Below are 72,089 nucleotides of genomic sequence, written 5' to 3' on the forward strand. Positions count from 1 at the left end.
CTTAGGAGGCCTCGTACGCTTGACATTCTGATGGTGGGAGGTTTAGCGAAGCCCTGAAGATAGCATCACACTGAGAAAAAAAGTTCGGTCTTATGAACTGAATGCACGGTGTTCAATATTGGCTGTATTCTTTGCTACATGTGACCTGATCTCTCGGTTCATGCAACTGAGCTTTTTCGTTAGATTTGTTCGGTTTGAATGCTCGGTTGCATGAACCGTGGATGCAGTTCTCAGAACCGAACATGAACCGAACAATACGACCGATATTGAACACCGTACATCGGTTCATATGACCGAAGTGTTTTTAGTGTATAAAAAGGGCAATTTTTGCCAATCTTACGTACAATTTAACAGTACCTATCATTATGGAATTGGGTCCTCACGAGGGATTCAAATAATTTTCTTTCGCAAAAAGTACGAAACATGAACAAAAAAATCCTAACATTTTGACAAACTTTAAGGTGGATGTGAACATACCTTAAAATTTACGAGGCTCGAAATATATTTTCCATTATATTCTGTACTTTTTGTGGTGGTAAATCATTGAAATCCTCAAAATGTCAATTTCCAAAGTCATACTGCTGAATTTAATTCGAGGTTGGCAAATTTAATGTCCTTTTTATAATACTAAATTTTGAGGGTCTCTTTAACCCTTCCCTCATCACGATGAATATACCCAGCCATTTGTATCGAAACTTTTTCTAATTTTTGCATGAGATCGGAGGAAAAATAAGTGAAATTTTCAGCTAGAAATTGCCCAAATTATCTCAGTAAAAATGCGATTTGCTGAGGGATTTGGCAGCATTGAAATGGAGTTACGTTCTTTTGTGATGGGAACGAGGTGAGAGTGGACTAATTAGGCCGATTCTCACGAGGAAAGTATGGCTCATTTTATAGCCCATGATTGAGCGTGAAAAAACCAAAAGAAAAAACAAACAATCTGCCGCTGTTCTGATTACTCATTCTGCTTCAACCTGAGCCTTGTGCACTGTCCTTGATCATTCATTTCACTGGTTCATCGCTCATTTTTCTACTCTCCTACTTAAATAGTAGAGCAGTGCCCCGCTTTTGCCGCGTAGTTCGTCGTTTCCTGAACAAAGGAACGTAACTCTATTCAAAGGTTGCCAAATTGATTCAAATAATTCAACGTTTCACATGGATGTACCTGCACAATTTTAGTCCAATATTTTTCTCATTTTGGCGTGGGATCAGAAGAAAAATCAGTGAAATTTTCAGTTAGAAATGCCCAAGCTTCTTCTCGTAAAAATCCAATTTGCAAGGGAATATTTGACAACATTTTTATGTGGTTACGTTCTTTCGTGGGAGGAATGACGAATTGAGTGCGAATTAGGTGAGTACAGAGTCGACTGTCACTTGGTGAAAAACTGGAAAATGAAAGTATAGGAGACCAATGGTGATTTTGTCACCAGGGTGGATTTTTGAATCAGATGCTTCAACGCTTATAGTAAAAAAACTTTCAATGATAAGGAATCTATTGCAGAAGGATACTTACCTTTTTTCATATTGTCCTCGTGGTATCGAAATGTAATCTTCGCCTGTAGTCTTCAAATGCACTGATATGTATAAAATTAATGCACTTTTTGTATTCGTTCGATAAATTTTATTTGAAAATAAAATAATTGGGTGTATGCTTTTGTAGAACCTAGATAAGTGAATGTTCATCGTTTATTTTCTCACTATTATTGTTTGATTAAAAATTATATGAAAACAGTTTAATTCTTTCGTTACTTTTCTAAAATTTATATTCAAAGAGAGAAATAAAATAATAAATAAATTGACGGTTATGCGTCTTCACAATGTTAGTTTTATGTTCTCTCTGACACCGCAATTTTCTGCATTCGAGTTCAAAAGCAGTCAAAATTGAGGGAGGAATGCACATAAATTCGTTTCATGATAAAACATGAGAAAATTATTTTCATCTGATAAGTCAAAAGTAGCGCAAGAAAGCGTCGTTACAGTTTTCAAGGCAATCAGTATTGTATTAGATAATCCTTTTGCCAAAATTTCAGTGCTTCCATAAAAGATTTCAATAAATATTGTGCCAATATTGATAATCTTTCAGCCCATTTGACAGAATAAAAAAGTGTATGTTTCGATTTTCGTAACCTACAAAAGTTCTCAGTTGAAGTATATCTTAACGAGAAGTTCCCCCTCCTGATAAAATGACTTTGATTTGGACTGAATGAGGATTAGGTTTGACGACTTCAAACTTTGCTTACGAGAACTAAAAATTTGTTGGGCCATTTGAATTGGTTAATTACGAGCAATACTAAAGTGACGGCAATTGATTTTTCTCGACTTTTTTGCAATATGACGTCACAATCCTAGTTTTCACCCAAGACAAACGTTTAAAATGCTCCAAAATGAGTTTGAAAACAAACATTTAATAATTTTTCGTGTGGCATTGGTGACATTCGGTCATGTGGTAAATTCTTACTCAAATGGAGGGGTAGAATCTTTCCAAGCGTTTAAGTTTGTGAATTGCATAGTCAAATATTTAAGACCAGATCGATCAGAAAAAAACCAGGTCAAATTTTGGAAAAATCAGATGGTTTTTTCTGACGAAAATTCTAAGTCGAGAAAAAATATATTGAATAACAAAATGGGTGTTGAATTTGAGTAACACTGACTCTTCTGCTGGAATATTATTTATAAAGCATATCTTTTCTTGATTTGGGTTGGTTTCTATCTATTGCACTATATCTATCACAAACAAGCGTGCATAAACTTCTGCAACAGAGTAGAAGTGAAATTGTTTTAGTGTATTTTCCAAAGGAAATACAATTTTTTTTTTTTTTTTTTTTGTCTAATTGCAATTTATAACTCAAATTCATTTTGTTGGAATACTTTCTGGTTTTGGATAAAGATTGAACAATAAGTAAGTTTATTAAACATTTTTGGAAGTATTTCTTAAATTAAGGCTCAATTTGTGAACCACAGTGGGCATTCTGGAATTTCAAAAAAATAAAAGAATGGATTCAATTTTATAATTTGTTTTTTATTTTGTGTCGTCTTTTCTTTTTCAATTAAAAATAATTTCTTAACATAAACTCTATGTCTGTACAATACAGTATGTAACAAATTTACAAAAATATACATTAAGTACACGAAATTTTACAGTCTAACGATTGACAAGTCATTACAAAAATACAAAAATATAAAAATTACAATCATATCACATTTATTCTTAGAAAGTCATTAAGTAAAACAAGGCATGGAAATCGATAAAATAAGTAGTTTCAAACAAGAAGATGCGGGTGATTTCAGAAGTCCAAAATATGCATTTTACTTACTTGCCAAAGGGCAAGAAAGTAGTCATTGAAGCTCGATCGAAACAGACAAGAGAAAAGGAAGAAAAAATCGGTGTCATTGAAAAATTAATGCAACAAGAAATTATGGAATCACAAATCTCGAAAATTCCAATGAGCAAGTAGTATATAAATCACCAAGAAATGTAGTATTTATCTTAGAAAATACTGTTAGTATCATTGTAACGGAGTTACTTTGGACTTCAGAAATCGTCGGCATCGATTTCCGGTTATAAATCGGAAAATTTAATAATGATTGAACACATCACTCGTATCTGAACAGATATGACCCAGGAAACTGAACACAATTTGACGAAAAGGTAGAGAATCAATTCTTGACATTACTGCTAGAATTACCACGTACATTATGTATGCATAAGTAAGAAAACAAATGCATCATTTTTAAATTAATATGAGAGGCACAGCAATATTAAATTTTATTATTTATGAAAACATCGCTTTAGTGTCACACGTGAAAAACGTGGATAATCTGGTGAGCTATACCGTTTGTTTTTTTAATTCTACGCGAAGGTAGACAAATAAATTGAGGTAATCTGATTCCACACAGCATTTTCTGAACTGAGGTAGATTCTACCCATAAGATTGGTAAATGCTATGAGGAGTGAAATGACCTGTCAGATTTTAAAAGGCATCTCCATTTGGAAAGTAAAAGCAAACTAATTATAAAGTTTTACCAGTATCGATAAAACGACTTTATGATAGCCATGCAGTTCAACAAAGACTCTGTCAAAGAGCGTTTATCAAACGCAGTCAACTAATTTTTGGGGATACGTACGACAAAAGGTTCCCTGTAAAGAATACTTTTTACTTTTATTAGGTAACGATTCGTATCTCAGTATCTCTTCGGGTTACTGAAAAATTGGATGGGGCGATCATGCAAATAGATCGTCTCCAATTACGGCGATGTCACGTGCTGATTAATTCCTTGCCTGCATATTACTTTTATCACCGTTTAATTATTGATGTACGCGGCACCAAGCTCACCATTTCACCACAAAGTTCGAGCGTCAAAACGATAATTCAGAATGATAAACGATTCAATAAATATGCGTTCCGTGCGTATATTTGAAAAATGACATGCTCCTATATTAAAGTGAACCGTTGCTCTCTGTTCTTCCTCGATCATCCTATCTCTCTCTCTCAAGAGCTTCCTCTAGATGGCCGAGAACACGTCGTATATCTTGCATTCGGGAAGTTGTAAGCTGTTGCCAATTAAACGTGTTTCTTTATAGCTAAATATTTTTATCAAAAATTGATAACCGGATATTTTTTCAAATGCCTTGGCAGATACCCAAATTTTAAGAACTTTTCAAAGTTTTTCACAGACAACTCTTGTAATCTACAAGCCTTACTTGTATTTTCTTTTCCAAATGATTCTCTTAAATTTTAATTGTTAAAATTTTAAAAACACAGTATTTTATGACATTCTGCAAATTTTGAGATGCATTTTTGTTAAAGTGCTAAAACTCACAGCACAGGGCTGAAGATACCATCGAGAGATTTAAATTTTTGACTACCTGCCTAGGCATTTGACAAAATCCTTGATTGGATAATTCACCTGCGGCACATGCTCTTTTAAGAAAAAAAGACAACTATAATTACTTGATGACTGAATTTTGGAAAATTTAACGAGGCATGAATCGCGTCAACTTTCAAACCCCACGGTTGCGGCTTAAAGAAAAAAAATGGTTGCAGGGACTGAACTTTGGCTGAAAATGCTTAAACACTAAATTTTTTTGGTTCAGGTAGCCGAAATTTTTGGCAATAGGCATCAAATTTCAGTGGGTTAAACCAGAGTTCGGTTTCTGTGAATGCGAACTCGGGGCTACCGGAACCGAAACTCGGGAGGTGAGTGTGAAGCGAACTTTTATCCGGGCGTGAATCGGCACCGCCGCCGGTAGAGGCGCAAGAGGCTTTGCTCGTTCGTGTAAAGGGAGAGGAATTTTAATTTACGTATGTAAATGACCCACCAAATTCGATTACGAGGCTGTCCGTTTTGAGCGCCGATCTTCGAGCTATCGATTTCAGGTGAGACCCGGCTCTCGGCGGCTACCTCGGACCACTTTCGAGCCGCCCCGGCCGGGCCCGGCACCCGGGAGACCCGGCTCCTCTCAAAACGCGGCCCCGCGACTGAGTGCCTGTCATTTTTTATGGCCGCGTGAAAAATTACCGAGACGCTCAATTTAGATAATCGAATCTGATCGCGCATCGTTTCGCCGCTGATTCCCGGTGACATTCCGTCCACGGGCTTGCAGATCCGTCGTCCTCAGGAAAAAGGCCGTATGAGCCATTCGACGTTGCCAAATTTCCATAGCTTAAACACAATTTTGAGTGAGATTTCTAAGTTTTTTGGTGTTCGCGAATTTTTCATGCTCTCACCTAGTGAGTGTGAAAATGTCCTCGATATGCGTTGATTTTAGGCTAGCACGTGCAACTGGTCTCGTTGTTCAAGATTTGACAGCCCGAAATGGGAGATTCTCATTTATTTCTAAAAAATTTCCTTTTTTTCTTCTTCTTTTCCTCTATTCTGTATGTATGATTTGTAAATACTTACTATCATATGGCTTTGAAGATGGATGAAACCCGAAACGCCTCTGAGAAAAGCGTCTGTGAATACATTTTAATAAATAAATACGATCGATCGAGGCGATGGAAAGAAAAAGAAGAAAAATTGGACTTGTTTTAAGTAAACATTTAGAGGAAAATCGATGGCTACCTAAATGCAAAAAACCCCAAATGCACCTAAATGCGCATTTCAATTGCAATGTTTAATATACTCCGACTGTATTTAATTTTTTTCGTGGAAACTATTTTCCTTGCAATTACTTGTGATTCTTTGGATGAGTAAAGATATTTAGTAAAAATTTTATAGAAGTTAAGCAGTTCCGACCATTTCTCTGAATTCCACACTGGTAGCAAAAAACTTAAAAATACGAAAACGGAAAGATAAGCAGTTGAAACCTCGTTCTTTGTGTCGATTTTTATTCTAGATAATTATAAAGGAAAGAAGAAAAAAGTCCTGACGTTTCTCACTTTTAATGGACATTCCCTGCTTTTCTAGGTTTTCAAGTCAATTTCCATCGCTGACAATCCCAGGTTTTTTAGCCCTGACAGAAGATGATTTGGCAACATTCGAATGATCACACGGTTTTTTCCTGAGCACTGCAGAAATACATTAAATCGTACAAAATTCGAACGAGTCACTAGATTAACGGCTTTTTCCTCCCTTAACCTCGGCGCCTCGCTGATGAAAGGATGTAACTCAACTTGGAGGTGAGCCCTGTCGGCCGAATAAATAGATGCTTTTCAGGGCTCATGTGAAATTAAGAGTTACGCCCTTTCACTTTACGAGTACCGGACTGACAATGATTGAATTGTAGCTTTGAGGCCGCGTTCATTCATACTGTCAAAGAGACGCATCCGGCCTCATTCAATGATGACGCGAACCTCTCAAATTTTGAAAGTTTTCCTGTTTTAACTGAACAAAAACAGGAGGTCATTACTTCAGCCATCAGATTGTATTAAGCGGACCATACTTCAGAGACCTGTGACCAGCCGTTAAATCTTCATGGTGCAGTGGTACTTTCAAAGTTCCGTATTTCAGGGGAAAAAATGGATTGCTGATTTAACACTGAAATTGTTAAAAAATATGTCCAACATGTTTCAAATGTACATTTTACAATAGTGAAGAGCTACTTTCACCACGGGGAAGGTTAAATTATCATTTTTTTTATTGTAAATTCTACATTGAAACATGCCGGACTTTTTTTATACTACAAAATTGTTAAATCAGCAATTCCATTTTTTTCTAAGTTGTTGAATTTTAAAGCGGATTTTTCATTAGTTTTCTTTACATGATACAAATTCCAAATAACGGAAATATCGTCGATGAGTCCACTCATCATGTTGTCACTGTACCGGATGACGATTTTTCTGCAAGTCACCGCATTATGACGCATGCTGTAGCAAAGCCGGTGTTCTTTTTCCTCGTACCTACATCCACTTTGTGCAGACGGAGGTCTTCGTGACTATGCAGGACATGCGAGTACATAATTTCTTCTCTCTTTTGTATTGGACATTCCAAAAAATAAACAAAAAGTGTCAAAACCGCAAAACTGGAGGAATAAAATACTTCAACTAGGGTCTCCGAAAGTGACGGGCAAGGATGAACAATACCAGCGAAAATGCATTGAAAGGGGGGGGGGGCTAGGAGGAGAGAAAAAAAAAGTATTTACACACGTCGGCGAGGAATGCCGTAACGATACGTTTGAGCTTGGGGCACCGAAATCCGAAATCCAGCATTTTCCAGAGTGGGGTCGGAGCGGGTGGTTTTAGTTACAGACGGGTCACGGGACGGGGACGGTTCCTTGAGACGAGGACAAATTCCTGCAGGATTCCTCCATGACAGAGGACGATTCACGGGTCGCTTCTTACGGGCGGTTATTTACAGCTCACACGTTTGGCCGGACACCCGCGACAGTTTTATAGAGGAATTTATCGGCCCGGCGACCGTGGAACTGTAATCAATTCCAGTTTATTCCCTCCGATATTGTCTCGGGGGAAAAGCCGTCGGGAAAGCAAGAAAACACAAGAGTGAGCATCCCCATAAAAAAACCCGCCGACTCCTCGGGGCCGAACTACACAATCGCCGGACGAAAACGGGCCGTTTCGCCGTAATAATATCGGTTTTATTAACTGATAATGAAATAAATATGTTAATCGATCCATTCGCCCGCTCGGGTAATGGTAAATATTTAATCTTTTAGTGCGCGACGCGTATGGTCTGCGAAAAAAAAAAACTGCGGCGGGGCTAATAACGCGGTGAAAAATGACGGCGATCAAACTCGTTTAAATATGCCGGCGTTTATACATATACATACGGGTTTAATTGTATAGGCGGATCATTGAAGGAAACATTAGACATTCCGCCCGGCCTCTGACTCACTTTCGAGGGACGCTAATCGCGCACTTACGTCGACTTTCTGAAAAATCATAACAATAAAAGCGATACACTTTAATTTAACGGCCGCCGTGTTCGATTCGAGGAAACGCGTACGCCGAGTTTCCTTTTTCCCCCGCGTGGGGCGGGTTGGCTACTTGTTGAGTGCTTTCGAGTCGCACCAATAGATCGCCGGATTTCGGCCGTGCGCAATAATAAATATTTTTTATTCGTCTTTGTGCTTTGTCTGAGCCTGGATTTGGGCGACACTCGGATCGGAGGGAAGTATAAACACTTCCACTTGTCCGTCCGTATCTTTACGAGGGCGCGCTATTTATGCAGGATCTTGACAGCGAGAAAAAAACCCGATCGCCCATCGCTTTCCAGCCATTTTCCCGCGGAAAAATGAGGTCGTAAAATCCAAGCACTCGTGTCAGGCTCTAAGCTCCGTCGTAAAATTATTTCAGGATTTCGAGTTCGTGGAAACGGGTCCGCTTTTGCGCGAAAACTCCCACCGAGCTGGAATGTCTCCGCCCAGAAATGATGAGTTTGACAGGCGAAACATCAAATCTTGAAAATTTATTTTCGGGCGCCGAGTCAGAACGAGGGCGAAAATCATCTTGCCGAACTCGCAATCAGCCTAAAAACGCTATTTTCGGGTCTTAAACTTAAAAATCCAAGACCATAATTTTGGCGCATTTTATTTATTGAGACTGGTAATACGCTACGCTTAAAATAATAAATTAACTCACTTTTTAAACTCATGAAAGTATCGTTTTAAATGGGAGGGAGACAATTTCGACAGATTTAAGCCGATGAGTTGTTAAAAGGTTGGTTAACTATGGAGCCGTCGGTAGAGTTTTTCACGTCATTACTACGTCTTGATGGAGGAAAAAAATGAAGCGAAGGCCTTTATCCGTGAACAAAAAGCAATGAAGTCTACCAAAATCAAATATCGATAAAAATATCGATAAACTTCTAAATTTCACTAGACTGAGCACCCAGAATGACAGGCTTCGTACCATCTGGTGTAGAGGGAAACAGAATGGGCAAGGGTTCTGAAATAATTTAACATATTCTATTCACCCTGGCTTACTTTAAAGAGGAACTGTTTTGTCATTGCAGATAGATGCAAGGTAAAATCGTTGTTTTTTCTTCTTCTTGTAGGGTTCGGTAAAACGAGGTGAAACATAGCTACACATGGTATCGATTTTAAAGTGATGAAAACTCAGAACTCAAGAATATGGCAACGCTAAGGAAGCGAGCTCTGTCTCTGCCAAATTTAATGATGTCAGCTATGAGAAATACTTTCAATAAAAAAGGCATAAACTGGGAGAAAAGTTGTGGAAACAACTTGTGCGGCGCGACTTTACGACTGAGACGGGAATACTATCCGCGGTTCCTACTTCAACTTTCTCCACCTTAAGCTCAGATTTTATTTTAAGTTGGAGAGAAGTTATTTCGGGCAGCGCGGCGACTGTACATTTACAACCATAGAGGGCGCTTGCAAGGAATTTAGCAGAACGAACAATCGCCACTGGGAAAAAGCAACTAAAAATGACGTAGGGCAGGTCATGCATTGGGTCGGGAACGTATTTTAGTGTTGAATTTTAGAGGGAATATTTTGAACCTTCTGCGATTATGAGAGGACTGGGTTTACTTTCATCCAACAGTGATGAATTTTTTCAATGATATAGAAACATATTATCAGTTACACCGAAAAAAAGTGAAGTTGGATTAACATTCTGGATGTAAAAAAAGTGTGCGAGAACTTATAAAATGCTGAATTACCCGCGACAGCAGTTAGTTTTACATCTTAGCGTTGCTAAAGTAACCGCTGCAGCGGTGAATCCAGCATTTTAAAAGTTCTCGCACACTTTTCTTACACCCAGAATGTTAAATCAACTTGACTTTTTTCGGTGTACGTAATTTGTGCTTCGTTTACGATGAAAAATCGAACGGCAGAATTAATTGCTGCTCCTTTCAATTACGTTGTTTCAAGAGACCAATTCAACATGTGTTTATGGTACAAACACGGTTAAAAAATAATAGGTATTAAAAAAAAATGGAAAATGAAGGTAATCATCTTGAAAAACCAAAATCTTGATCTATAAAATTATGAAAAATACTAATGGACAGAGTTCGCGATATTCCAGTTTCCAACCTTGGAACGAGGAAGAAAAAAAATTGAAAGATGTAATTCTTTATCAAGAATTGATTCTCTAAACTCGTCGACATGTTCATGAACGGTCATAAATATTCGTATGTATCGACAAAGTAAACAAAAAAATACATTAACAATAAACAACAATAAACTGGGAAACTTGACCAATGACGAACAAATAACAACAGCATTTGGTGAAGTTCCCAAAAAACCAGACAGCTAAAGAAATTGAAGAACGGAACGTACGCTAAGACGAAGACGAGGAGGTAGATCAGTTGTCATAATGGACAACTAAAAAGAAGAATGCATGCTAATGGAAGAAAATAAACAAGCAGATTTGAAAGTTGGAGTTCTGTAAAATCGCATGTTAAATGATTTTTTCTGAAAAAAAAAAAATATAATTATAAAAAAAAGAAGAGTTCAGTCATACAACCAAGAACCAAGATGCTTCAATCGTGAATTGCGACCGAACTATGAACCCCAGTTGTCGAGGCACACAGTGACTTTTGATAAGAGTTTAAAATGGACGTATTTATGCTAAAAGGAACTATGTTGCACGCAATCTCTACGAGAATAGTTCCTTAGCATAAATACATACAAGTTGCTTTGTTTGTGACGCAATCGGGCGACGGTTATCTTTGGGCTTCTCGACTGGCACTGAAGTGATTACGGTTATCAGCAACCACTAATTTTCGAAAAACCTATTTGACTTATCATTCTCAACGGCGCTTTGATAGGCACTGGCATTATTGAGTGCACCGTGAAAAAAAAAAAAAAAACTACAGCATGATGTGATGCTCAGAAATTCAAGTGAAATGTTCTAAAATCCGGAAATTATATCAATTGATCGGTCGAACATCGAATCGTTACCCAAAATGCTAAGGATAAAGGTGAATCTTCACCTTTTGCACATAATGCATTCCGGATGCGATCAATATAAATCAAAATTTACCCTTTACCTAGATGAATTATTTTCGGAAAATTGAAATTTCAGTCTGTTGATGAGTCATTCAGGAATACGTTAGTGCCGAAAATCATCTTCCGAAGACTTGAAACAAAGTTAAAAGTACTGTTCCCAATTAACCATCGACATTCATACATTGAAATCGGTTGCAGAATGGAAACAGTGCATTTGATTGAATTTATTTAAAGATGTTACAGCATGATTGACGGCAGGAAAACGCCTTGATGACTAATCTACAGACTGAAATTTCACTTTATATGAAATCATCCACCAAATGGTTCAAATTTGAAAAACAGCGATCGTGCCCAGAGTGCATAGCGAAAAAACTGAAGATCCACTTCAACATTAAGTCATGTGGCCAAGCGCTTCACTTAAAATGACAAGACTTGCGATCAATGTTTGCAGCAGAATTAGCCTAAACAGTCTGTAAATAACGAAACATGCTTACAGGCTGGAGGACGGCACGGCGCGAGGGGCTTCGGAGGTAACGAGAGGGTATCGAGCATATTTCCATATCCACATGAGCCCCAGAAGGTGTAAATTTACACGGAGCACAGAGCTCTCGTGTAAATTGAGCTACGCCCTTACGTCAGAGGAGCGAGAGAATTGGGGCCGGGGTCAAAGGCGAAGGGGTTCCCAAAATCATGGCTAGCGCGGTGCAGGGGACCGGTTCTGAGGCGGTGTCGGCGACTCCAGCGCGCCACGCGGGACCCGATCGCAACTCGACGCAATGCGGTCAGAGTATATAAGTCGTGGACGAGACCGGCCGTCGTTGCAATATCAGGAGAGAAACACTCGAGGATAAAACAGCGTATCGTCAACGGAAACCATGCGTAGGTCCGCGGTTTATTCGGCAGCTGGACAGCATCCTTGGTCTAGGAAAATATCCTATCCTCACCTCGGGAAGGGGAAAGTAATGCGGTACGATTGCACACAGATGAAGATTTCTGGAATGTAATTTCTTAAGATGAGCTCAGTGGAACATCTCTTGAACTTGTGACAGATTGGGGAATAGTTTTTAGTACAGTAATAATACGTCAACGAGAGAGTACACTGCCCTGCTAAGAATAGGCTTTGAGAGGACAGCGACTTAGACCTCAACTTAATAAAACGGCGTCATATGAACCGCGTATCCTCGTTTTCCACACGTTTAAAGTTCGATTTTTATTATAATTTTGACATGATATACCTCCTCTAAACGTGATTGAGGAAGAATTAAATATACTAAGTCAACATCTGTTAAAAGCCTACCCTCTCCCTGCATACTGTGCTTTCTCTTGACAGGGCGATAGAGAGTGCGCTCTTTAGAACCTGCTATTTGATTATTGCATGCGAGTCGATCGCTCAGCATGGAAATGATCCTTATTTTCCCTTTTTCGATAGAACCATTTAGGCCAAAAAAAATACAAAAACGCTGTTGTGTGGCTTGCACTTTTAAATTTAAAGAAAATTACTCATAACTGTCAAGCTTAAACCGAGTAAATACTCTATTTTTTAAGTAATATATCTACTTTTTTCTCGATAAATTTTGAAGGAGTAGTAACGACACAGCAGGCAGAAATAATTCCACTCCTCAATGATACATCGCAAATCTTTTCTAAGGAAAATGTTAAAATAAAAACACATAGAAGTAAAGTTATAAATTTTGGAAGCTCAGATATTGATTCCTTTCACAAAAGCGTCCAATAGTTAACAGTTTTCGACAAGGTTTGAATAAATTGCATAGAAATAAATAATTGCTCAAAATAAAAAATAATAAAAAAAAAACTATCCGGCAAAACAGTCAAAGAAGGGCCCGCTTCAGATAACTTTCCCAGTTTTGTTGTGTGATATTCCCTATCTCGCGTGTACAGCAAAAGAGGAAAAGTTATCTGAAACGGACCTCCAGTACATTGCGCTTACAGGCATCATCAGTTGCTGGGTGGTTTAACTCAAACTTCATGTTACACATGTAAAGGAGATGGGAATTTTTGCAAGGTGGCATAGGGAAAATGCAATTTTTTGACAGCTTGTTAGACAAAAAAAAAAAAAACCGTGAACGCCAGTGTGGAAAGAACCGTTAGTTTCTTGCGATCTCATTATGGTCACTAAATGGTCCTTCGATGTCTGCTTTGCCAAAGCATTAACTACTCTTAGATCATCAAGTCGCAGAATTGTATTTAGAAGATACAGAGAAATCAGCTGCGCTATCAGAGAAATTACTACAGGATTTTCATTTAAAAGTTGAATTTTTGTGTGAACACATGTCATCGGTCTAAAGCTAGATCCTCAGTCTCTCAATCTCGGAATTGGCTTAAAATCAAAATCCATCGATTGCACTCAGAATGCATTTTGCCAAATCTGAGAGTGCATCCACTTGAGCCAAAGGCCACTCAATCGAAGAAATTAATTCAAGATCTGATTTTCTTACTCGATGAATTTTCGTGCTAACACACGACTGGCAAGGTGTTTACCCAAAGCTCGCGATATTGACCTAAACTCACAAAGCAAGGATTGCACTGAGAATGCATCGCGCCGAAGCCGAGGATGCATCCATCTCGAGGAACTCGGCAACTGCGGGTTCGTGCTTGTGAACTTGGCGCCATAGTTGTCAGATGATAAAAAAATAATGGCTTTCTCTATTGGCCCGGTCGCGAGAGAGCGGCTCCGCATGACGAAAGCCGACAACGGCGCTCAGGGGCAATGGTAATCACGGTTAGCTCGTCGTGACCGTTTGATGACCGAACCGCGAACCGGGGATCCCGGGTGCCTCTCCGGGGAAACTTTCCAGAAATCTGCAAATGTTTCATGCTATCCGCGCCAATGCGGAGGAAACCGCCTTCTGCGCATCACGCCAACTCCGTTTTCAAACGGAATCCAGAGAGCCCTGGAAAAGCTCGACACATTTTCCGAGTAGACCAAATGGATTTAAATACACCACTGGAAAAAAAAAACACATTGGATCTAGAGTCCAGACTCTTGAAAACATTGACAAGAAAAAATACTCTTGATTCAATCAGATTTAAGCTTAACAAAAGGAAATCCGCCCAAATTAAGAGGCTTGGTTCTTGATTTAAGCAAAAATCCGATTGAATCAAGAGTATTTTTTCTTGTCGGTGTTTATTAGAGTCTGGACTCTAGATCCAATGTGTTTTTGTTCCAGTGTGCTAAATGGAAAATTTCGATGTGAATTTCACTCCAATGCGGAGCGGGAATCGCTCTTTTTGCAGAGTAAACTCCACTCTTGAGTGTCATATTAACTGCTGTTCCTTATGAAGCTCCTTTCCTTTGGAATCCCCATATGAGCTCCTTTCCTTTGGAGGCCCCTTATGTTTCACACTTGGATAGGGGGAGATTTAAAGAAATCCTTAAAATCGCGATTCCTACGAAATCCAAAATTTTCAAGAATAATTTATTTCTGTTTCGAATGTCGTGTGACAGAGTATGACATTTTTAAGGATAGCTCTCCTTACGAAAGTTTTACGAACAGCTACGCAAAGAAAGTAAACTTAAGTGTAGTGGTTGTAGCGTTAGCTCTATGAGTGGGAGGTCCCGGGTTCCGTTCCCGGCCAGGCGACCCGAGTTCGATGGTCTCAAACAATGGGCTATTTAGTAGTGATAAAAAAAAAAAAATAAATAAAAATAAAAAAAGTAGGTGTGTAATAGATGTTTGGGAGTGCTGAAGTCAGTCAGAGTGCACTTTTAAACATCTTTCACACAACTATCTAGGTAAACTTTCCTTGCGTAGCTGTTTGCAAAGCGTCCGTAACAAGAGCTATCCTTAAAAATGTTTTGAACTATCGAATATTTATTCTCGACAATTTTTGATTTTTTTTTTACAAAGTGCGATAGTTAAGATAGATATTTGAACGGATACTTAAAGAGTAATTTATGCACCTACGAAACAAACCAGCGATGTTTTTCGTACGTAGCGGCAAATTAGGCTTTGGATACGGAACTTTCGGGGACCGAAAGCTCAATGCTTGAGCGTGGCATCTCTTCGAAGATGCAATGTTGCTTCCGGTTATGAAATCGCAACTAATTTCACATTGATGGCAATAAATTGCAACTAATTTCACATTGATGGCTTCGGAATCATTGAGGCGCAGTTGGCAACGGCCGGTGAATGACCATAGCGCCGACGTTACGCAAGTCCGAACGTAAACTAACGAGTTTATCACGTGACCGAAAGATCACTTTCACAGATATCACGACTGTCCTTAAAATGATATTTAATGCGAGAATCATAAATCTGCAGTATAAACGTGCATTCCTCAAGTCTCGCGAACGGGAAGTGATGAAATCAAAAGCCACATGCGGAGAGGGACCAAAGTTTCGAGGATCAATAAAATACGCGAAAAGATTAGCTCCCCGGGGAGGATCAGGGTTGAAACTGGGCCTTTCCGAAAAAAGGACATCGAGGAACCGAGTTTTCAAAATTTTAGGTCACGAGGAAAACGAAGGTTTAATTACTACGCATCACCAGGGAACATAAGAACATGTTCCTCTAACGTTCTGTTATGATATCCCTTACGATGGGTTTATAGCTGGAATTTAGTCGTGAGAACATAATACGGGCATGTTCCTTCGGTTTCAAAGGGACATTTTTCTCGGTGGTATACAAATGTTTGAAGATGCATAGATATTAAGTTATTGATGAGTAATGATAACACTCATTGCATTTGACAATTTATTTTTTCAAAAAAGTGTAAAAATGAACCCAAAATTGCCTATCAAAGTGCCTGTTGTAAAGAAAAATATATATTGTGATATCATTGAGAAACTGATCATGTCTTCTTGTAAAATGTTGATAAAAGTCTGATACTGAGCCAGGTTTACACCGCCTTAAGAGTCATAGGACAAAGACGAAAAATTGAGCATTTGAGCATCGCTTCAGTTAAAGCAAATTTGGTTGTAGGCGCATGTTATTTGACTGAACTCCGTTTGTTTTGCCGTAAAGTTTCGTTTCGTAACCGTAATGTTCGGTTTATTTTCTTCCAAAAGCATGCAGGAAACAAGTTATCAAGAATGTCATATACAGGTTTACAGTCAGCTTTCATGCACAGGCACACGTAAAATTCGATGAGAGTTTCAATATACAAAAATGTGTATGAGAGAAATCCGAGCAGGGCGTAGGAATTTTCTACCTAGCGAGAGAGAAAATTGGACCAAGCACGTGAGATCCGTAAAATTAACTTACTGTCTGTAGAAACTTACTTACGAAGCAGCATACTGTAATCGTACACATAGCATTCACCGATTTTTTCCGGAAAAAATAATCATTTTGCATCGATGCACGTTGGACAATTCCGTACCACTTTTTTGGGCGTCAAAAGTTGAAAGCGACCCCTCCAAGAGGGAAGAATGTGGATTAGAATGAAAGCAATCTCGTAAGTAAGGAGAATTCTAATTCCGCAGTTAGAATTGACGGCGGTTATCCTACGGGCACCGTTGCAAAATCTATGGAAGTTTGAGTAATTTTTGATTAGTTCAAACTTAATGTTTGAACTCTTTGGTTTGAAACTGCGACTCCGGCATGGAGTGAAAAATAAAGAAAAAAAATGGCGGATGGATTAAGATTCCTCATCCTCGGTTGGTGAGGATCTCGAGGCGTGAGTCTTGAAAGCACTCGTTTTTTCCCCGAAAAATTTGACAGCATGTAGAGAGCTCTCGCGCCTGGTCCAGCTGCCTCTCTCGAATCGGTTATTTTTATAGGTACGTCAGAAACGAGGTTTGAAAATCACACAGATCCTCGCTTGATAACTCCTACTCGGATTAATACAATCAAAAGGAGGAAGGAAACCTGTTTCGGATGAATTTCGTGCTAGACTTTCTGCTCTATTTTTTACGATGGAATACCTCGAATTCTTCTCCGTGGGGACGGAGAAAAATTGAGGCTATTCCATGCGACCAACTCTAAAAGCTAAATCGATGAAATACATTCGGATTAAGCGCTGTTCAAATACTGCCGTGCTGAGGAAGAGCGACGCATGAGCTCTTGAACGCTGAGAGTTTCCTACAGGTAATAAAATGCGAATTTTACGGTAAATTGTATTCGCAATTTACTCTAAAGTATCTAGTAATTTCAAGGAAAAACATTCAAAACTGTTCACAAAATTACATTTTTTTAGCGGGGCCAACTTGGAATGTTCATACGACATTTTTCTTCAGCACAGCAGGAGAGGTAACGGATCAATGACCTCACGAGATGTTTTTAAACATCATTTTTTTACACGTACGATATGCACTTATCAAAAAGAACGGTAGTCTTGCTAGATTCCTGATTATATATAATCTCTTCGACCATACCGCATGTTTGTCTTTATCACAGGAAAAAAATAGCAACACATTTTCTTAGCGAGGGTGTGTTGATTAGTCCCAATTATTTCTACATTCAGTGGGTGAAATAGAAATGGAATTTTCCTACTTAGTTTTGCATAATCGTTTTATAAATGTTGCAAGTTTGGAGACTTAAACGCAAGTATAGAAAGATAGGCGGCTGTGTCGGCTAGAATTTAGTAACAAGTACTGGATTTCTCTAAGTGTGAGGGAACATGCGTCCAGCTACGTTTATCAGGCATGTTATGAGCACATTCAGAAATCAAGCACTGGCTACTAAATTTCCAGATGATTATGTACAATCGGGAATCAAGAAACCACTAAAAGTCCATCTTTCCATCAACCACTAAAATTTGATAGCATTTAAGACTAATGCTATGTTTGGAATCGTATAAAAGAGTGACTGGAGAAAAAAATGGAGCTTTTGCATGCGAACAGAATTATACACTCAAACTGACCGTAATCACGGCAGAAGACAATGAAAATATGATGTAACTTCCTTTACTCGCAAAGAGAGCAAGAAAGAAATAAATGCTTTTACCTGGGATGTTCTTGGACAACAATAGGACGGCATACATTCGGACGGTGGCTCACTAAGTAATTTAATACACTGTACACGATTATTTACACTCTCATTTTCGAATTTGATTTGAAACGATAGATAACACAGGGACGCGAAGAATATTTTACTTTTCTTTTTTTTACAAATATCACATTTTTTTAAAACTAGGGTATATTTACACGACTCGGATTTTTTAGAACACTTTGTCGAACTGTAGATCACCTGGTCGTTGATGAATGAGAGACAAAAATATGATATAAGAAGCCTCAAGGACAGAATTTTCATCAATTTTCTCGAAATTGCGAATGAAAATCTAGTTGATTAGTGAAACGCGGTGATGAAAACGACGTTAAGAACTTGACACGTGATGCAGCGTAGACAGTTGATGTGATGAACGGAACGACTCGATTTGATGAGATGGAACATGTTGGCTTTACAAATTTCGGCTTAATTTTACGACTGAAAAAGTTTGTCTAATTAGGTAATTACAAGGTATACAAGTCAGAAAAGTAGTGCAAAATTATGCAATTTTAAGGCATAGGTATCTATGCATGAAAATATGTGGGAAACCCTATTGATTGTCGTACCTAGATCGACGACTTTCAGAAATTACGATACAAAAATATGTGTAAAATTGAACTGAAAAACAAAACAAAAATATACTGCCGTTAATATCATCACAAGTGAGCAAAAAGTTCGGCAGAAGTATTCTTTTTCACATAAGTTATTTTTCAGCACTCAAAGCAATGTTACATGTTACAAACAAAATTTCAAATCGGAATAACGTTCTTTCAAATAAATGTATAATGTTACGTACTTTTTTGAATGGTTAAAGCGAATGTGTCAATTAATGAGGTAAAAATATATCAAAACATCAGGGATAAAAAGCTGAGATAGTTTGATAAAATGTTCCAAGAGTCGAATCATTAATTTCCTAAAATAAAAATTGACTAGTTCGCAATTTATAAAAATTAATTTGAATTCGTGCCTACTCTCAACACAAAAAACAGATCTACTGATATGTTTGAAATAACGCTAGTGCAAGGAGCGAGGAGACAAATTGTCAGACATTATAGAGAATTTACCTTCTTTTCGGTACGTTCATTGTGAGAGAAAATTAGAAAAAAACAACTAAAACACAATAACAACAAAACATTCGATGAGTCTGTTAGGTCGATTTTGATCGTAAATATTGTCAGAAAAATTGAAAATATTTTTTTTTCCTTTCTTAGGAGGGCTCTGCTAGAAACTAAGAAATCAGGATGCGATTCACTTGGGTGACTTGACTTTTAGAGACTAGATAATACTTATTTACAAACGCAAGGTTTGAATTTCTTCTCTCTGAAGAAATCAATGTTTTGATGTGTGGGCAGAGAGTTTTACTTGGAATCGCACAGGGATGTTCGTGCATATTTTAAAGACACTTGAATCGCAATGAAATCGTAATTTTTGTTAACTTTGTTTTAATCAGGGATGTTCGTTGTATAAAATTACAACATCGAAAACGACTCAGTGCTTTTCGTGCCAAAAATGTATACGAACAACCCAACTGAGATCATGTTTGCAGTCAGCTGGAATTGACCTCTACATCTTTCTTTGTGCTTACAAAATAAGTATTGCTTGAAAGCATATCGGAAATTGCATTAAAAACAATAATTGCTTAAGAAGTCTGAACAAATATATGATCAGAACAGAAAAAGTTGACCATGAGTGACTCACGGAAAAAAAGTATTTAGCTGTTACAAGAAGTCTAAGTCATGGCTGAGCACAATTTTTTTTTTGTCAATGCAACTAGAAAAATTCACCAGTGATAGATGCACTGTCATTAGAACTTCTATAATGGCTGTAGAAAAATAGTTTAGATTCGGGCTCAACTGAGCATTCCTGTTACAGCTAGAAACTTTATACCTCCGCGTGTTATCACAACTGAAAATAATATTATTTTTACCTAGTGTACAATTTTGATGAATAGTCGTGGTAATAAGATGCATGGTCTTTACTCTGACATCATTTCCAGCAAACCAGGAATGAAAAATCAAAAGACTCAACAAAAAGGAACTAGAAGCAAACACTAAAAAAAAACAGTCGAAATAATTAAACTAGACTCATCAAATATGGATCGCGACCGACCTAACAGTATTATTTTGATGCATGTGATGGTTATGATTCCTATTATGGTGCCTATGAACATGGTGAACATTATGGCGATTCGTGTAATGGTTCCGCCGCCTATTGTTGGGCACATCCGGGAGCGCAAACTTCAATTTCTCCCAAAACAACTTATCGCCCCACTGGAGATAAGAATTCGTTTTCAGATAGAGCTTAATCTCAGGGTCTAAATCTTTTTGCGGCAGATCGCCGAGTAAAATTACTATCAGTCTTTTTCTCTTGTCCCGCAGGACTTGGTGGTGCGCGGACTTGAACTCGAACCTGCACCACTCCGACTTGAGAAAATTCTCGGACAGCACCATGATGGTTCTCCGACTGGACTCGACGGCTTGGACGATCGTGTCCGCTACGTAACCTCCGAGCGGGAACTCCCGGTAGTGGAGGCAGAGTTTGTACGCAGGGTCCCCGTTCTCCAGGATCGGCGCGAGCTCCTCCGCCACGAAAGTCTCGTCTTTGGCACTGTACGAGACGAAAGCGTCGAAGAGCTTGTCCCGGTCGTCCATCTCGATTTCGCTCGTCTTGTAGAAGAGCCTCACGCCGAACCGAGAGTGGAACCACACCCTCAACTCCTGTTTGTACATGAGAACGACGAGCGTCGAGATAATGATAACGAAGAACACGGATACCGTAACGACCAGCAGTGGCACGTAGTCCTGCATGATTTGCTTCTGAATCACAGTTTTGTTCTGCAGATTGTTGCTCAGCGCGCTCTCGATGTAGTTCGACATGTTGTTGTTCTCGTCCGAGTCGCTCGACTTTGAGGTTATCGAGTTGAGGACCGAGTTCTGGATGTTTACGCAGGATGAGACGTTTTCTTCGATCACCAAAAAACCGCTATCGAACATGCCGGATCTGTTGACGCACCTGATATCAGACATGTCGACGATACTGGCCTTGTTGAAGACTACGAAATCGTGGAGTTTCTTGACGAAATCGCACTCGCAAGACCACGCGTTCGACCCGAGGGTCAGGGCGTTCAATTTGGAGGTCACCGAGGTCCACACTGCAAAAGTTTTGATGTAGTTGTGGTCCAGCCTCAGGATTTTCAGGTCGTACAAAGAGCTGAAAGTGTAATTATGAATGGAGGTGATCCGATTGTTGTTCAGGTACAACTCTCTAAGGCTGCGTAAACCCTCGAACTCGTATCCCCTCAAGGCGTTCAACTTGTTATCATCGAGGTGCAGAACTTCGAGCTCCTTGAGACCGTTGAAAGTTCGGTTGTGAATGATTTCGATGCTCGAGCTGTTCAGGAACAAAATCTGCAGTTTTCTACGGCCAATGAAGCTGTGACTTCCGATCGTTCGGATGTGGTTCCCGTCAAGGTACAGCTGAGTTGCTTCCATCGGGATTCTCAGGGGGAGGTTGTCGGCGTAGCCCGCGCGGGAACAGTCAACGACATTCGCCGACCACGAGACATCGTGATAGCAAGTGCAGTTGGTGGGGCAGGTCATTTCGCAATCACACGCATCAAAGTCACAACAATGGCAGAACGGATAACAAAAAGAATCGTACTGGCACAAAAATTGATCTTGAGTCGCTTGGTGCAACAACACGTAGCTTTTCACTCGATTGTAGAGTAATTTACAATTGACGGTATTTAAGTCGACTAAATTGGGTTTGTTACGCTCCTGATCGATGCTGTAAGTTTGGAGCCACTGCATGTTGCAGTCACACTGGAAGGGGTTGTTACCTATGAAAAACTCGGGGATCATTTTGTCTTTCGGGATAGTTGAGATTCTCAGAGAGTTCTGAGTCAAACTCTCGATCTGATTATTACTCAAGTCAACTTTCGTGAGATTCGGCTTTTTGAAAAAAGTGTAAGACTGAACTTTAGCGATCTGATTATGGGCTAAATAAAGATTTTCCACACTGTCGGGGATGGAGTTACCTGTGATTTCAGTTAATCTGTTGTAGCTCGCGTCGAAAACTGTCAAATGGAGCTGGCTCTCGATTTCAAAGTAGTTGCCAAGCTCCGTGATACGGTTGCTATGAATATCGAGCCACTGGAGCCCGGTCGGAATCAAAGCATAATCGAACCACTCCAAAAGATTCTCAGAGATGTTGAGCCAAACCAGGTTGGGCAACTTCGAGAACAAACCACCGATATCAGTCAGATAGTTTCCGTCCAAGCGAATCGCCAACAGATTAGCATTGAAATCAAAGGTACCCGCCTCCACTTTCCTAATCTTATTGCTAGACAAGTTAAGGATCCTAAGCGACACCATCTTATCGAAAACACCCTTCGTGACATTACTGATGTTATTCTCGGTGAGCCGCAAGCCAACCAACTGTTCCATCATCACAAACGAGTCGTTGTAGATGTCCGTTATCAAGTTGTCGCCCAGGTCGAGCGTTTTGAGGTTAGGGACCTGGTTCAGCACAGCAGGGATGTCGTAGAGCTTGTTGCCGTTCAGATGGAAGTCCCGGAGACTCGACGAGTTTTTCAGCGCCTCCGGGTCGATGTACTCGATGACGTTGTTGTCAATGGAGAGGACGTTGAGGGCGATGAGGCCATCGAAAGTATCCGACTCGACGCGTTTGATCTTGTTTCGCGACAGATATCAGCGTGTGGAGATTGTGGAGGTGGCGGAAGGTGGTCTCGCCGATGGCCTCGATGGCGTTGTCCTCCAGGTTGATGATCTGGAGGCTGTAGAGGTCTTTGAACATGGACGGGTCGATCTTGACGATGTTGTTGCTGGACAGGTTCAAAAGAACGAGCCGGATCATCCCCGTGAACGTGGCACTGTTGACCCACTCGTCGGTCAATTCGTTGCTCGAGAGGTCTAAAACGAAGAGCTGGTCCAAACCGTTGAAGATACCCGGCGCGAGAACGTTGATCGAGTTGTTCTGCAAGTACACTTCTTTGATACCGCGGATGTCGGTGAACAACTCGGGCGGCAAGTTGACTAGTTTGTTATCGGCGAGGTTGAGGTACCCCAAATTCGACAGACCGTCGAGCGCGTGGTCCGCCATGAAGGAGATGACGTTCCCTTGCAAGTGCAAATGTTGGAGCCGCGATAAATGACTAAAGGCGTAGGATGGTAAGGCATCTAAACTATTATTGGAAATGTCTAAGGTTTGGAGGTGGGGCCCGCATTTTTGAGCGGCCGCCGACGACGGGTTGCCGCCGAACTTGAAGGCATCTAAATTTGTTATCCTATTTCTGGTAAGGTTGAGGTGTTGGAGGTTCTTCAGGGGACAGACGATCCCGTCGGGGAGGGACCAGATGTTGTTGACACTCAAATCGAGCCGGTGCAACTGACCCAACTGCGAGAACACGTCCGGCGCGAGGTTAAGGGTCATCGCCGACCAGTCGGTGTTGTGCGTGCGGAGGGTCAAGTTCCGAAGCTCGCGGAGACCGCGAAACGCACCCGCGGACAAGTTGGCGATCTTGCAGTACTCGATCGAGAGGTCTTTCAGGTCGATGAGCGTTTGAAAGCTCCCCGGGGAGATGGAGCTTTCGATGAACAAGAGGTCGCCGCATTCTATCCGAAGTCGCACCGTGTGCTGCGGCTGAATTATACTAAAATTCGTGTTTTCTATCTCCGAGTTGATTGTTTTCAAACGACACGTCAACCCGACTTCCTGATCCGGATCGGCCGACGAAGACACTTCCGATTCACTCCCGTCGAGCGCGACACTCATCCACTTACACTCGTAGGGGGCCTGATAGCGGAGGGCTCTGCTCGTGGCCGCCGAGATGGCCCCGAGGAAGGCGCCCAGCAGAGCCAACAAAACTGGGTCTACGCGCATGCTGAACAGCTAAGTTATCCAGCTCTTAGAGCCAGCATCGCTCACAAAACACACGTAATCCTTGGAGAAAACATCGCACTATCACTGGCCGTATCCTGGGGTAGCCAAAAACACAACACTGGAAAATAGAGCACTATACATCCTGCGAGCGAGAAACGTGGTCTGACCGTGGCTGATTCTGCGACTGAACTGAAGTCACGACGGGAACTGGTCTGCGGCCGGGGCTAGCCTTGTGGCGGCCGGCTCCCCTCCACGGAGATTAGTTCGTGAACCCGCCGAGCGCGGCGCTAGTTCCTTGACACCTACTCCGCTCTCCGCCGGGTCATCGGAGCCCCTTTCTTCTTGCTCGCTGTCATTTCGTTTGTCGCTTCCTTCTGGTTCTCGTTAGAGGGCCGGAGCTTGTACGCTCATTCATTCGAAAGATGCGACGTGCGCCGAGGTGCACCCTGCACCGCCCGCAGTGGTTCTCCGTGGAGAAAAAAAAATCCTCCTACTTCTGCGTTTCTCATAACATGTTTGAAATATAAATGAAGATGTACCAATAAATGCATCAAGAGGTATCAATGACTGGCCCTTAAAATCAAGCAACTAATTTGCAGCATTTCGAGATTGTCGCCGCTACCTTTTTTTACGAGAAAAATGAACCGTCTGAATCAATTAAACGGGATTTTTTTATGTAGGAATCAGAGATCCGTTCAAAATTTATCGTTCAAAATGAACGGGAGTTTTGCGGGAAAATTATGTTACTTACTATACGGAGGGATAATACAGAGGGAAATTTTACGAATTGAAATACGCGTTTTCAAAAAGTCTTAGACGTTATTGTTGTAAAGTCTTCAATACTAATTTTCAAAATTTATTTTTGCGTTTTCATTAAGTTGAGTCGTTTTTTCCTTGGTACCTAAGATAAGTCAAGGCCATACATAACGGTTAATATCCGTTATTTATCTTTTTAATGAAAGGTTCATTTTTGACAAACTTTTATTTCATATTTTTTCTTTTTCAAAAGTAAAGTATGAACTAATAAGCTATTAAAGAAACTACAAGCAGAAAACGGCAATAGGCAGTATAAACAAGATATGGATTTTGCTAAAATGCTACACTGTCGAGTTGAAGCCTCTCAAATTACCAGAAAAATTTATTGAATGAAACCTAATCAGAACACCATTTTTCCATTTTACTTGTTACATACAGTTTCGTGTCATTTTTTAGTGTTTTTCTTGCCTGATCAGAAAAAGGGTCGTATTCACTCTCGCTCCTTTAACAAATACATTTCTCAGAAGGAGTCCAATAAAGTTTATAATAAGATTAAGGACGATTTGAAGAGATTTAACAAAAAGTCGTAAAAAGACCATTTTTTACGAATTTTGAGTGAAATTCTGCGATAAAACTTATGACATTCACCATTGCAAGTGACTAATTACTCTAAGATGATTTGCTGAAACAAAAAATACAAAATACAGATTTACAGGTCAATATTCTATTAGTTTTAAAAAATTGAAGTAGAATTTGTATAACCGGAAAAAAATTTCGTCTGTATTTTGTAATGGTCGTAGCAGCAAATCACATACGTACCTTGCATGGGGATATTTCCCAAAGTTGTACCGTAGAAATTGACTTAAGGGTCGTAAAAATTGACCTTTCCATTATGCTATGATGAAAACCTCTTTAGATGGCTGTTAATCACAATATTGATCAAGTGCGGCCTTCTTGAGGAAAGGAGGCGTTTTAAGGAAGACAATGTTACACAATCAGCGGGGGCATTGAAGTCAAAGTTGGTAGAATGAGCGTCAACCATTGTAAGGAAAATCCTAGTTTATAAGAAATAAACAGGGGCAGGGCCGTAATTATACTGTTGCATGAAGCTAATACTGCTCCCACGCCACTCTGTTTGCCTAATCGGGACATTGAAGGCGAACTCCATAGTTGCATGGCTCCTTTTGATTCAATTCGTTTATAGCTTGTAAACAATTATTTTTTGCAAATATATGTCGATTTTTAAGAGAATATATGACCTCTTTATGATATTGCCGTTTAAAAATAGCATCAGCTGGCTGATTATTGAAATCGATAGCCATAGCAATAGACAAATAGGACAGAGGAGAAAATGGACTGACTGCGTTGGTTGAAACGGGTGGTTGTTTTGGATTATGGGGGAAACTGATGGACTAACTGTAGGGTTTTCCGTGTGTTGCTGTTGGTCCGTCTTTCACTTTCTCCCTCTAATCATTACATCCATCTGCTCCCACCAGTAGACTGATTTTCTTTGTCTATAGCTTTGTCTATCAATTTCAATACTCAGCCCTCTGTAAAGTAGATTACAATCAATACCCAATGAAACATGGCCCCTGATTTGAATCGAAACTTACCAAAAATCCCCTTTAATATTATCATAATGGAAGGTTCTAACTATCAGACGACAGAGCTTGAGAATTTTGATCCGCAGAACGGACTTGTAATTAGCGGATGTCTCATTGCCTTTCTGGCTTTTTCCTCTCATCCTCCATCACGTCCTCTTCGTTTCCTCCTCCTGTCCCATCGATCTCCGGCGGGAGAGGGCTCCAACGCAAGAGGCGAGGGAAGGTTAAAACTAACGACGTTCACATTTCAAAAGACGTAACATAAAACTTTGCTCTTTGCGAAAGCGGCCGGACGAGGGGGGAGTGGGGAAAACTGGCTATTAAGATGAGTTAAAGTTACAAAACACGCGGCCGCGGTACGGTTTCAACACGCTAGGTGTCGCATCGGTCGCTCGGCGCGGAATGGCACAGTAATCAGATTATAACAATGCAGTGCCATCCTTATTTTGTTTCCATTAGTCTTCTTCTGTCGGCTTTGCGACACTACCAGCCATGTCGGGAACGGGTTCGCGCAAAAGGGGGGCCAGGGGGGGAGGAGGCGAAAAGCGGGGGAACAATCCGGATTGGATATCGTCCTTTGTCCCGTCCCGTCTCTTGCCATTGCCGCCTCACTAATTAATTAGAATGCATTCGTTTTCAGTATTTGTTTAGAAATTTATCGATCGGTATTTCTCCTTGAGAACGGCCCGAGGTAGGGGACAGGAGGGGGCATTGATGCATTCGATAGATAAAACTTACAAAAATATACTGAGCCCCCAATACATCGACGACAAACGAGGTGCGAGGAAATAAAGAGCGAAATTTTTGTAGCAAGGGGAGGGGGGGGAGACAATCGTGAAATTTTTGCATTTAAGTGTGGATTACGTGTCCTAACCCTCGGTGCTCCAGTGTCAGGGCATGTCTGAAATTGCGCAAATGCCGATTTTATCCTCTGTCGGGTGTGACACAACATGAACACTGAGCCCCTTTCTTAAACATTTTTCGAGGAGGGTGGGCGGGGGGGGGGATGCAATAAAAATTTTATTTCAAAAAGTCTGTAGATTATTTACAGGCATGAAAACAATGTTTGACCTCAAATAGTGAATACAGTCAACTTCTTAACCTTCAGAACTTCCATTGACTTTGGACCGCAAAGTGCCCGAAAATAACGATAATATAGAGGATATACTATGATTTAATTCCTATTGATAGTAGTTTAACTCAACTGAAATAGTGTCCTATTAATCTTAATTCAAACTTAGATTCCCTTGCGCCCTGATTCAACCAATCACAACGTTTTTTACGCTCATCTCATTTTTTCGTTCCCTCGTTGAAATGCACCAATGAAATTGTCGTTAATGACGCGTTAAAATTGCAAAATCATTGAGCTCAAATTAGTTGTGGTTCAACAAACTAAATATCGTTCACTAATTTAGGCAATAGTTCACGGCATAGTGAATGATAAGACATAGTTCTCAGATAATCATAGTGCGAATAATTCAAGTCACTGCCTCGAACAGTTATTCAAATTTGGTAAGCCTTAGTTTAATTAGAACGCCAGTGCCTGACTAGAGAAAAACAACCAGTAACTCCAAAATGTAACAACGCCAAGCATGAACGCTATGTTAACGTTGAAACGTTGTCAAGTTCCTAACGATGAAGTAATAAGAAATAAAGTTTGTCTGGAAAACTTATTGGTTTTTTTTCTTATTTTTTTTAGGGAATTTTATTTACAATGCAATTTTGGGTTAGGGGATGGTAGAATAGTCCTGGGTTCACTCTGCAGGGAAATCAAGTTTAATAATTCCAAAAATGAACATTTGAGTAAAAAATGAAATGATGCAAGACTAACCACCTGCACCATTCTGTTTTGACCAAAGGCGTGTTGTGTTATGCGACATATCGATTGATCTACCATTTAAACCTATGGAAAAGATCGATAAGCAGGGTGCTCCCAACAAACGCCTTTAATAATCGATTTATTACCATAGCTTCAAATGGGAAAATATCGATAATTGATCATTCATGCCTCGCCGCTCGGACCACATTACAGTGTTTTTTTTCTAAAATAAAATTAAAAATTTTAAATTTGCTTTAAAAATAAGTATTTATTCTGAAGAAATTTTGCAACATTCAAAAGTTGATACGAGGTTTTTCCTCGGCATGACAGTACGAAAGCTCGCGTCGGGGCACTATGTGGCGCTCCTGGCAATTCACTTTTATTCCAAGATGCAATGAAAGGCTGCGCGCGGCATTTATATGGTAATCGGACGAGACACTTCCAACTGTGCTTCGAGTAATATTTTACACTAAAACTGCTGTCCGGACGATCGGGCGAACGGGGCCCCTCAGGTGAGACAAAGACGTGAACGCAGCCAGAACCACACATCCAACCAGGGTCCTCATTGCAGATACGCTTTTCTTGCCTAACACAGCCAAGAGTCTCGTACCCTGTCCCTCGATTTTAATGATCGCCCGTCTTCGGATCCGAATCCGAGGGGGTTTATTAAAAAAAGATAAAACAGCAGAGATAATCACGCGGGTTAGTCCTCTTCAACTCCGAATCCACCCCTTCGCGCAGCTTATTGGGACAAAACGACAGTCCTAACAACGACAAACCCAACGAATTACTGTGATTTACATGGGGTCGTAATAAACAGTTTCGGGGTTTTGTTTATTCCTAACCCCCGTCCCCTCCCACTCCGCGCAGGGTTGTATCAAAAAACAATTCGGATGAGTTACTGGAGCTCGGCTGAGACAACGGCGAGGACGACTTTCCTCTCGAGTTCGATTGATCGAATTTCGACCTTTTACCCTTGTTGAGTGGATCCAGGATCGATACATAGATCGAGGTTTTTTTTTCTTGGATGAGAAAGATTTATTCTTGATCCGTTTGGGACTGATCTTAATCTGAGAATGATCGAATCAGATCTTTCGCGCTGGGATTCTGGGACCGTGGCTGTTGGTTCGATCCCAAGAGCTTGACTATCAACGCAGGTTTTTGATACTCGGGATGGGGCATCTGAGCGGAGGACCAATGAATGGTCTTATCTATTTGACGCATGGTAATATGTTTTTGGGAAACAAGGACCTTCGACATCCGAAAAACGGAAAGATGTGCATTCATAATGACGCGGGGAAGCATTTTTCATTGAGTGTTGGAACGTTCATTTGGTGTATTGGTTCATGAATTGAAAATTAAACTAAAGAATTTGTTTTATTCCATTTTCGTCATTTGAGTCGTTAATTTTTGTATGATTGCAAGAAAAAGCTTTTACAATTAAATAATTACGATCTGTCTTTACGTATAGAAAGTCTGTGCTGATGTCATGGGGTGTATTTTCCAAGGTCAGCTTCATTGCAAAGTTGACTTTGAAAACAGTTTTGTTCAAAACCACCACTGTCTCAATTGTTCATGAATTTTGCAGCACAAGTGGCTTTTAAAACTCGATTATCACCGAAAGTGAACTTGGTTTCATTTTTTCAACATAAAATGAATTCGAAAAGATAGGCATGATTTTAATGTCTTTTTCAACCTTACGAAAAGTGCAAGGAGAAAAAAGAGGTAGGCGTTGTTGGATGATAAGGGCATTTGCAGTTAATTGTGGTAGTACCCAATAAATTAGGTTAATAACCCAAATGATGCGGCTCTATCCCAATTAATTGGAAGTGCCCATAGCATCTAGTCCATCGATGTAGTGCCAAAATTTTAAGGGATTGCCTCTGATACTTTTTTCGGTGTTCACACATTGCTTCATGATTGAAACAACATCCTTGACGGCATGCTGATGTGAAAATTTTGGTATTGGAAATAAAAAAAAAAAAAAAAAAAAAAAACACTAACGTCTTAGTGGAGGAAAAAAATTGAATTCTTTATATTTCCTCTGGTCTAAAAAGTATGCCATTAAGGCCGGACAAAAGTCGAAAAATGAAACCGATAGACAACAAATAAACCGATTCGAGTTAATATTTTGCAAATGGCATTTCTGATGGAAAAAAGGACATAAGAATGATCCAGTCTTTTGAAACTGATTCCTACTATCACAAATCAGTCTATAAGTAGGTGCGGTTAAAATGCTGTCAAGAGGAATGGACGCCATTCAAAATAATCGCTTTTGCGATTTTACAATTAGTGGAGGACCAAACCATGCTAATAATCACACAGATATAGATGTGAGGGCAGAGGGTTCTTGAAAATTGAAAGCCAAAACTACTCGTGATAATAATCACCGCTATAAAAGCTTTAACCACAAGCTATTACTTTTTATTGACTCGGCTTCTTTGGGCTACCTCGGACTCGGATACGTCTCCAGAGTCTGGTCCGGCTGACCCTTGTGTCGATATTATCCTTTGAGTAGCTTGTTATTCCAGATAGTCTGCAGTGAGCTCATTTTCAGCAGTATCTCTTCTAACTTAGCATATGTCCTGTGTCATGAGACTTAACGACAGAATTTTAGTAATTTCCCATTTGACGAGCTATCCTTAATGGGAACCGATGAGTATTGCCGTCCAACTACTCTTTGATGTGAACGATTGGGAGTATATTTTATTGATCAATTTTCTCTCATTTGAGCCTGTTCGCTTGGATAGAATTTATCCTCTGATATTTTTCGCTGTCTGTTCTCTCGAGTTAAGTTTAGTTTGGTAAGGTTTATGCTGAGGGAAGAAAATAATTGTCTTCCTCTGTCATTTTTTTGTCTTCAATTTCAGATAAGTCGCATTGGCAGAATATTAAATGGACAACAGCAAGTAGTATTTTTGCATCTGCTGAAGTAGTGAAAAGTACATTTTCTCACTTTTAATCGTATTTTTTCTTTCGTTTTGCACCAAAAACATTAAAAACTACTCTGTACTCTCTGTATACTATAGTTTACAATTAGCCTCAAATTCTCTTTCTATTGGCTCAAATATTTTGGCAAAAAAATGTAGAATGCGGGGGATTTCAGATGCTTGTAAAAAAAGAGTTGCACAATATGCTAGTGGCGTTGACATGATGAGTATACGCTGTTTTGTCGAAAAAGTCCTTATTCGAACTGTTTTGGTCAATTTACACTAAAAGAGACTATTTCATTTGATTGGCAGCAGTGTTGGGCAGTGATGCAAAACGAGTCAAACCCCTAAAAGTAAATTACGGAAACAAGGGGGGCGGTTTTGTGACCCACCTACCTCGTACGCCGAACTGAACCGTGCGCCGATCGGTCCCGTTGAAAACGGCATTCGTCAAGGCCTTACACAAACAGAGAACGCCTCTATAAGGCCGTCCGAGTCCACGACCATTTCGAAAGTGAATCGGCATTAGGCCTGAAAATTAGGCCACGGCATTATTAGGCCAGTGGTAATATCAGATTCGATACACTTTTTCGGCGAAGAAATAAGTTGTCAAAATTCAAAGGCGGAGCGCTGCGCTCGGCGCGGGCGGGGGCCCGAACAAAAGGCCGCCTGTAAAAGTGAAAACAGGGCCTTTTCTCGGACCCTCTCCCCCCAAACCTTCTGCTCAGTAGGTCTCGATACCTACCCGAGGTGATCGAGGCTCAGTAGGACAATACATCCAGCATTTTGGATAATTCAACTCGCTTCGACATTCGAAAATGATTCCACTGAGCTTCTCATACAGCGATTGAATTGTTCTCCGTAGAGACGAAGTGTAAGCTTATAAAAAAACTATTCAGAATATGTATGTCTCACTGATATTTTCCTCCTAAAATATTTTCATATTGTACTCCTGATTCTGTAAAAATGGTTGAATGAATATTTTGATTGCAAGTCTAGGGTTTGCGAAAAATTAGGACGTTACACAATTTTATGAGCACTGCAAAGCTCATGCGTCGCTCCTGCAAATAATGCAGAAATTTTACGGTGAAACTCCTTAACCGCGTTTTTCGGTTTGCAACGTTGCAAACTTAGAAAGCTATTCAACGTCAATTCTTGAGAACTCTGTCATGATTGCTGGTCTCGCACGGATAAAATTCCGCGAAATCTTCAAAGAATGATGTTGATTGCTTTCTCCTTTAAAGTAATAAAATCGAAGTGGAGATTTTAAAATGTCGTGGACGAGATTGGTGATTTGAGAGTCTCGCCGTCAATTTGTAATTTCCAATAGAATAAATTAAGTGAAATAATGCCTATTTTTAAGAATTTTAAAAGAGAGTCGAGAGCCACAGAGACTGTTGCGATCCGTGAACAATTTTAACGGATGTGCCTGGCTAAAAATTGAGGTTCGGGGTATTTTTTCATGACAAAGCTTAAAGTTGATCAAAATTTGTGTAAGATAGTTGTCAATCGGATGTCCGTGTTCTTTGATCCGAAATCCAATGAGACGAACCCACTGCACTGGGTTGAGTCAATCAGGTCGCGCAGAACCCATTTATCTAGGGCTAGTTTAAATAGGGCAGTATTGTATTGAGCTGACGTCAGAGTCGCATTATCTACTCACCGTAAATCACACGGCTCGTCGGGCAAAAACACTTTGTGTTGCCCCTCAGAGAAAAGATGCGATTTGCTATACACGGCCCACCTTGTCCCCCTCAAGCTCCCACCTCGTTCCGCTTGTGATGAATCAGGCTCGCAAAAATCGAACTGGATGCATGCGGGGAGTCTCGCCTGAAGACGGTATTTGCAACGCTGTTTTTCCTCCATTAAAATCCATTGAAAATATCGATTTTAGATTAGCAAGCTGCTTCACCAAGTATCGATTGTTTCACACACATTCAAACGGAGGTTAAGCACTGTTGCTGACTTTCAAGAATCGCTACTGATAGAGGCCCTGCAGCCTGCACTATATGAGTCTGAGAAATTCAATCAAGTACGTCAAAAGTTTATTTTGGATGTCTACTCTAATTTTAGCATAATGATGTTTGATGCACAACTTTTTAACCAAGAATTGCATAGCGACAAGCAAATTTAACCATGGAGGTGGTTAAACTTGCATTTTTCTATTATAAAATCTACATTGAAACATGTCGGACACTGTTTTAACTATACGCAATTGTTAAATCAGCAATATCATTTTTATCCGCGTGGAAAGAAAAAGAGGGAGAGGAAACGAAGGAGAGAGACAGGGAGAGAAAAATGAAAAACAAGGAAAGCATGAATAATTTATTGCATATAACTCATTTAAAGCATAAATGCGTCTGAATATAGTCGCAAGCGTCGGAGACTTTAACGCCCGGTTAGGCAAAAAGTAAACCGACTCATTTAGGCATTTATTTAATAAGTGCGTTGGGAAGTGGGCAGATGGTCTGGGCAGGAACAAATTACCGCGTTTAAATTCCAATCAAAAATCTAAATTTACCGACAGGACGGCTTCCAATTTCCCGGCGTCGGAAAGCGCGGGTTGTTTTTCCCGATTTCCAATCGTTCCCAGACCGGAGATCCGAGCGAGGTGCATGCCAGTGAAGGTGTGATTTATGTCGGTCGTTCCCGGTCATCAATATCCGATCGGAGACTCCAGCGGAAAACTCAAAGGAAGATAAATAAAAATGGCGCGCAGGAACTAAAAGCTGCCCTATCTGAGAGGTTGTTAGAGCTGGTGCAGCCTTGTTGCCCCCTCTTCGTTTAAACTGAATTCACAATGTTGAAAAAGCGAATTCCGTTCAAGACGACAGGTATCACCTCAGCGGTCGGCTATAACTTCATAGGTTCAACACACCTAGTCGTTCTGTAGACGAGAGAACGTAACGTCTCAAAGTAGCTTAATTAATAATTTCTGATGTCATTTTATTAGGATACTGCTCGACGTTTCTGAGCTGAAAATTTCAATGATTTTTCTTCTGAAAAACTGACCAAAAATCTTTTTTTTTCCAACCATTTTTTTTCACCTAAAACTGAACAGAAAAAGCATATCGATATTTTGTGGTGTTGGAAAGCAGTTATGTTCCATTGTCTAGGAAACGACAATTTGAGTATAATTTTGTAGCAACTACGCACGAACTTCACAAAATTATTCAGATTGTGCAACATTTTCCTTGATTTGGAATTTAGAGATACGATGGTATAAACCCAGAAATTATCCGTATTTTTACTCATTATCCCGTATGCTTATGAAGGTGTTTTGTGTTATTTGTCTGGTGTGCTAAAAATTATCTGCAAAGTTGCATAATTGGAGTGGTACAAAATTTTAAAGTGGTTTCTGCAAAAAATATCATATTATGTTGTCCAGCCACACTTTGAATTGATCTAACACACTCGTTTGTTGTTGTACCAACCTATGTTGAGAACAATTGGTGAACACGACCGGCTATTGGATCGACCCAAAATTTCTATCAGATCACCACAAATTAAGTTGGACAATACTATTTAAAAATCAAACACAGTGTCCGTTTTCAATGTATTTTTTCATTTTTTCTTTTTTGCGAGTCATACACAGGATATAATTGAGGCATCACAAGACACGCTTCCTTATGATGATTTGGTGCAAAATCTTTTTGAATGCGTCGATAAAATCCAAAGTAAACTATTTAATTAAATATTTTCACTAACTTAAATGTAGCACGTTAAAAACCATCGACTCAACCTCCTCGCTCGCGAAAAAGTTGCGGAGGAGTTGGAGAGGCAGTGAATGAACTTTGGAATTATTACATTTTTACTTTTACAAACGTATGCATGGCAACTGGGATTACTTCGTATGTTAATGTAATTATGAGCCGTCCACTAGTTTCAATGCTCAGTCGGTGCAGTGGCTACATTTTCATGTTCCAAGCGTCAATGGTGACGATGGTGCAGCAAATACCGGATCAAACCATAACGTTGCCAAATCAGAGCACGGAGAAACTTGAGGATTGGCAAAAATTGTCCTTTTTATGACGCTATGTATACGGATCTCTTTAAAACTCCCATACTACAATGTAAATCCAATGAGGTCTCATAGGGAAGGGAGCAACTTAAGAAATGATCATGAATACGGCCCCAGATTGATCGGATTATAACAGAAACTATATTTCGGAAAGGACGTAAGTTTGCTCTCCTGTAGATTTACTTTTAAGGGAGCGTCAAGATAAGTCAGCTCATGGCTGTTAAAAAACCGGAACAAAGATTACACAGATTGAGCATTTTTCGTAATTTTTGATCAACTTATCTCTGAATTCCTTCTCTCCGGTCCCTATCTCAATTCGTTTGTTTCCTGACATACCCCTAATTCCTTGCAAGTCCATCCCAGTTTATAATCTTCAGAATGGGTCGGTTGCGCTGGTAACAGAATCGTATTTTGATGCTCGAATATTGTAGATTGACTAGAAATAATAAGATCTGTCCAAACAGCAGATCTCTACGTTCAATATTAAACAAGATATCGCACTTTAAAAAATTTGGTTTGTGATGTCATCCACCACGGCAGTGACGAATTTGGTTATATCTTGCTTCCATCAGAGTTTCACATCGCGTAACCAGTGGAAATTCGTGTCTCCTCGACGAATGAGCGGAAGGTGGAAGAAACCAAGGGTGTTACTACCGCGGTGGATGCCGTCACAACCCGAATTTTTCAAAGCGCGATATCTCGGTTAATATTGAACGTAAAAAGTTGCTGTTTGGGTGGATCATATTATTTGTAGCTAATTTACAAGAATTAATAATCTAAACGCGATTTTATGGCCAGCACAACTGAGCCATCCGTGAAAATGTAACCTTTCTTCCGGTTGCAATACTGTGACGGTCTAAACTGAAAAAAAAACAAGCAAACAACAAAAACAAACTCCGGCCGTGAAAGCCGCACTTACGAGCAATATAGACATACCGTCCGCGTTCAGGGCTCGGACTTCGAAAGTTCCGGGCGTGGCACCCGGAGCAATCGAAGCTACGGCTCCAGCACCCGCAACTTTCGTCCTCTGAGCCCGGAACGGACGGTATGCCGTACAGTCCTTAACTTCTTTTTTTCAGTGTACGGGAGCCAATCAGATCCTCGTGTCTTCACTCTCAGTCCAAGAGGAACTCTACAGTCTCGGTGTCCCGAGCAAAGAAGACGATAATGGCGGCAACGCCGGAGTGCAACGTGACAGAGGTTGTTGGTTTACGGCCTGCCCGCGCCTGCCCTGTCCTGTCCTGCTCGCCTAAATGGATCCCAGCGGGATTCCGCTTCATCCCAGCGGCGCGGCAAGGCGTCGCGTCGCGGCTCGCGCCACCTCTCACAGCCCCCCCCCCCCCCCCGCGACTTTTGACTTTCCAATTTTCAAAAATCGATCTGAAACCTCATCCGACCGTTAGCCGACCGGCCGGTTAGCGGTTAGCTGATTGCCTCGCGAGTCGGCATCGGCGTGACAAAGACACCAGTGGCGGGGTGTGAATGATCGATTATCGATAATTCCCCGTTTGAAGCTACGGTAAAGAATCGAGTATTAAGGTGTTCGTTGCGGACACCCTGTTCATCGATATTTTTCTATAGGTTTGAATGGCAGATTAATCGATTTATCGCAAAAGCACGCCACGACACTGAAAGACGCGGTGATGTGAAATCGGAATTCACCGAGAACCAGGGGTGAGCCTCCCGAAGAATGTGTACCGCCATGAGCTATTGGACGGATTTTGCAAATCATTTTTGGTTTCAAGTAGAAACTGGAGCGATCTTACCGAGAGGCACATACTTTACCGATCTATCCTTCGGGCTAGTTCTTGTAACTGATAGGCAAGTGATTGGCAAAAAAGGGGGAAATAGCAGAGGGAAAGGGAAGATATAGCGATCCTGAATGTGGGGAAAATCACTAAATTTAATTGTAACCTCAAAAAATAAATAATAAAAAATGAATAAGATATTTCAATTGAGAGGAGTAAAAATGGGGAGCTACTTCTGTTTTGAATCGTAAGAGATTTCGCGAATCAATAATTGGCAGTTTTTTTTTTTTAATTTCATGGGGTGTCAAGAGCTCAAATTGACATAGGAGATCTCTCATCAAGAAATTGACAGCACATTACGTCGGTAGATTTTACAATTCTTTTCAGAGCAAGGCCGTAGGAATGTGCTGGTCGGTAGTCTGTCGGAATTAAAAACTACTCTTTCGTCAACTAGGAACGAGCCTAGTTTGGACGAAACTGGAAAACAAAGCTGAAAAAGAAAGTGATGAGCCGGGCCAGTGGAACGAATGGGCGAGAATCGTTAATTTTCGTTAGGTCGAGGAGGGCTCCTCGCTTTCTTTTTGGGCTCACAATTAGCTCATGGATACCCCTTTCACAGAATCGACGAATATTGGCCTTTGAACAAGATAAAAGTGGAAGTCCTCAAGGCGTTGCCAGACTTACTTCTCTTGGAATTTTTAATAAGACTTCATCGATGGTGACGTGGGTGAGACTGCAGACAAATCTAAAGAGGAATCTTAAAGAACAAAATTCTAGTTTATTGGGGGAACATATTTTTTTTTCCTTAAAGAAGAAATAAAGACTCGAGCACACGAACACTCTTATTGGACTTGATTCACCCTTTAGTCCTGGTAGAACGGTAAAAATGTCTTAGTCTTTATTAATAATTATGTTTATTTGTTTTTTAAGTCTAGCTGTGTTTCTTGTTTTCCTATAATGCTTGCTACCATAATATTGTTTTACTAATTAACACCTAAAAACATTTAGAACAATTTTTTTAAGGGCTTTGAGGGTTTGCGCCTGTTCTACTGTCCGTAAAAAAATAAGTAAAGAATCCTACAAACGTGACTCTCGCTAAGTTTTTACCTAATTTAGAGTAAAGAAAGCTATTTTATTGATTGGTAGAAATTTGGCAATTAGATCAGGGTTTTCACCTGCTCTTTTGCATGAATTGGGTCAACGGGTGAATTTTTCCGGGAGTATTGTTCAAGGTCTCGATTGGTCGGAACAAATATTCAAAGCAGGTAAAAGTGAAGTAGTCCACGAGACTCATCAATTACTTTTCATTTTTAAGTCAGGCTGATTTGTTCATTCAACCGGTGAGAAGATTTTGTCTCCTGTTGGTTTTCTCCGTTCGAATGATTATTTGTTTACTCACTCTGCTATTGTTTTGAGACTAGAGGCGCCCCGGTGGCAAAAGAGAATGTCTCTATTAGAAAGGCTCAAACACGCAATTCGGTGTCAAAAATCAATTGTACCGAATTGCTAAATGATTCTGCACCCTGCTAAAGGAACCGCGGGCCGTCTTCTGTCGAACTACGGAAAAACGGTGTAAAAGCATCCGAATCTTGCCAGATTTCCGTCTGGGAAATATATATTCGAAAGAAATTTTACTATATTCACCTAAGAATTTTCAAGGACGTTAGACCAATCTGGGAAGAGAATTCTCCAAAAGTTTCAGAGGGAACGTTTTGAAAGTTTTCACGAAAAGTCAAATTTTATCAGAAGTAAATCCGAAATATTCTAGTGCTTTTTTGGCATTTTTGCTTAGCATAACAGCATTCATAGTATGCCTGTAGCTTAAACGATAATGCTTTCTTTACCACCTCTTTTCTCCCACTTCTTTTTCCTTTCTCCTTTCCTATATCTTTAATTATTCTTCTACTTCATTTTCTTCTTCTCCTCCTTATTCCTCTTCCTCTGCTTAGTTCTCTTACCGTTCGTTCCGATCTTCCTCTTCCTCCTCCTGACTTCGATTCCTCAGATGCAGATAGGTTTTTTCATCACTAATTGCAAAACGTAGTTCAAGCGTCCACACTCAATTACCACCCGGACTTTTGCTACCATTATACATAGACTCCCAATTTTCCTCAGCGGTGGGGTAGTGTATGATGGGGCGGGGGTGAAGAAGGGGGGCCTCAAGACGGGGGCCCAGTACTGCGTGCTAAGGAAAAACGCCGTATGAGCATTCGAATGTTGCCAAATTTCCTCTCAGAAAATATACATTTTTGAAGAAAGTCATGGATATTTTTCCTTGAAATTTTCAGACTTTTTAGATCAAATTTCGAACAAAATGCTTCGAAAAATCAGAGGAGAAATATGCACAAATTTTCCTGAAAATTCGTTGTTTTTCGAAGGAAATTTGGCAACGCCTGATGGCTCATACGGCGTTTTTCCTGAGCACGGCAGAGTAGGCGCGAGAGGAGCTCTGCCGTGCTAAGGAAGAACGCCGTATGAACCTTCAGACGTTGCCAAATTTCCTTTGATAAAACGCAAATGTCCTGGTAAATTTTTGAATATTTTTCCTTCATTTTTTTAGATAATGTTGTTTGCAATTTCACCTAAAGTTCCTGAAAATTTCAAAGAAAAATATTCATAACAATCCTCAAAAATGAACATTTTATCGGAGGAAATCTGGCAACTCTTGAATGCTCATACGGCGTTTTTCCTTAGCACGGCAGAGCTCATCCTCGGCGGGCCCCATTAAGCCGGGAACGTTAATTGAAATGAATTGCAATTAATGGGGCCCTCTGAGGACGAGGAATGTCCGATTTCTAGCGGTGACTCAGCAGAGCTCCCCGTCGGTGCGGTGGAGGCTCAAGGGCCTTCCGTCCCCGACGCTCGACCGCGACGCCATGTTCCTCCGCGTTAAGTTCATTCATAAGGAGAACCTTTGTTTAGAGTGTAAATATTCTGGGGACCGCAAGCAGAGGACCACTGTCGCCTAGCTTTGACGGCTGTCTGGACCTACCTCCTCGCTCGGACCCCCCGGTTGCCCGACGCGACGTCGGTGACAGCACGGACAATCGCTACGTCGCGTCGTCTTACCGACTTACCAAGGGGTACGCTTAGTGCAAAAATGACGTTTTAGAAAATGCCTAATAGCTCACACGGGAAAAAAGTGAAGTTGATTTGACAGTCTGGGTGTAAAAAAGTGTGCGAGAACTTATAAAATGATGAATTACCCGCCACACGGTGGATCGAGTCAATAGGAGAGGTCGGACAAAATTTGGAAACTTTAAACGCTTTTAACTCCGTTTATACAAAACTTTGAGGTTCTGAAAGTGGTTCCATCGGTTTTCTTGTAAAATTTTATTCCAGTGGCATTCCTCAAACTTTAAAATTCAACAAAATAAACATCAAAATTTGTAATTTTAGACAGAAATTTCATGTCCGACCTCTCTGATTGAGTCGATCCACTGTGCGCCATGGCAGATAGTTTTACATTTTGGCATTGCTAAAATGATTGTTGTAGCGGGTTTTTTTTTTTTTTTTTTTTTTCAAATGTAACGCACAATGGTTTGAAGCCGAGTAAAAATGTCTTTAAGTACATTGAGTTGAACTCACGATGCTACACGTAAATAAAGGAAGAGGTGGAGGAAAGAGAAAGAAATGTAACAGCAGAAAAAAAAGAAAAAAGAAAAAAACATTACTGATAATATATGATTTCATTACTGACAGGACGTATCATTAATAGCTTTGATGCGACCGGTTTGTCTCTCCAAAACGAAAGGAGGAAAACGCTTTGGCGTACTTAGTGACACCAACTCTCTTAAAACCGTTCATTAGCTGTTTGAAGGGCGCTTAAAATCCGGATTTCCTTATTCGTGGCGAGTTCAATGAATGTGCTGTTCATGTAAGCAACGATCTCTGTATTCAATTTAGGGCAACTATCTGAATTCGCATTTTCATTGGTTGAAAAGCTGTCTTTTTGCGAGTTATCAGTTCAAATCTCAAGACTTTGACCAATGTTCCTCGTAGCGATTACCCATCGATAAAGCTAGGTATTAGGTAATCCAGTTTATGATATGGGTCATACATACATTCAGACGCTTTCACAGCGCCGCCTCGCGCTCTGCGACGCCCAATCGCCATTGCCCCCTTCCTTCAGAGATCATCAGGCAATTGGCACCTTCTGATCTCCTCCTCCACCCTTGATATGAGTCATTATTATCATAATATCATAAGCAGGGACAATTTTGGCAAAATTCGAGTAAAATTTCGGAATATAACTCTGGAAATGGATCTTTACGAGGATTATAATGATTTGCCAGTCCAAAAAGTAAAAAATAATGAGGAAAATAATTTGCGAGTTTTGTATACTGTAAGGTAGGTTCACAATTACTATAAAGCTCGGAATTTAACTCTGGAAATGGATCTGCACGAGGAATTATAATGATTTGCCAGTCCGAAAAGTAAAAAAAAATGAAGAAAATAATTTGCGAGTTTTTATACTGTAAGGTAGGTTCACACTTACTGTAAAGCCTATCAAAATCATATACTTTGTTCTTTTTGCAATGCAAAGCATTGTAACCCCTCGTAAGAGTCCATTTTCACCGTTTAATTAGTAAATTCCACCCGAGATTTGCAAAAACTGTCCCTTTTATGGTGCTATATTAAGGATCTCCTTAAACCTCCCTTAGTCAAAGTGTATACCGGATCTCTTAAGGGAAGGATTTGATTGAGAAACGAAAATGAATACGACCCTCAGCCTATAATACAGCACTCTATGCGGCCGTCGTCATCGGCAATTCGATTTTTTACACTGTGAGTTCAACTTTTTGTTTCGGACGGTGATGAAAGTCTCCGATCATCTTTCGGGCCAGAGCTTTCTCTTTTCCAGGAAGGAAGGTACGGAAGTATGCTGTCATGCTAAGGAAAAACACCGTAAGCGCAATCGAATGTTGCCAAATATCCTCTCCGAAATTATTTACTCTTGAAGAACGTCATGCATGTTCTTCCTAGAAATTTTCAGACCCTTCGGATCAAATTACGACCGAAACTCTCTGATAAAGCGGAAGAGAAATATTCACGAATTTTCTGGAAAAACCATGATCTGTGAGAGGAAATTTGGCAACGTCTGAAGGCTGAAACGGTGTATTTCCTTAGCACGGTAGCATGCCCGTTTGACGGAGACGAATCTGGAGTGGACGGTTCTTGTGGTAAGTTCGACTCCTGAAGGAGTTTGGTCGGAAGGATGAAGAGGTGCAGCACTCGAGGAGTATTCTGCTGTGCTAAGGAAAAACGCCGTATGAACCTTCAGACGTTGCCAAATTTCCTTCGATAAAACACGAATTTCATGGTAAATTGTGAATATTTTTCTTCCAAATTTTCAGAATATTTGTTCGCAATTTAACTAAAGCTTCTGAAAGTTTCAAGGCAAAATATGCATAAATTTCTCAAAAATACATGTTTTATCGAAGGAAATTTGGCAACTCTCGAATGTTCATACGGCGTTCTTCCTTAGCACGGCAGTATTCTGCATCGTATTATTCTAATTTCGGCGTGAGCGCTGCTTCAGAAGTCGGCTCCGCTTTCGGGAACACGCTTACGACGGCCGATCACGAATATAAATACTCACTATTTATTCTACTATCGAGTTTTGATTTCCCTGTCCATTTGCCCCGCTACCAGGAACAATTAATCCCAACAGGAAGAGCTTTCGTCGCATCGTTGCCAGGAAGTATAACCCTATTCACTCAGCTTCGTCTGGGAAAGAGATCAAAGTTTCTTTGTAACATATCATTACTGCACTGCCGCACTGGGGAAAAAAAAAACACATTGGATCTAGAGTGCAGACTCTTGAAAACATTGACAAGAAAAAATACTCTTGATTCAATCAGATTTTAGCTTGAATCGAAACGAATCCGCTTAATTTGAGCGGATTTCCTTTTGATTTAAGCTAAATCTGATTGAATCAAGAGTACTTTTTCTTGTCGATGTTTTTAAGAGTCTGGACTCTAGATCCAATGTGTTTTTTTTTCCAGGGTAAGGAGAAACGTCGTAAGTGCCAGGGTGGCATGAAACGTAAGGAAGAAATGAAAGAATGGAAATTTCAGTGAGATATCTCCTGAAATTTCACGAGGCTGTGAAATATTTCATATTTTACAGGAGCTAGAGTATGCAACCCGCACTCAAACACACAAAAATAGTAGAAAGTCAAAATTTTTACATTTTGCGGAAAATGAAAAGGAGACGGTATTTTTCAAGATCTTTCATAAATTTCTGAAATTTCATGAAATGTTTCTCATGAAATTTCAAGATTTTATTATTCATGAAATTTTGCCACCCTGGTAAGAGCATTCGAATGTTGCCCAATATCCTCTCAAAAAATAATTGGTTTTGCAGGAATAAGTTATGACTATTTTTCCTTAAAATCAGACGCTCTACACTGATAAAACAACTTGTGTTCTTGTGTTACTTCTAGTTAATAAAGGAATGAAACTTAAATTAACCCTTATTTTTTGATGATTTTGGTACAGTTTGCGGCGAATTAAGCGCAAAAAACAATGGAGACATAGGGAGACATTTGTTAGTAACGTTTCGTAAGCGTAACCAAAATTCAGAAAAGATATGATTTCTCCAACAAATCTAGGGAGACCGTGACTCCGACTGTGAAGGCTTGGTGCTTTCAGATAAAAACCTTAAAAGAGGAAAAAAAACCTGCTTTTTACCCATGAAACACAATCCTACAACCTGACGGTTCAACCCTGGATCAACGTGTACTTTGATATAATCAGAGAAACACCGAACATAAATATCGCGAATAGTATAGTAATTGCGTGAACGTTTTAACCAATAAGTCAAGTATCATTTAGGAGAGGGGAGAGGGATGGCACCCTCATCTTACTGTCAGCTATATCCATCATCCCTCTATGAAGCTCAATTACTGTAAAGTGGAATCATTAGTTAGTCGGGCTTCTAAATAGCTATTTCCGGAGACTTTAACGAACGGCAACAAAGACAAACTAAAATATTGGTAACCAGTTTAAACTTCTACGCTCTGTGTTTTTTCCTTTTCTCCTCTTAATTTCCTTTCTTCTATTTCTGCACTCTATGTTCTTGGCTTGAAGGGGGGGGGGGGGGTTCCGTTTAAAAACTGAAGGACTGGACAGGACATTGACAGGAAACCTGCGACGTCGCAAACCGAGTTATGTGATTGCCGACTTACACCGTCGACATAGGCTGTGTTGCTTAAAATCGTAGCTCGTCCAGGAACGATTCATTTGTGAGCACTTGACAACCCTGCTTGTGTTGACAAGACCTCTAACTTCTGTTGGGCAGGAAACTTGTGTCAGGTGTTGCGAGTCTTGAGAGGTACTTTCATCTGCAGCCGAATTGGAAAAGAGTGATGGACATGGCGAGGCGGATGAATGGAAAACAGGATTAATTCGTTCCTCTCCAATTTGAATGAAAGTTGATAAAGTCGACGCGGCCGGGATGATCCTCGGCCCCGGCGACGAAAACTGTGAATGGGCTCCTCAAGTCGTCGCTCCTCTGACGTAAGGGCGTATCTTCATTTTCGCACGAGCCCCAGAAAGGGTGGGTTTATATGTGAATTAGGGCTCACGTGAAAATTGAGATACGTCATTCCGTCAGAAGAGCGACGAAGTGTCCGTGCGTACGGGCTTGAGGTTCAAGTGTGCAACGGGTCATTCTTGTCACAGTGCGGCGTTTGCGTCCTTTGACTTTGCCACCAATGAAGCTATTCTGCCGTGTCAGGGAAAAAAGCCGTATGAACATTCGGGAGTTGCCAAATTTCTTCAGATATAATGTGTATTTTTAAGGAAAATTATGGATATTCTTCCTCGAAATTTTCAGGGACTTTGGGTGAAATTACCGACAAAATTATCTGAAAAATTGGAAAGAAAATATTCATAAGTTTACCAGGAAATTTGTACATTTTCAAAGGAAATTTGGTAACGCCTGAAGGTTCATACCGCGCTTTTCCTAAGCACGGCAGTATTGCATGCGCTCAGGGTTTGCACGGAGGAAAAACTTTGTGCGTGGGAATTGAAGTTGAGATCATATATAGATATATGAAGTTTTTGGATCATGCATTCGAAAACTTGAGGTCCAGCTGCCGGAGTTTGGGTCAGGAATTTGAAGTGCTTAGGTATGTACCGGAGTACTTCAGATGTGTGACCCGAACTCCTCGGTATGTACCGAAGAACTTCAGATGTCTAACTCAAACCTCGGCAGCTGGACCTCAATTTCTCGTATGTGTGATACGAAAACTTCTGAGATCCATATGACCTCAACTTCGGATCCCATGCACGAAGTTCTCCTTTCCATGTGCCAGCCGTTTCTGGGCTGATAATACATATTGATAGAGAAAACGATAGACAAAGGACAAACGTAGCGACCAATTTAGTTCAGACGGGTGGTCATAGACTTAGGGGAAGAAGATTTAATAACTGTATAGGGTCTCATTTACTGCCGTGTGAACACTCGAAAGATGCAAGATTTTTATCGATAAATTATTTATTTCAGAGAAAATGTGGGTATTTTTAGTTGAGATATCCAGAAACTTCATACATTACAGAGGCTGGCCCAAAAGAAGTGAGATTGGTACTGTAACTTTTGAACTAAGGCAGCTACAGAGTTGATCTTGGTTGCGTTGGAAATAAGAGCAATTTATTTTCGAATGAAACCAAGGTTCTTTTTTCCCTTACTTACTCAAATACTCCAAATAAAGATATCGCACTTTGAAAAGTCGGATTTTTTAAAGGGCGATATCTCGGTTGATACTGAGCGTAGAAAGTTGCTCTTAGGACGGATCTTATTATTTTCAGCTAATCTGCAAGAATCAACCATCAAACATCAATTCTGTTACCAGCGCAAATGACCCATTAGGTTTAGAATCTTCTCTCGTCAATTATTCAACATTTTTGTTCTCCAGCGAATGGCAACGTTGAGATTAGGTGTGTAGGTAACACTGTTGGCACTGTTGGGTCCAAGCTGGAGTGATATGACACGTGGACAGGCGATAACGAGAAACGCAGGAGGTCAGTAATAAGACATCAAAACTCCGGGTGAAACGATTATTTATGGAGAATTTTCGGTGTGAATGAGAGGGGCGCCGCGGGTCGTGTCAAACCTTCCCTCTGCTGCCAACTTAACCGGTCGAAAAGTCCCTGAATTTATCGGTGAACAACTTTGGGCGGTCAATTCGACAACGGCAAGCTTGGAGTTTGCCACAGACGTTAAGGTCATGCTGAGATGCGCTTATTGGAGACCACGGATCACCCTTCCTGCGGCGCGCGGCGCTCCTAGTTAAGGCGACTGCGTTCCTCCGACTCTTTATTAATCATAATCGATACCGCGGACTAAGAGAATTTTCAGATTCCACTCCAGCTGGCTCCATCTCATTCTACGCACTCACCTGGTCTCTGTTGAAGAATTAAATTTTCTCCAATTTTCCGTTTGAGAGAGAGAGAGGGGGGGGAGACATTTTTTGAATATTTAAAGTGCATTAAAATCGCAAAAATGCTTTATTCGTGGTTATGTACGATATTTTGATCAAGGACGTATCTTAATATCTAATTTGAAAAATAGAATGAAATTGTGAATCAACGACTGTACTAATTGCGAGGGGCGTTGGTTCATTTGAAAGGTGTTGTTCTCAATGCTTCGGGAAAACTATAAATTATTTTCTGGGGTTCGTCCCCGATTTTTAAATCCCTAAAAACTCATAAATTGGATGAGGGGAAGTGGGGGTTTTTTGTTTTTTGTTTTTCGGAAAAGTTTTGTTGCTACGCATCTTACTTTACTGTATGCTGTCTTTTTATCAGCTGTTTTCATTCAACAATCATCATTAAGTGAGGTTACTTCCGACACTCAACTGCCATCAACCTACATTTTTCTTTTCCCGCGTTTTTTTTTTTTTTTACGGTTTTTCATGATTGGTTCCATCTTTTTCCTATTGCCAATAGACCGTATTCGATAACGGTTCGATGTATCGTTTGGTTCAAAACAATAGAACATAACCTCAAACCAAACTCCAAGGATATCAATTGGAAAAGCTGAAAATGAGAAATTTCCTGACAATTTCACTTTGCATTGGCATTTTGTACTCGAAAGAATAAAAAATCTGTTTCAAAAGATCCGTTCTCTCAGATTTCTGAATTTACTTTTGAGGCTATGTTTATGTTTTGAACCAATCGATATCGATACAATCTCACCCGTTTGATGTATCGAATACGATCTATTTTTCCTCATTAAGTCCAGGCAAATAAGCCATGAAAGGGGCTATAGCCTGCAAAAATCCCGGGTAGCAATGTTTTCATCGATTCCTATGTAATTTTTGATGCTGAATCCGAATTTCAACTTTGCGCCATTAAATTCGGACCGGAAAGTTGCCAAATTTGGCAAAAATGGCCTAAAATCGGCCTTTTTTCCAGATTATGGCCTGTAACTTGCCAAAAATTGATCTGACGATAAAATTAGTTATTTTCAGAAATAAAGGTCGTTAAATTTCCTATAAAACAGTTCCTATACACTTTTTTGCTCAGGGCAAAATCAAGCGCGCTGGCGGGCTCCGAACTTCGTAAAATGTGCGAAAATTGCGCATACTGTAATGTGTTGGGTTATCCTTATTATTTACATCAATTCATTTCAGTAAGTGTAAATTTTATCATCTGCACTTAATTTGTCCAGAAATTACTCGTCGGACGATTAAAACAGGAGACATCGGGCAAAAACCGCGAAAAACACAATTTTCGCTCATTTTTTAAAGTTCGGAGCCCGCCAGCGCGCTTGATTTTGCCCTGAGCAAAAACGTGTTTAGGAACTGTTTTATAGGAAATTTAACGAGCTTTATTTCTGAAAATAACTAATTTTATCGTCAGATCAATTTTTGGCAAGTTACAGGCCATAATCCGGAAAAAAGGCCCGATTTTAGGCCATTTTTGCCAAATTTGGCAACTTTCCGGTCCGAATTTAATGGCGCAAAGTTGAAATTCGGATTCAGCGCCAAAAATTACATGGGAATCGATGAAAACATTGCTACCCGGGATTTTTGCAAAAACCACAAAAAAACGCGACTTTCGTTCATTTTTCGAAGTTCGGTGCCCGTCAGCGCGCTTAGTTTTGCCTTGAGCAAAAAAGTGTGTAGAAACTTTTTTATGGGAAATTTAACGAACTTTTTTTTTAAAACAACCAAATTGTCGTTAGATCAATTTTGGACGAGTCACAGGCCATAACCCGGAAAAAACCAAATATTCGCTCATTTTTCAAAGTTTGGAGCCCGCCAGCGCGCTTGATTTTGCCTTGAGCAAAAAAAAGTATAGAAACTGTTTTATAGGAAATTTAACGAGCTTTATTTCTGAAAATAACTAATTTTATCGTCAGATCAATTTTTAGCAAGTTACAGGTCATAATCCGGAAAAAAGGCCGATTTTAGGCCATTTTTGCCAAATTTGGCAACTTTCCGGTCCGAATTTAATGGCGCAAAGTTGAAATTCGGATTCAGCGTCAAAAATTACATAGGAATCGATGAAAACATTGCTACCCGGGATTTTTGCGCTCCGGGATAAGTCAATAACCTCCAAGTTTTTTTTCTCATTTCCGATCAGAACTTTTCACGCTGTTTCTTTTCAATGTGTATAAATATGTTTATTATTAATTTCCATTTTGATTTCATCCTTTTTCTTCTGATTTATTTTTTTTAATTTAAAAATTGAACTTTTCAGTTATGATTTTGTTAAAATAATAATAATTTTTACTAATTTCAATTTTAAATTTAACAGTTGTTATGAGTGAAATTTTCAATGACCGAGGCGGTCGTCCTCCAAAACGTGGTCGCGTTTTCCAGAATTCTTCGCATGTTCGTTTAGTGAAGCAAGAACTTAACTCTGTTATTAGTATAGAAAATCAAAGTTTCATTTCTTCATTTCGGAAGTATAAAATTGATGATCAGAACTTTGATGAAAATTTTGTCACCAAATTTTCAGTCGGTTCAATGAATATAATTTGTCATCATTGTAATGCTCGCCATTTTCAGGGTGAAATGTCCAATGGTCATTTTAATAACTGCTGCCAAAATGGCTTAATTTCTTTACCGAGTATTCGGACAAATACCGATTTGAAATCATTATTTTTATATTCTCCAAATTTCATAAAGCATATCAGAAATTATAATAGTGCTGTTGCTTTTGCCTCTTTCTCTGCAAATCGAATTGATATTCCGGGTGATGGACCTTATTGCTTTAAAGTTCAAGGATCCATATATAGGTAAGTTTATTTAATATTTACCGTTACGTAACGTACTTTTTTCAGTTTCTCAGTCCGTCCCTCCCTCCTTCCCACCCCTTAACGCATCCGGAATGCAGCTGCATTCCGGATACTGCATTTAAATCTTTCCTCCTCTGTTAGTTACTATTTGGACTTTGTCTATTCCGTTTTGTTTTTAAACATTTTAAAAATAAACAGTTCAGAGAAAATAATAAGACTTAAAATTCTGTTTAATAGTGTTGTTATTATTTTATTACTCATCTCTAAATTTTATTTTTAATTTTAGATACATTTCTGACCTTTTGCCCCCCAATGAAGAATCTCCAGTTTACGGACAGCTGTATATAGTTGACACGTCTACATCTTTGAATGTTCGTACTGCACGCGACGAAAATAATGAATTAAAAGAAGAAATTCTTCTTTCGTTGGGTAATATTCTGTCTCATAATCCTTATTCAAACGTTTACAAAAAAGCATCGACAATGATCGACAATACTCACAGTTGTCAAGATTTTAGCATACGATTCATTGATAACATTGCCATGGATAAAAGAACATCAAGTACTCCTTCTGCGGACGAAATTGCCGGTATTTTTGATTCATCCGAAGGAGAGCCTCCAGGGTACCGTCACGTAGTGGTCAACTTCAAGAGTGAAAGTGAAAAGTGTACAGGAAAAATAAGGGGCTGCGAAGCAGCCCCATAAGCCCCTAGTTTATGCTAAAAGGAACTATGTTGCACGTAAACCCTATGCACATAGTTCCTTTTAGCATAAATACATCCATAAAAGAAGCACGTGTGTTTAAATGACTTGAATCTACAATTGGACGTATTTCTGTTAGACTGGAGAACCACAAATTTCAGTTCCTTTTGATGATTTTAGAGTCCCAGATGGCGCATTCTGTCAATGTAAGTAAGTGCCATGGAAAAGCATTGTGAGCATAAGAGAAGCTGGTCGTTAACCCCCCCACACCTGCCAATTCCTCCCTCATCTTCCTTCTCTGCCCGCCACTTGGTTCTGTTTAGAAGAAATTCGTCCAATTCATGCCATTTCTTAAGTTATTGATCAATCCACCTTACTACAATGAGAGATAGTTTTTTAATTTCTTATGATTCGTTTAAAATGCATCTACCTCCTGAAAGAATTTTTTGGATGACTTTGGATTTTTCAATTGATTCGGAAAAACCATGAGTTGGACAGAAAAAAAAAAACAATTGTTATTAGAAATGATCAATTTTTCTTGAGAATTTAATATCTCATGCATCGAATTAATTGAAAGTGTGTCTCTTGAGTCACGACCTGCTACCCAAATCATCCTAACCAGCGGTAAGCTGTAAGAAGTTCTTGACAGCTTCCTCTTCATCTTTACAGCCTCAGGCGCGCAAAGAAGATTTTTATAAAATTAAAGAACTGAGAACCCCTTTTCTTGTGTTCCTTTCATTTCCATTCAGGGATGTTAGCTCATTTTACAATTCTTTATAGCGTAGTTATTGTAGATCTGGAGAAGTTTCACATGCCATCTTAGTTTTGACTAATATGTTTTATTTCTACATTTTAAATTGCGGTATCAGTGATCCGTAAAATTGAACAAACTTTTGGGTGTACATGCGCTATTTATGACAGCATTTTTCTCCGCAAAATCGGAATTTAGTTTATAAAGAAGACAGATTTTCTTAATTTGTACATATTGACGCCCCCCTCCTCAAAATGTAATAGTCACCGTTGGTAGCGGTTGCGATTCTGTGGGACTGAATAGTCTCTAACGTCACAAACCACTCTCTTGAGACTGGGTCCGGGAGCAATAAAGTCCAGCACATTTGTATCGTTATAGATTACATCATCTACAAGACGGCAATGGAGGGCTGGGGGGCTGGGGGCGGAAGGGCTCCAAAGGGGCGACATCGCACGTCGATCCCAAGGCGGCACGGGCAGGGGAGAACACCCCCTCGTCATCGCAGTGGCCACCGAATCACTCCCCTCGAGTCCCGCCTTTGTGTCCATACAAAGCACAATCAAATGCGGCATTTTGAATCGGTATGTGATAAATGACCACCGTCTTTCGCTCAGGTGCCATATCGGGCAGAGGCCCCCTAGTTCCACCTATGTTCAATATCCACGAAAATCCCATCATGAAGAAATACCCCTGCTAAAAATTTTACAGGGGGCCTGAACCCCCACATGACTGGGAAATCTTCTAAAAACGAACCGTGATTTTCCGTGATTTTGGTTACCTTGGACCTACTTTTCTCGTGAGACATATTTGACCGGACATTCCCTTCGTGGAAATTTTTGAAAATTTGTGTCTCTGCAACTACTGACGAAGTTTCACGCTTTCCTGTAGAAACTATACACGGATGATACAGACTGAACTAGACAATTGAGATGAGCGAATTCCCGGAATTATTTTCAACGGATTCAATAGTTCATGTTGAGAACTCGAATACTTATGCCGAGAGTATAAGTTCCATATCATCAAAGTATTTTGGTTCTATCGATTCGTTCTTTCATTTCAGAAAGACTTTTCTGAATGAAAAAGTGAATACAAGTATTTCCTCTTCAAAGCTAATATGTAAAACGATATGGGAGCATCTAAATTTTCCAAATTCACCTCATAATTGAGAAATCAGCATTACCTGTGATCGTCAATTAAATGAAAATGCCAGAAAAATGAAGTTGACCAGTCTTAAGTAGCAGTCCGACTAATTTTGGTTCTCTTTTCGGCGAAATATTTTCTTTGTAAGTTGAAATTTCCTTGATAACTTTACAAATACATTTCAGAGTAGAGGAGAAACGTGTGTAATATTGAGCATAGGTTGATTAATTTATGATAAATGTGTTTCCAATGACCGAATCGACCCAAGCAAATTCTGGTTTTTTCTTGAGCAGAAAGTTTGAATTTACTGATTGTATGGTTCTGTATGATTACTAAGTCTCACTCATAATTTGGTTTAGAATTTTTTAATTATTAATTCTCATGTATTTTTCATGAAATTTTGAGTGAGAAACGTATCTTGAAGAATGTTTCAATTTTGATCCTGTATACAGACCCTATTCATATTACGTTTGATAGATTATTATCACTAGACATCCCTTTTCATTTCTTCCATTTTGAATGTGTTAAAACCAAAATATCCAACACAATTTGGCAAGTATGCCTGACACTTCGGTTGCGCATTTTGATTTTGACTTATTTTCAAGTATGTCAATAGTGCTACCGCCAAGGTGTCCCTCTTTTGTTGGCTTTGATGCGCCTGCACGCGCTGAGCAAACAAGCACGGAATTCGGAGTTCGGCCGCTGGAGTTGACTCAAAGCAAGATAGTTTATTGCTGGGGCGGGTTTCAAAGGAAAAGAGATCGACAATCTAAGAACCACCCTGGTGGTGACTGTAAGACTTCCGCCTTGCAATTTGGGGGCTATAATAATAGAGAAAACTGATTGCAGATATTAGTATCAAATAGGGTAAGAACTATCTGAGAAAAATTACAGAAGGAATCTCGTATAGTTTGTAAAGTTTTGGTTTTTTTTGCACGGTGAGTTTAATGTCATTTACATGAGTACGATCAATTTTTGCGTGTCAATTATGTGGTTTTTTTCTTTTTTAACACTTAAATTAAATTCAATCAGAATCAAGTGAAGAGTAGAGGTTGCTAACAAGAAACGCAGAGCAATTGGAGATGACCATGACTTGCGATCACTCCTTAAACATCTCACGTCTATCTGCGGGCCGATTATTGAAATTGATAGACAAAGCTATAGACAAAGACGACAAAAGGGATTTGGAGGGATCCTATTGGTGGAAGCAGGTGGTGGCAATGGACATAGGAGGTAGGTAATGGACTAACTAACGGCAACCCACTAAAGACCCGACAGTTAGTCCATCATTTTCTTCCTTAGTCTATAAGAACCAACCATGTCAACCAATAAGATCGCTCCATACTCCCTATGTCTTCTTTGTCTATAGCTTTGTCCATCAATTTCAATAATCGCCCCGCTGTTCTTATCTCACAAATTACAGTTTTTTCTATTTTTTCGTTGCCATCAAGCTTTGAATTAGAATAATCGCCCTCATTTTACGTAGACATACTGTCAAGTTCAGCACGCTATAACAAGATAATTTTGAAGGATCCATAAGAATTATCAAATAAAAATTTCCGCAAGAAGTTGATCCAAATTTTTAAATTTTCTGAGGCAAATAATACTGCCAAACAAAATCTATGGTTTATAAACCAATAAGTGGTACATATGGAGCACCACTATTAGTCGTAAATGAACTAAGGATTCTCGGTCTGTGAACCGTACGAGGATATCTCGTAACATACTAAGGTGTACCACCACTAAGGTATATTTTCTATTATTATTTGTTGCCTTTACTACTATTAGTGGTGTTCCATATGAAACATTAATTGCTTTATAAATCATAGCTTTTTTCAGTGTGAAATAAATGATGCAAGACGCTCAAATGAAATTTCAAATCGGAAGTTGAACAGAATCTTATGTCCAAAATGTGCCGTGCTTCAAAAATTCATCGGAGGAGCCTGCAGATCAGCGAGATGAGGGTGCAGGAGGAGTGATCAGATCTTTCTAAGAAGGGATGCTGGATGCTCAGCCATGATCCAACGTTTTGAGTTTTGACTCGCTATTTCTACCTGCAGATTCGATTCTTTCGGCCGCGTCGCGACAGCTGCCCGCCAGGAGCCGAGGTTTTTGTTCCATCCTCGCTCATTCTTGCACTGCCCCCCTAATCCACCCCCCTCATCCCCGCAACCCTGCAGCAGAGCCAGGAGTCGGATTATGAAAACAAGATTTACGTCAAAAGCGACCCGTCGGATTGTTGCCTCGTTGGTCTCAATTTGCGAGCTCATGTCTATGAAAAAATGAAACTTTTTATCCGAACCTTCTACGTGCTCACCCCTCCGATTTTCGATATCCGTGCGCGCGCACCGCAAAGGAATCGACGGGGACCGTGAAAAATTGTTTCCCAAAATATTCCGCTTTCCGTATGCCGCGGCGCTGCGTGCCAGATTCGCGCTCCTGTGGGGTAGGCCGGAAAATTTTGGCGGCTGTCGAGCAAATTCAAGCGTGCATCCGTTTCGGGTCGATCCGTTTTTAATTGTGATCGATGCGGTTTGGAGAGGGCGTTGCGGCTTCGTGCTTGTCGTCAATGAAACGCGGATAAGTTTTCAATATGGATTTGATGCCTTGCATCAGTGTTGAGAGAGACTGATTGTGAGATGAATCCAAAATGGGAGCAAAATCCTGCGTTGAATAATAATCGATGCGAACAGGATACTGACTAAAATATAGGGGCAAATAAGGTTCTCGCATGTGTCAAGGATGTGTGTTTACAGTACATGTTTTCATTTCGAGAAACACGATGGTGCTACTGGTTGCCTCTGAAATCAATTCTCAAGCTTTGAAAAAGTTCTCAAACTTTGAAAAAGCTCTCAAAGTTCTGGTCATGATGGTGGAGTCATTTAACGCCACATTTAGAGTCCACCTTTCTAGTCAAACTCTCCGTGGACAGATAGGGGGCAAAAATGTAAGCAGGGTGTTCCAGCTTTGGAGCTCCCAATCAAACTTTGCGAGTGTACTTTCTCCCTATCTGTCTTTGAAGAGTTTGATTAGATAGAGAAGTGGACTTTCAGCTGGACGCAACCATCCTCTCCATTGACCATCTGAACTTAGAGAACCTTTTCTGAGCTAGGGGGCTGTTTTAGCGTGAACCGGTGGCACCATTATGTTTCTCACGAAATTTGACTAGAGGAATATTACTCAAACCGCAAATCCCTGATTGCTCAAACCAGAACATATCCTTTTTCAATGTCATCAAAGATAATAAATCGATAGATGCCGAAAAGGCAATAACTGCCCGTGACTTAGGCCGGACACAATCTATGGAAACACTTTAATCCACGCTCGCTCGTTCCGCAGGTCTAATGACCGCGAAAGTAAACCCGAAAACTAATAATGGCTTACCACGGAGTCAAGTTCGCAAGCCTTTGAAATTTCTTTCCAGTCACGCAAACGCTCCTCGGGGGAGACGAGGCCCGGTCACCGTAAAAGGACGCGCTTTACTCGGGGGAGAGAGAATGGCTTCACGTGCAAAGCGAAAAAAAAGACGGTAAATCGTTTGTAAAGATTTCGTTATCTCCCTCCGATATCTAGGATATCCTGATTACAGCTCATGCGCTACCCCGTTTTTCGTCACGAAAGAAAGGACGCGCCAACCGCTGCCAAATCGCACGGAACACCCCTATCCCCGAGCGATTTTAACCGGGAAATCCGGCAACACAGGACGGGGCCTTTTAACATTCCAGGGGGCACCGGGCACCCACCTACAAGCACGGTGTCCCCCAACTTAAATCCGGGGGAGCGTGCTCGGCCACGCACTCATTACGTTCCTTAAATCGATCGGGGGCTTCGATAGATTTCCCGCAGGAGATAGGCGCGGATTCGATATATCGACGGGGGCCTAATCAGGCGGACCATCGACGGCGGGTACTAATGAGCTCCCCATTGTGACCCGCGAGCAGCCCCCCCTCCCCCCCCGGGAGGGTCTTCCATTGTTATTCCGGGGACACCTCCCGTAATTAACTCTTCGACCGGGGCACCCGATCGCGCGGGGCTTTCCGATTTTTCCGCGGGGCGCCGCCCCGCGATCCTCAAATTTGGCAACCCCGCTTTTTGTTGTATTATATTTGCCGATGTAAGTAAGGCGTCGTGCGCGGGTTGTCCCGTGCTCGAGGAAACTTGCCTGCTTTTCCACCCGCGGTTGCCAGATTGTGCAGTTTTCCCTTCACTTGGAAAAAAGTTGCTTGGATGTGGAGTCCGGACTCTTAATAACATTGACAAGGAAAAATACTCTTGATTCAATCCGATTTTTCCTTGAATCAAAGAGCCAAGCCTCTTCACTTAGACAGATTTCCTTTTGATTCAAGCAAAAAATCCGATTGAATCAAGAATATTTTTTCTTGTCAATTTTTTAAGGAGTTTGGACTCTAGATCCAAGCGACTTTTTTTCCAGTGTTCGTAATGGACGTGGTGAAAATTAAAAAGCCGCGTGAAATGATTTTTCATCGAAATTACTTATGAAACAAATTGAAAATGCCGAAAATCTATATTCAGAAGAGAGAAATCAGTGTTTACAGCTCACATTAAAATTAAGAGGTAAAACTTTCCAATTCCAAGAGACCAAAATCAACACAGCACAAACAGCCACTGACAACAAATGCAATTATTTTTGGATTGATATACTTAAATTACACGGAAATTTTTAAAGAAATCTTTTACACTGAAAAAAAACACACTGCTAACGGTACGGACTTTTGCAATCGACGAAAAAATTGAGCTTTCGAAGAAAATAAAAAATTCAGTCTTTTGTGAAGAGGGGCATTTAAATTATAAAATACAAAAAAAGTTAATTATTACTTTGTGGGTTAATTTTTGAAGGTTTTGACGTGACCACGTTTTACGTAAATAAATACGAACAGTGATACTTTCATGTCAGGGCTCTATTTAATCGTGAGAACACACACACTAACCAAAACTCATTAACTGAAATCCTTTCAAACTGAAAGTCTTAATTTTAAAAAAGTCTAAAGGTTTTCAGTAACTTAGCTTCCCGACTTTTTTCGAAAATTCTTGCTAAACGACGTTTATGGTCGTCTTGTTGACGCGATTATTGTTCTTAGTTTTATCCGTTTCTCCACGATTCTTAGTGATCGTTTTGCTGAAAAATATGCGCATTAAATCAAGCAATCTGACATCACCGCCCCGCGCCAACCGTGCCCGTGAACCCCAAGGTCCCCTCTAATTATTTTCTCCACAAAATCCGTTGCGACGAAATCGGCACTTTTGCTCGACGACAACGAAAGTTTAATGCAGTTTTTTTCTCTCCTATTAATGAAGAGGGAACAATGGTGCCCGTAAAATTTAGGCCGTAATTCCATGCGCTCCTGCTCGGGAAGTAGGCAGTGTAATGAGGCCGCTTTTGCTCATTATTTAGTTAGTTTTGCGCGAGCTAGTGACGATGATACTCTTAAGCAGAAGCTCAGTAGCTCAATTCTAAGAAGGACGTTTCTCAGTTCCAAAGTTTCAACACGTTTCCTTGGGGGTTCTTCTCAACAATTATCAGTTTCTCAGAGAATCTAATTTTTAGGAATTTGCTTCGCACTATGAAGGAAATTCACTGAAATTAGCGCAAAAAATCCCACAACCGTTTTCATGCTGAAAATTAAATTGCCCGATAAAATTCGGTAATAGCTGATGTGGCTTGGTTCGAACTCTGCTAAACGCAGTCCAATATTGGTCCCTTTGCTTTTCACAGAGACAAGAGACCCTTCACTAGTATCTTCGCAATGATGGAAGCTTTTACTTTCGGGACTTCAACATTCAACCGTTGACCTATGGTTAACAATGTGTTGGCAGTTTCGTTTTGCAAACAAATCAAAGTTTGGGAAACGTCTTTGGCTCGTGACGTCACCCGAAGCTCATCACCCCACACGGAGAAAAAAACTTCGTGCGTGGGACCCAAAGTTTAGGTCATATGGATCTCTGAAGTTTTCGGATTGAGCATCTGAACACTTTAGGTCTAGCTGTCGAGGTTCGGATCACACATCTGAAACTTCAGTTCTTACATCTGAAGTACTTCGGTTTTCACATCCGAACAACTTCGGTTCTCACATCCGAAAAACTTCGGTTCTCACATCTGAAGTACTTCAGATGCAAGAACTAGAGTTTCAGATGCGTGATCCGAACCTCGACAGCTAGACCTAAAGTGTTCAGATGCTTAATCCGAAAACTTCAGAGATCCATATGACCTAAACTTCGGGTCCCACGCACGAGGTTTTTTTCTCCGTGTAGGGCCTCCAGGTAAAGCGTTTTTCCACAAAAATTATACCATAAAAGTTATACCGGTAAAAAGTCATACCACAAAACCACAAAAAAAAAAGTTTTTCGGACGTGAGAACCAAAGTTGTTTAGATGTGAAAACCGAAGTACTTCAGACGTAAGAACTGAAGTTTCAGGTGTGTGATCCGAACCTCGACAGCTAGACCTAAAGTGTTCAGATGCTCAATCCGAAAACTTCAAAGATCCATATGACCTGAACTTTGGGTCCCACGCAAGAAGTTTTTTTCTCCGTGTAGGGCTTCCACCTGTCGTCAAGAGGTCAATGCAGGGTCTCTTGTCTCTGGCTTTTCATGAGCACTTTGAGCTAAGACTCTGGGCTTTGGCGGCTGAGGGCTGCGGCTGGGCAAAAGCTGCGGGCTTTTTTTCCTCTGGCCTCGGGGGTCGGGGCGAGTGCAAAGTCGGAGTGGTGGCCGCGGCGGCGGCGGCGGAACCAGTTGATAAATCGATATCGACCGGGCACTCGGGCCACTCCAGCCAGCCGCGACGCGATGCGACGCGCAGACATGCCCCGGACGAGGACGGTGCAGAAAAACCCGGCGGCCTGTCACCGGCCGCTTTTTTGATAAATCGCCGTCATCGCCATCTTCAGAAGCTGTCCTGGCCCGACCGCGGCCGCTGCGCCGACCCCCCCCCCCCCCCCCCTCGTCCATCCCACTTCCAGCGCGCATAGCTCCGCTTCCACCGCCGACGAGCGTCGCTCAATGGAAATCAACCGAGAAAATTTTCAAGAAAATTCACTTCACACGTTTATTTTTATTTTTTTCAAAAAATTCGAAGACACGCGGAGAGAAAAACTTCGTGCGTGGGACCCGAGGTTGAGGTCATATGGATCTCTGAAGTTTTTGGATCACGTATCTAAAAACGTGAGGTCGAGCTGCCGAATTTCGGGTCAGACATCTGAAGTACTTCGATATATACCGAAGGTTCGGGTCACACATCTGAAGTACTCCGGTACATACCGAGGTGCCTCGATGTCTGACCCGAACTTCGGCAGCTTGACCTCAAGTTTTCGGATGCGTGATCAGGAAACTTCAGAGATCCATATCACCTCAACTTCGAGTCACATGCTCGAAGCTCGAACCTGGAGCTCAAAAGCTCGGAAGATCTTCTCTCCAAATTTTGGCCGAATTTGCCCCCTTTAGAACACCAACAGGGGACATTTTGTTGGTCTAAAACCAGTGTGTAAGAACAGCAATGCATGATAACCCAATTATTCTTTTCTTTTTTAAACGCAAAATTCAAGCTATAAAGTTTGCTTGTTTTTCTTCGAAAAATTAAATTTGCATCAAACATTTTGAAACACCCCGATAGAGATACGTGATTTTGTACTTCGGCCATCGATATGTGTTTTCCGATCGACATGCTGTCCTGCGTCCAGACATCACATTGAGCCTAGCCGAAGCGGTCTAGCTGATGTCCTGCAGTTGAACCTCCGCACTCGCGGAACAACCCTACTGTGAGGCAGCCGTCTTGGCGGTATACCGGAGTGTTAAAAATTAAAATTCCTGCTCATTCTTTCAGAAAAGCTACACCGGCGAGAGAGCCGCGACTGCCTCCGCAGGGATAGGGGGGAGGGGGGGAGCCCGGTAATTGTTTTAAGAAATAGTCCTTCCATCATCTCGGCCATAACTCATGCGGTCATCTTTTACCCTTCCGAAGTGACATGTTTGTAATTCTACGATGGGAATAATCTCCCCGCTTCCCCCGTTATAGATCCGACCCGTTGCGGAAATAGGTAGAGCAAAGGGAATGCCGTCTCATTCGCAGGTGATATAAATTCACCACTCATTATTTCAACCGCGCGTCAGGAGAAATGTGGCGAAATTAACTGCAGTTCTTGGTGTCGCGCGGAGGCCATAAATTCCCGCGCCTCCTCCCCCCCTCTCACCCCCGACCGCGGCATGAGAGCCTAAATTTTATGGAGGTGCCACGCGTGGAATGGCGCACGGCTGTGGGAAGCCTCTCACGTTCCCGGCCTTCATTTCCCGACATGCAACTGAACACTCGAAAAAAAAATGAGTAAAATAAATAAAAAATGAAATAAATAAATACTAAGTTACGCAACTTTAAGCAGAGTTGCAGTCGTCCCAAAACAATTTTTTGTTTTTCTTGAATGTTGTATAGTCGTGCGTTTTCTGGGGTTGCTTAAAAAAAATAAAAAAATACAAGGCCGCATGCCATTGAAAAGCATATTGAAAAATTATACATATGATCATGTCAACGGATCTTTGGTTTATCGATGGATTAGAATGTATCGTGGACTCAAAATCATTAAATCTTTTTCCCGAATTCGTAGGAATATTTAATATTTTGTCTTCCTTACTAATTCCTGTGGATCTTTCCCTTCTTTCCTTTTCTCCTACTTCCTACCTTCATAGATTATGAAGTATTCCTTCTAAATGAACGTATTTATCTACTACATCTTTTCTTTTTTCTCTCAGTAGGGCAAGCATTTTATCAAAAGCTTTACAAGTTGGGAAAGGGCCGACCGCAGAAACATCCGAAAAATGAAAACGGAACATATGTAATTTTTAATTTATCTGTTGGACCGATACACAAAACTAACTAATACAATATTTCATTTTATTATACTACTTATCCATAGGTTATCATTGAAGCGCAGCGCAATAACACACATCTTCCGCCCTTGGACGTCCTCCGTCACCGAAATGTTTCTACGTTCATATGTTCGCCTACGATTTGCGTAGGTAGGCAGTTTCTCGACTTGGGAGAACGTTGATTTGTATCCTGTTTTGCTGTGATTCCACATAAAACACAATTCGTAAAACGAAAACAACTGCATTTTTTTGGAACTTTATGTTTGCTAACTCTTCTTCTTCCTCTTTGTCTACCTTTTCCTTTTTTTAAAACATTTTTTTGGACGATACATTTTAGAGATTCTCCTTGCTTTCTCTTGCTCACGGAGTGCCCTTTGTCCTTTGTAAGAGAAGGCAACATTCAGATGTGCCTTCGATGGCAGATGATCAAAAAGTTGTAGAATCTACTCAGTAAAAGATAATTGATGACTAGTTTTGCAAACTGCTCGGTTTGAGGTCCATTAATCATCATCGGACCAATAAATAAGATGCTGAGCAAGGCGCTCATCAACCAATCATAATGCGGAAAGGGAGTTAAGTTTCGATCTGAACCTAAGTTTGATCCAATATTTTGTTGTATGTTGAAGCGGCAATCTCACATGTTTCTTCTATGATCACGAAAATATAAAATTAATCAGACGTTGCGATGCATACTTTTTCGGTTCAAGAACTCTCAACAAGCCTCGTTTAATCCACAGTTTCTCAATTGGGCAAACAGCGAATCCGACACAGTTAAATTTTGCAGAAGACACGTCGTGTCTTTTATAAAAGCCGAAACCGCCGCTTCGTTCGACCAATAAAAGATCTGCAAACAGGATTAAATACCTGTCATCTCCGAACAAAGCCAATACCGTGCATGCGATTGAGGATTCTCGATTTAATCCTCCGAAATGCAATCACTCAGTAAAAATCAAAATCTTATTTAAATTCATGCGTTGTCGGATCTCAGAGGGTTTTATGGTCCCACAATTAAATTTGCGAGTTTTAACCAGATCATCTGGCTAAACCTGAGCCCAAAACGGACCGTTTATGTCTGACACCGGATTACGTTTCAGTTGGAGTGCGCTGCAACCGAAAATGTGACGCTGCTGCAAAATTCGTTTAATTTATCGCATTGTAATACGGAGTACAATGTCATTTTTTGGTAATTTGGCAACAGCGGGACCTATAAGGATTTTTTCCGGGCAAATGCAGATAAAACCATTTCAGATTGCATCAACTATTATGTCTTCACGAAAAAATTTGTGACGGGCGATGCGACCAACTCTTCGAGCTTCTGGGCCTTGCTGCTCGGCACTCGAGTTTCTGTCGGGAAATTATTTGAACAAGAACCTGCATCTGCAGGGTGAATGAGGAACACCTTACGACAATGTCAAAAAAGCTCAGCGCTTTACACTATCTCGCGCAGAAGTACTCCATATTTTCATGAAGCTTTTAGTCTTGGAAAATTTAAATTTTAGTAATGCTACTTGGGCAATATCATTAGAAAAAAATTGATGAACCAGAAAAGTTTATTCTGTCCTTATTTTCGTTATATTTTGTCATTAAAAAAAGTTTTTTTTAAAAGAAAAGTTGTAATACGTTAGCTTTATAATTCATCTTATTAACAAGAAGAAACGAATGCTTGAGGGCGAATGAATAATATTAAGAAAAATTAAATTTAATTATTTGCATAGGCATCCCCCTTTCTTCCTCCTTTTATCTTTCTCCAGCCCCAAATTCATATGCCCTCGTGCAAAATGACTGCTGCAATGCTGCATAAAATGGGAGGGGAGGAGAAATCAATGTCTATATGCGTATATCTACATAGATGCACATTTTTCCGAATCAGCCCGAGAAAAAAAGAAGGGGAAATCACGGTAGACAAGGCTAAAATACAACACTAAAAAACCCCGAGATGTTTCGACTCAAAATTGAGCCATTTTCGGTCGGAAAATACAATAAAAATTAAAAAATATCGATGAAAAAGCCTGAGACCTATAAAAAACTGACTGAAAATGACTCAATTTTGAGTAGAAACGTCTCAGGATTTGTTATTGATGTATTTTAGCTTTGTTTCCCGTGTTTTCCCCTTGTTTTGCTCCTGTCTATCTACATCGAGTGACACATCCGCTTAATCGATACGTTCATGATCGATAGACAAAGTGACGGTTGCTTGTCACCTTTTTAACAAATAAAACCAAAAAACACACTTTATAAAAGAACAAAAGATTATTGACAACATTGTTTTGTATCCAAGGGGACAATTTTTTTCCTCTCTGTGCGCCATATAGATGATCTCTCAAGGCAGGTACAAGAGGAGATTGCTGATCGGCAGATGAGCTGTGAGCAAGAACGGAGAGGCGCCTTTTGAGAGTGATTTTTTTCTCCGTCTCTCGCCCATAGCCCATCGCGAAGGCCGTGAAAAACAACGAGTCGGTACTGGACCTCTCCTGGAGGGTCCGGGATATGATTAGGATATGACAGCACCCTCCGCCTCCTTGCCCTCCCTCCACCAGCGTGGACAAAATCTTATGAGCCCTTGAGAAACTCATCCATCCAATCCCTCTAAGCCTTATACTTGCGTTGCTCCGTCCGGCTCCTTTTCAGTGGCGTGGCTCGCCTTGCGATACATCGATCGATTTGTCATTTAAACACATGAAAAAGATCGATAAAGTGAGTGTTTCCGACAAAGACCTTAATAATCGATTCTTTACCATGGCTTCACAGGGGAAAAATCGATAATCGATCATTTAAGCCGCGCCACTGCTCCTTTTCATTATTTTTTATTCACTCTATTTTCTCGGACGTTCTTAAGAAGGCAAATTCTTAGCCATGAGACCAGACTCGCTAATATCCTCACAATACTGTTCTTCATAAGACTATCGTAATCTTTCGTTGGAGGATTTTATTATTACCGAACAGAGGAATACCTGCAAAATTATTGTTCAGAAACGAAGAGTGTAATTCAAACGGTTTGTGAAGATTTGATACCGTTTTTTCTCTGTATCCAGAAGCAATGGAAGGCAGCTCCGGGTCAAAGTTTAAAAGCAAAAAAGAGAATATTTTGCGAGGGGAAGTTGAAAAGGATGAAAAAATTAATTTTATTCCAGAGGAATGTACATCTGTTGAGCCCATTCAATTCAGGTTTTCGAGGAAAAGCCAAAGCGATCAAATTTTGCCAATCCTCCCTTCCTCCCCCCGATGAATTAACCGTACGAATTTAACCGATTTTTAAACAACGAAGTATCCGCGGGTTTAGGTGTAAGTCGTACGCACCGTGTTCTATCTTTCAATTATATTTCCCAGAATGTTTGTTTCTGAGAGAAGATTTATTTCAAAATGCCTCGCTTCTATAAAATATGGATTATTTAAAAGTCTTACGGGGATAAATAATACACTGGAAAAAAAAAACACATTGGATCTAGAGTCCAGATTCTTAAAAACATCGACAAGAAAAAGTATAGCTTAAATCAAGAACCAAGCCTCTGAATTTAAGCGGATTTTGTCTCGATTCAAGCAAAAATCCGATTGAATCAAGATTATTTTTTCTTGTCAAAATTTTCAAGAGTCTGGACTCTAGATCCAATGTGTTTTTTCCAGTGTATCAAATAAACTGATTAATGAAAATTATTTTAAAAAAAACTATTACTTGTTTTAATCCATTCCTTCCACCAATTTTTCAAGAAATGACGTTGAAGCGTTTTCCATTTGAAAGACGAGGCGGGATAGGAAAACTGGTCCGCAGTTTCACCGTCAATATATGCCTAATTCTGCTCCGTTCGCATGAATAACCATCGGTTCGCTGTAATTGCATCTTTCATTTTAAGCGATATAATGCAGTGCTCCCATTCCATGTCCGCCAAAAGTTCTGGGATTCGGAACTTTTTTGTTCCTACTTCTGCCACTCCACGACCGTCAAATGTTCTGGGATTCTTTTTAGATTTTTCCAAAGTTCTGAGAAAGTTCCGGAAAATGCGAAAGATCCGGAACATTTCGGGAATTTCGAGAGTTCCGGGAAAAATCAAGGAAATTCTCAAAAGTTCCAAATTCTGTACTAGTTCCGAGAAATGGAAGCACTGATGAAATGAGCCTTGGAATTTGAATATTTTTTCGTCTTCTCTATCTTCATAATGGAGCATCAACGTCTCTTTCACGCGTAATTAGACAGCCCTTTCGTCAACCCCCATCCGCGCTGGGAGGACTCGAGCGACTCCAATGTCAACATTTTATAAATCAAACTTTCCGGTGGGAGGATGACTCAATTCTAGGCTCATTCGGGCTCAGTCAAGTGTTAAATACGCTCGTGAAGGAATTCAACAACCCTTGGCCTCGGAGCAACCAGCCTCCCGGTCCAGGATCCGGGCTGTCACGAGTGCATACCACAGCCCGGAGCTCTGCCCCCGGTCGGTCAGTCCCTGGGTTTATCTCTCGCCCTCTCTCGCTCTAAGCATCATCTGGGAACCTATCCCTCCATATAGAATTGAGTCAGTGCTCTCATTCCATGCCCCTCAAAAGTTCCGGGATTCTTTTTAGATTTCTTCAAAAGTTCCGCAAAAGGCCCAAAAAATGTATACATTTATTTATTTATTTATTTAATTAGTTATAAAAACATATACAGGGCCACTAGAGCCCCAAAATATGTCTTATCGGCGCAATTAATTCATCAGTACAAAAATATGGGTCTGGAACTGAATCACTAAATACAAAAAGGGCACATGTCCAGAAAACCAAATTGTTCAGGAGACACAAAAAACGGTTTATTTCGTGGTAGATATTTTTTTAAACATAATGACATTCCAAAAAATATCTACCACGAAATAAACAGTTTTTTGTGTCTCCTGAACAATTTGGTTTTCTGGACTTGGGCCCTTTTTGTATTTAGTGATTCAACTAACATACAAATTTAAAAAGAAAAGAAAAAACTAAAAAATACACCACACAATTTCCTCATTAAATTTACCTTTGCAAAACACTACTAATATAATTTATAAATGAGATCATGCAAAAAGACGATAAAGAAAAATAGAGAAAATAAAGAGCATAGTAAATACAGAAGATAGGAGCCCCCGCTCGATACAGCCCCAGGCGACTCATGAAAATGCAAAAGATCCGAAACATTTCTGGAATTTCAAAAGTTCCGGGGAAAGTTCAGGAAAATCTCAAAAGTTCCGAAATTCGATTTCTTATTTATTTGAAATTTTGACGTGCAGAAGTAATCAAAATATCTTACATCTGAAATGTGATTTGAGAGAGGCTTTAATTAAGGCATTCAAAAAATAGAAGCTTGTTTTGAGTCCACTGAGTTGATTTTTTTCAAAAACTCGAATAGAATGCTTGTGCGGACAATTCAACACAATAAATGAGGATTGTTCGGTTGTCTCATAGTTCGTATTATGCGATGAGCACGCGTGAAATCTTACTTGAGGTCAATATTTAGTAAAAAACACAAATGGCGGCAATGAACAGCCCTTTACCCGCGGTTTTACTTCACGTTAATAAAGCAACACCTACAATGGCACGAGGGCAGAAGGTTTCTATTTTGGTTTATTGTTTCTGGTGTCCTTTGATCGGAAAAAAGGTTGAGTAAAAAAAGGACCTTGAACTGAGCAGTGAAAGTGGACCAGAGAAAGTGATATGACCTTCGTTTTTATGTTACATCCCTTATTTCATGCAAGTCCAGGTCAAAAAACAAAAAACTGAAATCCCAAAGCATGCGCCTCCATCAGCTCTCACTTTCTTATATTTTCTACTATTCATCGTTGTCCTCTTTTGTCGTCCCTCTGAATTAGGAGCCCCTTCAATTTCAACCTCATTCTCGTGGTCAACGGGTCAACCCGAAAACGCATTTTTTTCCTTATTCCCTTTCTTTCAATGATGAAAGGGTAGCATTATTTTGTTTCATATGTCCCCTTCTGAATGTCATCAAGAACGATGACAAACACATTTACTCAATGAACTATCTTCCAGATTCTACCACGATTCAACTACCTTTCTGGCTGATGCAACCACCCCTCTTGCTAGTGCCAAAATCAATCTTTGTGATACATATTTTTTGTGACAATCTTCAATGTTGGTGTTAGTTAATACTTGACAGCCCGAAAGCTCAAAATTTAGAAAACAAATTCATGATTGGACTATAATAGTAAGTGAATCAGGACGTTCACATAACAATGTCTGTCACATCAAAAGAAATTATTTAGGAGACTCAAACGCACGATTAGAAAAGTATACAGGCAAAACAGTGGATTGCATCATATCATCAAACCGCGTATTTGAAGATATGTTTTTGGAAAATAAATAATAAAATAAATATAAACATGTAAAATATGTAAATTTATATAAGAAAGGTGGAGAAATGGTGCTGGGTCCACACCATTTCGCGGGGAAATCAAAACCAAGATGCCAAGAAGTTCCAAAAATTATTGGAACTTCCCAGCGCCATTTCTCCACCTTGTAACATTCCTGTGCAGTATTCGGGTCACTTCTTACGGTTATTTTTTCCTCATTTATCATCATTAATATAAACTTCGAAGGATTCAGACTTTCAGCGATTCCATCTTTTTCTATTTCACTCGAGGGGAAGTGTTCCCACCCCGCCTCTCTTCCCACCCGGTGACTGACGCTGCGCTGTGCTGAACGGTTCAGCCTGAACCGTTTAAAAAAAAAAAAAAAAACTCACGCTTTCACTAATTTGGTGAATTTTTTTGGTCAAATAATTTGGTCAAATAATTTGATCAAATAATTTGATCACAAATTGGTCAATATTAGGTCAAATATTTGATCACATAATTTGGTCAAATAATTAGGTCAAATAATTTGATCAAATAATTTGGTCAAATTAGTGAAAGCGTGAGTTTTTCAAAAATACATTTTTAAATGTTTTAATAAAGCTTTTACTGTTTTTCAAAAATTTCAATTATTTTATTAATATCAAATAAAACAAAATCGGCCGAATGTCACTCGCGGAGCGAGTGACCGGGGGTCTAGGGGGGCGCGGCCCCCCGGCTAGACCTGCCGGGCGCGCGAAGCGCGCCCAGAACGGCTAGTGTAATAAATATATAATGTATTTGGCATGGCTGATCGTCGGAGGAATGAACAGATGATTGACTCTCTTTCCTATCATAAAGGATGTCTGTTTTAAATATTGTTGCTTTAATTGTTTGACAAACATCTCAATAATTCATATTTGGACTGACAGTAATTTAAACGAGACTTTGCATAACAATGTTTGTAAGATCAATGCAAAACACGTAGGAGACTTAAACGCGCGGTTAGAAAAGTATACATAAGCAAAACAGTGCATTTACTACATATAATTAAACTGAATATTTATGGATATTTTGTATCGTTCGATTAACTCGTGAAGAGATGGACGCAAGTAAGGACTACTCTCCTTTAGGATGACTGTTTATTTAGTACTTCACCTAAAACATGATAGCTAAGCTGGACACTCTTGACTTTTTCGCAAGGTCTGGAAATACCTGCGCTGCTGGTGCACGTATCTGTCTGGTTGCCTGAGGCTCCTCGACGCCAGTTGAGGAAGAACCGAGGTCTCTTGGGAAAAGTGGCGTCACAGCCACCCTCCGAGTCTAAATCAATCTTTTTTCTGTCAATTTGGGGGTGGAGTTCAGCTTCTCTTAACCTCTGAGACTGTCCACGCGTTGCCATCTTGTGCAATGTTGTAGAAGTTCTGACTTGCTTACTTTCATTTTCTCTGACCTCATTTTTAATTTTAATATATATTACCTAATTTTCATATTGTATCGGTTATTTGTTTTGCTTGTTCTAGTAAGTTCTGCACGGACTAAATTCACGATACCTGAGCTTCGGCAGCAGGAATGTTGCCATTCTCATATGAATGAGACCTGCCGACCTCTCCTTATTTCATTTCTGCTGATGAGAGGGTCATTTCGGATTGGATTCCAGGTCTGATTTGTTAATGATGTTGTCATCAGGCGCCTTCGAAAATGAAACTGCATTGGCAGCTGATTTCGATGTTGAATATACAGCCTCCAAAATAAAATCGGCAGGTTAATATAGTCTGTGGGTGGGTTTTGCCTGTGGTTCCATTGTTTTCCCCCTACTACAATGGTTTTGTATACCTTAGTACCAGTGTGGTCAGTCTGGTGACGTATGGATGATATGAACAGGGAAGTTTCTCTTTGTTTAAAAATAATTGATTTGATGTTATGAGGGACTGCAACATCAGGCGGATGGACTAATGATCATCTAGGAGACTCTCTATGACGTTTCGTTGATAGCATATCGACGACCCTTTTTTCAATTATATAAAAAGGGCCTTTTGTATTTTCATGTGGGGCAAAACAGCTGTAAGTGATCTTTTCTGCATGCTCTTGTGGTCTCGTTTTGGTCTAACAACGAACTAGTAGGATAAAAAATTGGCAGAAAAGGGCGCCACTTTACTTAAAAGTATTGCTCTCGCTGGCTTTTTAGCAGAGTAATGCTCCTTGCAGCTATTTTGTCTGAACCAACGTCAAATTTTGAAAATTACAGTTTTTTCCTTAGTTTTAATATAGAGGAATATTTCTGTTTCAACAGCACACTGGAAAAAAAAACATATTGAATCTAGAGTCCAGACTCTTAAAAACATCGACAAGAAAAAGTACCCTTGATACAACAAGAATCTAGCTCAAATCAAGAACCAAGCTTCTTAATTTAAGCGTATTTCGTTTTGATTCAAGCAAAAATCCGATTGAATCAAGAGTATTTTTTCTTGTCAATGTTTTCAAGAGTCTGGACTCTAGATCCAATGTTTTTTTTTGTTTTTTTTTCCAGTGCATAAGAGGAATTTTGAAGATAAGTCAATTTCGAAAATTTGAGAGTCACAGACCCTTCCCATGCATTTGTTACTGAAAAGAACTTGGATGATTATATACTCTCCCTGAAGACGCACTCTTGGGGAAACGTTTCTCCACTGATAGGAAGAAAACGGCAACGGGTGCTCCTGAGTCTTATTATCGCGAATCGGATGCCGTTGGGCCCTCCATGGCGCGGCGAGGTGGCGTCCCAGATTGAGGTGCGGGAAACAGCCGCGACGGGATTCGAAGCGCCACCAGCGCAGCGCCAGGCCCCGCGAAAACGCAACGCGCCGCAACGCTTCGCGACGACAGCGTTACTACCGTCCTAAGGAAGAACGTCGTATGAACCTTCAGACGTTGTCAAATTTCTTAAGATGAAGCATGAACTCTCGGGGAATATTCTAATTCCAATTTTTCACAAAATTTTATTCGCGATCAGCTTTAAATCGTCTGAAAATTTCAAGATAAAGTATTAATAGGACTCCTTATAAATTCACTGTTTATCGGAAGAAATTTGAAATATGGCAACTAGTAAATGTTGACACGGTGTTTTTCCTAGCATGGCAGATTAGGCGCAAGGCGTAACCATCCCTGACCTTCGCCCCGTTCCCAGTTTCGCGGATGGAGATGAGGCTTTCGAACCGGACCCGCGAACATGTTGTCGGATTTTCGTGCATTAATTTCTTTAAAATTGCATGTAAGATAAAATTACATTTTGATTCTTTACTGCCAATTCAACGTACTGCTGGAAAATTATTCAACCATACCACTGACAATAGTTTGCAATTATTTAAAATATTTTAAAGGATGTTTTTTGATGTTTTTACTCTCTTTGAAAGATACATCGGAATAATTTCCATGACATAAACGGATACCGGCAGGTAATTTGTTGACTTTAAAAATATGACCCAAAAAGCCTCCTTTGGACAAAAGCATAGCTGAATATTTCTTATTGGGGAGGTTTACAGTAAAAAATGTCTTATGGAAGGGTAGCCATACACGGTAAAAAATTTTGCGGCAGTATCCGCACCCCGAGAATTTTGGCAGCTGGAGCTGAGATTTGCGGACCCGCTGACGAATTTTGGCAGAGCTGTCGAATCCTTGGTAGAATATGCCGAATTTTCGGCAGCTGGGACCGCAAATCTCGGCACCAGCTGTCAAAATTTTCGGGGTGCGGATACCGCCGCAAAATTTTTTACTGCGCATGGATAAAAAATTACTGAAAACCATAGAATATGACGTTTTTAGGGAAAATTTGTCGATCCTCCCCGCCCCCCAGCTACACCACTATCTCGGAAGTTAGAGCAGCCCAGTGGCCAAAAAGTCTGCCCCTAATCTTTTTATAGCTATTAAATAACCCTATTAGAAGAAGTTTTCTAATGCCATCAAGCAACAGTGCCTTTGAGGAGGGTTTATTGAATGAACCGTAAAGAGGTCTCCCAGAGTCGAAGTCGAAGACCAGGCGCCAAACCGGTACGTGAGGCTCCAAGTAATCATTGGTCTCCGTTTTTTCGCCGATTATTTCATCCATGAATGAAAGGTTTGATTTCAAACCAGGTTGCGTCGGGAAGGATCGCAGCACGCCTTGGGTACCCTCCCCCTTTCGCCGTCCGCAGAAACATTCTCTCTGTTATTATTGAGGCAAACGCCACTTAAAACTAAAGCAAATTCAACCTCCATTAACTGCCCCTACCCTCGAGACGGTAAGTTATGTTGTGAAAGTAAGTGCTAATTTTATGGTCGGACCAATGTGAGAGGAATCTTTCAAGCAATCGAGTCAGGTATTTCATTCGATTTTTAAATGCAGTTCGTTTTTCAAGAGTCTGTCTCAATATTTTCCTCTCGTTTATAATGAATTGGACGTATTTCTGCTGGATGGAAATGTAGATGAGTGGGAAAGTTGGGGTGTGATCTAGAAAGCTGGACGAGAAACAATGTAAAAGAGAGGTGATTCCCTTTGGTGAAATGGAAAAGCGGGATTTTACACTGCACCAAATGGAACTAAGTGCCAACGGTATTCGCCAACTCATGAGCCGTGGGCATGTAGCAAAGGGTTGTAGACAGGGCTCACGAGGTAAAGATTCGGATCCGTGGAACTTCGGCGTCGGCCCGGTCGTCGCCGCTGACGTCATTGGCGCTTTCTTACACCACACGACCATTGATTCTTACAGCCTTCAACTAACGAGCTTACCCCTACTTTCCCACCTGTCTCTGGTTCCGTTTAGCAAAGATACGTCTAATTGATAATTTCGTCCACTTGTTTGTACTCTGAAAGCTTGTTCCTTAGAATAAAAAGGCTTACAATACGAAAAATAGGCAAGTCATTAACAGACCGAATGGCATTTTTGAAAAGTATCTCATGGTTCTATGAAAAGTGTAATTTTATGTAAACTCGGTTCGTTTATATTTTGCAGGGCCTTAGCTGATTT

General features: G+C 40.3%; 1 protein-coding gene across 1 annotated transcript; it reads right to left on the reverse strand.

The window, feature by feature from the left end:
* Positions 1-13,517: 13,517 nt before the first annotated feature.
* LOC109033785 (Toll-like receptor Tollo) lies at positions 13,518-24,776 on the reverse strand. Its single transcript, XM_019046562.2, is given in 2 exon segments — positions 13,518-23,024; positions 23,026-24,776. Coding segments are annotated over 2 exon segments (3,813 nt in total). The 5' UTR covers positions 24,220-24,776; the 3' UTR covers positions 13,518-20,405.
* Positions 24,777-72,089: the final 47,313 nt, after the last annotated feature.

Source organism: Bemisia tabaci, chromosome 2 (genome assembly GCF_918797505.1).
Source record: "Bemisia tabaci chromosome 2, PGI_BMITA_v3".
Lineage (NCBI taxonomy): Eukaryota > Metazoa > Arthropoda > Insecta > Hemiptera > Aleyrodidae > Bemisia > Bemisia tabaci.